This window comes from Calliopsis andreniformis, unplaced genomic scaffold (genome assembly GCF_051401765.1).
Source record: "Calliopsis andreniformis isolate RMS-2024a unplaced genomic scaffold, iyCalAndr_principal scaffold0022, whole genome shotgun sequence".
In the NCBI taxonomy this organism is placed as follows: domain Eukaryota; kingdom Metazoa; phylum Arthropoda; class Insecta; order Hymenoptera; family Andrenidae; genus Calliopsis; species Calliopsis andreniformis.
This window is the reverse complement of record NW_027480432.1, coordinates 10,644,033-10,697,496: the sequence shown is the minus strand read 5'-3', so window position 1 is coordinate 10,697,496 and position 53,464 is coordinate 10,644,033. Positions and strand designations below refer to the sequence as shown.

Below are 53,464 nucleotides of genomic sequence, written 5' to 3'. Positions count from 1 at the left end.
AAGAGCAAGTAACACATTATATCCTTGTATCCATTAAGGGAATCCAGAAAATATGTCTTCAACAGCTGATATCAATACGTTTAACACTTATCCTTGTGAATTTTTTTATTACGATATATATTTAAGGTCAGCCTCAATTCCAAATTAAGTACTAATTCGTTGAACTTTATGTAGCTGTTTTATTTACAGAAAGTGTTCAGTTATGCTTAATTAAGTAGAATAGGAATTACCATGTACTTATGTATCTATTTATGTTAACACTAGAAGGATCGAACCGGTTAAAACGACTTATTAGCAATTTTTCAAAGGTAAATTTTCGATATTAATAAGTATAATTATCTACAACTTTTTGATTTTGTTTCTCAGTATATTTGCTTATTATTCGTATAGGACAAATTTTGTAATCACAACTTAGGTTGGATTATTTTGACCTTACATAACATTATATTTATGGTATTATATTATTATTATTAATTTACTTATCGATTCCCTCGACGAGATACAATATGCGTATATTATACTAGTATTAATTAGTATGTGCTCCTAAAATGATATAAGTACTAATACGATGCAACATTTTTTAAATTAGGCATAAAAATACAATTATGAGTTTAAGGAAGCCAATTTTGAAATATTCAGCTAGTGAATGTAAAAGGAGACGGTCTGTCATGTGTTTTATGATTTTAGATCTAATCACAGTAGAAAGATTTATTTTATACAGATAATGTACTAAAGTCAAAATAAATTGGAAAAGATTCATTCAGAATCTTATAAAAAAAATTTGAAACATTAATCGTCACAATCGTAAATATCTTTCAGGAGCAAATGTATTATTTAAATAAATAGAAACAATGAAGTCGCCTATAAAAAAAATATTTAATTCAAATTTTCTTCCATTTATTACGTTGATAATTTTATGCTTTTATATTGTATAATAATTTTTTTTACGAGTTTTAAAACGTTCGATTATATGTAGATAAAGCAGAATATAAGATTATACGTACAAATGATAGCAAGAAGTTTTTAAAGAATACTTAGTAAATAACAAAAATATACGGATGGGTCAAAATGAAACGAGAGATACTTTGGTAAACCGAAACTTCGGTTCTTCTAGGGTTAAGTTATACGAAACAGTTATACGACATGAAATATAAAAATACCTATGTGCAGATTAAATTTATGTAGATATTTAATAAAATAAAACTTTCTAAAGTGCATACAACAAATTCCAGTTACATTTTTCAATCCATACACATACCCTTTTGTGTTTCTTCTTTGTAGAATAGTTTAAATAAGAAATCCATTACCTATAATAAATTACACTAAATGCAATACATATATGTATAAAGTTTATTTTCAGCCTCAATGATCTGGAAAAGAAATTTACAAGGACATCAATTTAGTGTTATTTTCCGATTTTTATGAAACTTGGTATAGGAATAGTGCATCGACAAATACTAGACGCGTATTTTTTTCAGCTGTTGATATTTACATTTAGGGGGTGTAAACCATCCTCAAAGATAGAGTGGAAAATAAATTTTAATAAATATCTCGTTTTTCGTTTACTTCACCTTATTACTTATAAAAAACCACGCGTTTTGTGTATTTACCATTTTTTTATTGCATTAGTTCTTACTTGCATTCTGTCTGTACTAGATACAAACATGTATTTTCCACCCAAACATTGGGTGTTTTCACCCCCTAAACATGAGTAACAGCAGCTACAGAAGATACGTGTTTAATTTTTTTCGATGCTCGACTCGTATACCAAGTTTCATCAAAATCGGAAGTTAACATTAAAGTGATGTTCCTTATGGATTTTACAAATTTTCCCATTTAAACTTTCACTCTCATTCCGAACCTTCTCTACAAAAACTAGAAATCAGAGATTTGAGACTGTCACCTGATACAATTCTTATTGTTGAGACTTTCAAGTATAAGTCACGTCCTCGTGAAAGAAATATCCCAACATTTCTCTAGCATTGAAGTTGGCTTCGTCAAAGGGTCAAGAGACACGCTACGGATATTAAAAACTTATTGTATTTTACATTCTATATTTAACACACTGCATTCTAATTTTAATAATTTTTTTTATCTTTAAGAAGCTGTCGTTGAGGAGCTGACTTATTCTATAGACAAGTCGTAGACATCTGTCCCCTCAGTGAAGTATTCCGCTTCGGTGATGATTTCGTGCCATTCAAGGAGCTCGGAGGAGAACTTCGAATAGATGTCCCAGATGTAATTAAGAAAGTCCCGGTACTTCTCAGATATCAAGTGCACATAGATATACTGCGCGCAATTCCCAATAATGTCTTCGAGCATGAGCCATTTTCTAGTTTATAAGGCGTCAGATCTCCTACGTACACTTTGTCAATAAAAAAAAAACATGAAATTGCAATAATCAAATAGGTAGAAGTAAATAGTTGGCAGAGTGAGAAAGAAGCGCTTATCCAGTGTTGAATCTGTCAAGGATTCTAGAACAAGAAAGGTGAAGTCTATGCGTTAGCTAGTATATTATTACGTTACGCTTCCGTATGCAAAGTGGATTCAGGTATAGGCTGAATAGGATATAGCTTAGAGTGACAGATTTTAGGGGGCGCGGCGGTTCTTGCAGAAAATTTCGAATAATCATTTTCAATTTTAAAGGACATAAATAACTATTTAGGGTAGAAATACGAGACAAAATTAGTAAATGCATTGGCATTAGTAAATATAGAATGCAAAGTTTGACAGTCTATTGATTTAAATTATTTAACAGTAAATTTACAGAACTTATATGTAGGCTTAAAAAGATTTAAAATATTAAATTATAAAATCTACTATTTTAATTAAGAGATCCCCTTTTTCTCTACTCCTTCTTATCATAGCTTAGGGCACTGAAAACTTAAAGTTGCTCCTGTCCTGATGACTTATGACTATTCCAATTGGTTTTCAATTTTTCATGTGTGACGACAAGCTGTGGTCAATACACGATAGTGATCCATAGATCCTGGTTAATTATTAAGGAGACTATAATTCGGCCACCCTAGTGTGACGTTCCAGGGTTGCCAGGGAATTCCTGGCGAAAAGCACACGAACTTTTTTCATTGTTACATACGCAAACCTATCCTCCAAAAATATCTCTCATTTTTTGGTGCTCCATATACAGAATGTCTCAGGTTTTAACAGCCAAACTTTGTCAGTGTATTCTATGGATATAAATAAGAAAAAATGTTATATAAAAATAGGTCGTTTAGAATTTTATTCAAAAGTTATACTAAGAATAGGAAATATGAAAGAAATAGTAAGTTGTAGTTACTTAATTAACTACATTTAATGTAGTTAGTTAATTTTTAAATCCCAAATTAAATAATATAAATATTATTTCCAAATTTCCAAATTTCAATTGGACAGTTTCTACATTAAATGATAAATTTTACAAAATTTAATACTCACCTTTATATAAATAAAATAAATTAATACTAAGTATAATATTATAATTATAGTACACTTTTGTTTATGTTACTTTTGGGCAAGTAGCAGAATTAAACATATTTTTAAGCGTTAATGAAATATACATACAGCATAGGGTTAATAGAAAGATATCACCTTGAATGTGTGTATAGTAAATTTAATACTTTTTACATATTACATATTGTGGCGATTGTGCTTTATTCTAAAAGGAAGGGTAATAGTAACGAAGCAATTTTCTTAAAAGGAAAATCTATCTACAAATTTTACAAAATCAATAAAATTTTAAGAAAATATAAAAAAACGCTACTAAATAAAACGCAAATATTCGCAAGTCGCGAAGTAAGAAAAAAATTTACGTAATTCTAAACACTGGACGGATCCTGATAAGCCACTTTTTGGTTTGTCCTTTGTTCTTAAAGTACATCCGTTATAAAGAAAATAACGCCTAATATAAAATTCGAAGACTCGTCGGACAGAAAGCTTAGATTAAAGAGTGTATTAAAATGAAGAAAGGGGTATTCTCTACAATAGCGTGCAATATTAGTTATAAACGACGCGTGTCGTTTAATCAATTCGAAAACCCATTATTACCCTGGGCCATTTCAATTAGCAAATAAGTCTTCCTCCAATTAAGAGTTCCTCTTTATTGTACAATCGTGTCACACATATTAAATCTATATACATATTTCGTACAAAAATAATCGTCCCATAATCAGCTTTACCTAGACGATTAAATTAAGTAAAACTTTTAGCTTGGAGCGTGCCTACGTCATGTCTCAAACTATTTATTTATACGACTAACGAGATGCCTATCTATAAATCGCTAATGAGCTAACCTCGAACAGGCCACTTGGACGCAGCCATATTATGACAAAATTCACAGACAACGTGTCTCTAAAATAATGTGACCTTGTTAGGTACTCGATAATAGATTTAATCGGTAATCTGGCAAGAGGAAATAATAGAAGATACGGTACACGCAATGTTAGTTGTTCACGGAATGTTAATCGCGTTTCGATTAACTGGTAATAATATAAATTTAATTTTTATCGTACGGTGAACGACAGTATGTTAAACGATGTTGTATTTCGTTTGGAGGAAACAGTAACTGATGAGGGCTAGCGCGGCGATGTAAAGAGGTTGCACAACTGACAAGCTAGTTGCGGAATTGCAGAGATCGGTGCTGCAAATGTGGCAGGACTCGACTACGCTACGACCTGAGAGTGCCATCGCACTGCAAGGACCATCGGTGATGTCTGCTTCGTCGACGTTCGGCGTGGAGCACTGACGAATTACTACTCGTTCGCCATTTTCTGCAAAAAAATATAGTACTTTGAATTTGTGTACGAAGTCTGTAACGAAGAAATCGTTTTTAATATTTCAACTGTTTTTCAGAAGTACTTGTACTTCTCATCAAATTTCTATAAAACCAATACATGTACAGTCTGAAAAAAGATCGTCTCGCCTCTAATTTTGTAATTATGAAAACATAAACTGGTTTATATTTTAACACCTGACCTATTTTAAGTACAAGAATTATATTAATTTTTTAAAATAAGACTCAAATTGTTCTGCATTAAAACGAGGAGATATGAAAATTAATTCAATTGTATTAGATTACGCTTCCTTCAAGTAATTTCTAAAGAAATGAGTTAGTGAATATACTGAAGTTCAGTTGACGCCTCTGGCTCTTAGCCAGGCTTCATTTGCTTTTATGCATCAGTTGGATTTCAGTACCTACGTTCGTTACTTAAATTTCTTAAAAGTTGTTTTCAGGTCATACATGTAGATTGTGGGAAGCTCAGGTCTTGGCAAACAGAAGGAATGTAATTGATTGCAGTAAATAAGCTAGCCTTTATGTTATTAGCAGAGTCGGTTACATCTACTATGTGATTGATTGCTGCGAATAATCCAGCCTGTTCCTTATTAGCAGAATTGGTTATATCTACTATGTAATCGGTGCCAGCAGCATTGCGTGACAGTTGTGAGGACATGTAGGATAGAGTGAAACATTTACTCGTCTTAGTCCTGTGCAGACACGAAATGAGAATGTATACTCCTGATGGGTCAAAGGTAATACTATTAGATCATCCCATAAGTAATGCTGCTTCCTGTTTCACATTTTAATTTAAAAAATAAAGAATTTTTCGAAGAAGAGCCTTAAGCGTGATGTGACAGGTAGAATGTAATATTCGACAGAGCTGGGACTAAATATAACAGTACAATTTAATGCTTATAGAAATAAAATGATTTTCGAAAACATTATTTATCGAATGACCTAGTAAAAAGCGTCAAATGCAGAATAAATACTCCTGGTCAAGTTGGTACTTAAAGCAACCCACTATTTGTCGGTTGAAAACACGAAAGCAAAAATAGTGGAGATACTAAATAACCTTAACAAACATAATTTGCAAAATTTCCGTAAATATTAGTAGTATCTTATATAATTGTATGTTAACTCAGCAGGGAAATATTTTGAAGATAATCGTAATCGATTTTCTGTATTTGCTACATAACATTACTAAAAAATGTTATGGACAGTGTCTTATTTATTATTGTGTTAAACCTTGTATTTGATACTTATTTTTTGTTATCTGTTTTAATACCTTCTTTACATTACTCTCAATTTTAGAAACTGACTGTAAATGCCCTTTTTTATTAGTCTTTTTACATAAGGAAATAAAAAAGTCGCTAGAAAGTAAATCTGGTGAATACGGAGGGCGCTCATTATGATTTTTTTATTTCCTCGAATAAAAAGGATTATAAGGGAAACGTGTTTTCAGGTAATTTTGAAAAGTCAAAGTTATATTAAAACAGGTCTCTAAAAAAGTGAATAATACAAAAGGTACGATGGATGAATCCAATGTTTGAAGATGACAAATTTATATAAATGATAAATTACGTTATAAGTGAATGAGATTTAATAGTTATAATTATTTAAAACTGTTTCAAATACTATGTGAAGAAATGGGTAATTGCATTTATTTTCTTGCTCACACGATAAATAACAAAAAGAGAGTTGAGTCATATTGGTTCTCAGGTACAACATTACATAGGATTACTATTGGACTACAGATGTCAGAAATTTTAAGGGTGATTTTACATGTCAAAATAAGACGACAATGAAAGTAGACAAAATTGCATTTAGGGCTTTGTTTCCGAAATATTAATTGTTGAAAAGACATCTGTAATGTGTCTGACTCAGGTCTTATGTATTCGACTGACTCAGCTTTGCCTGACCTAGTACATACTAGCAGTAGAATAAGTCCCAAGTCAGATATATTTCACGACTGTTTTAGGTGCTTTTTTTAACAATTAACAACTGAGAAACGAAGTCTCAAACACAATTCTAATCGATCTTTAAAAATAAGACACTGAATGCTTGTCACTGTTCATGTAGTTGTGGGTATTTATTAGAAGTAATAACGTCAAAAACAGTCTTAATCAATACGAGTACAGTTACCGTCCAAATTAAAATAATGCAAAGAAAATGTCTTAGGATAAAATGGCAGTGATGTAAAATAAACATTTCTTTGTCATGGAAGTTTTCTTTTCAGAGATAAGAAACACTATTGCAGACATGGAATTCATCTTAATATCTTCTTATCTTCATTCTCGTCTTATTTCAGCATGTACAATGTGTTTCTTAAACATGTGAGACATTTTTGAAGAAGAGATTCCAGACACGAAGACATAAAAAAAAATTCATGTGCATATATATCTAGAAACTGGAAACTTTAGTTTTTTAATTATACACTATTCTATATTGCATACTGTGTGATACTTTTTTAAAGACCTGTGCAGGCAAGAAATGGGCTAGCATATTATGTAATACAAAATAGTGCATAACTAAAAAGCTAGACATTTCAGGCCAGATATTTATATGAACTCTTTCCTTGTCTATGTATGTAGAATCTATCCTCCAAAAATGTCCCCCATATTTGGAAACACTCTGTAGAATCAGTCTCTTAAAATGTCTGACACCTGTTGTCGAACACTGTATTCTGCGCAATATTTATTAAGTACCTCGTCGTAAGTACCTGAAGCTTTTAGCGCAGAAATTCTTACCCGCAAATATAAAAAAAAATCTATATGCAAGCAATAATACAATCTTCTTCAACTAGTATGAAACCCAGATGTTACAGCAAACTTCTCGTATGCCACGCAACACACAGCAAAATAGTTTTCCAATGGGTGCAGTGAGTCACATTCACAATTTCCGGTCTGCCAGCACAATCGACTATGCTATGTGAACTGTTTCTTATTTGTACCGGAGTCAAGTATTGTTTGAATGATTTCGCGCAATATGTTATGCAACGTTTGCAATTCAAACTGTATCAAGAATCTCCGGAAGTGTGCTTCTATACATGCGACTAAATTCCAGATTGTTTTGTACGATGATTACTGGTGTACAATAAACGAATTGCAGCCATAAATCACGAAAATTTGAAGATAATCGCATCTTGCATTTTCTGTGGAAGTAATTTTCTTCCTAAAGTGAAATTGAAAGCAGATAATTTGTGAAAATTATCACGTCGCTAGTAGAGAAGTAATCAAATTTTAATATAAAATAGTTTTTCTAGTATATTATATTATCCTTCTTTACTTGATGATTAGAATACGATCATGAACAAAAAACATAAGATTTAACGAAATGGGTAGATTTAATGTTATACTACTTCCTTTTTTTAATTCAAAAGACAGTATAGAAAACATATAATAAGGACCACCATTGTTATGTTTTTTTTGCTAATTTTGATATTTTTATAACTTAAATTCGAATTTGTGTTGATTGTTTAAGCATGATACTTAAACAATGAATTTTTCACGTAATAATATAGTATTAAATCTATAAACAGTAAACCTACAAGTAAAAGGTTCATTGTCAATTAAAAAATATTTTCTTTTGAGGCTACTTTCGGACAATTATTTGTGTAGTGTCTGTTTATAAAGTGCTAATGCGCTGAGGTTATACTATATTTGATTAAAATTAAAAGTTTCAATTTGTTTTATTACGATTACACTACAGCTTTTTCACAAAACATTTGCGTATCACGAATAATACTTTTGCAATGACTTCCTTTATACAAATTTTTTTCCTTTTATAAATTATTTTTCTCTCATTAACAAGGAAGTTTACTTTATCAAGCTTTCAGATGTAATATTAAACATTGGCATATGTACACGCATTTAAATAATTTATTGATATTCGAAAGCAACGTCCGCTATCATGTTACGTCTCATTACGCCAGTAAACTGATTAAAAGCACGTATTTTTGCGTTGTGAAATTATTACTGCTAGAATTATGCAAATCTTGATAATCCTGCACTCATTGTGCGTATATAATTCCAGAATTCCAGTCACGCTACAACGATTAACCTCAATATTCATGATTCCACGCCGGTGACTGATTTTTCTCTAGCGCGGGTGTGGTTTCGACCTTGCTAACACATAATTATCGCAATTATGGCACAGGAGCACGTGCCGTGACTCACGGGTGCAACGTGTAACTTCAAGACGACCATCGCGGGGTGATGCTACGATTCTATGCAACCTTCAAACACGCCATCACACATAGGGCATTACTCACGATCAGTAATTAGTTTTGATATATAGCACGTGTATTTCAGAAGTGACATAACTGAAAAAACATGTTGCTTAAGGAGAATAAAGAAATTTGTCTTTATTCAGCTTTGTAACCCTTTATAGGATTATTATGAAATAAGAAATGAACAAACACATTAAGATTACATGAGAACAACATTAGAAGTACTTATTAATTACACGTGTAACATATAGAATATGGAATACAAGTATTAAGTATAAATACAGAAAAAAAAACAAAGAACTTTATGGACTTAGAAGAAAATTATTTATTAAGTAAATAATATTGCCACAAAGGATAGTTTTATCTATTGAAAATGATCTTCTCATAATTTTGTTGTTATTATTTAAGTATCATAGTTTTTAATTTATGTTTGAGGAGACCTTAAATGAAATCTAGAATTTCGAAGTCGAAGAATTGGTAAAATTTTTGGAATTCATAGATTTAGGAATTTACTAAATTTATTCATAGTTGTAACTTAAAAATTGCGTTCTCCAAGTTGTATCACTTTTGAAATACATGTGCAAGGTGTATGTACTTTAATATGAAAATTGAGGGCAATGTATCTTAATCTAGATTAAGAATAGCTAGAAGGCGTATTCTGAAAAAATGTGGAAAAAGAGTTTTGACATATTGCGCATGCAAATTGACACCAATTGTGTAGTTAGTACCTATTATAAGTAATGTGCTATAAGTCATTCTATAACTGTTATACATAGTTATATTTTGCGTCTTAAGAAAAAAAAGTGACTAGTTTTTAAAGTTTATTTAATCTAAAGTTATGTATTAGTTGCTATTTTACTGTCTCTTGAAATAGGTCAATTAAAATTAAAAGAAAATAAGTTATATTAAGTAGATGTTCATATCAATGATTCCTATTGGAAGTTTACTTGCAATTAAAATTTATTATTCTTATTGCAATTTTTTTCTGTACTGAAAATTGACTTAGGTGTCTAAGTAATGATATTGTAAAAAAGCAGATACGTTCGACAACACTCAAAATTGTTCAAACTGAAACACGTCTCCTAGCTCATGAGTCACGAGTAATCAATAATATTTGTTAAGAATGGAACATTTGTTAAAAAGTTAAACATTCCGCGAGTTGAAATTTGATCAAGATGAAAAATGAAAAATAGTTGACATTATGCAACATTTAATATAACTATTACTATTTTATATATACGTAAATATTGAATTTCGTTCAATTTTTTAAAATTAGTATAAAAGCAATTAATGTAAAAGCAATAATCTTATTTTTTGTAAATAGTTTTCAGAGTCTTATCAGAAACATAAAATGTTACTGTGACGTGGAACCTATTAGTTCTTTCTTAATTCTATAAAAGTAGGTGCATACTATATGGATAAGCAGATCTTCAAATTCTTTACCTCTCTTCACGATTTTACGGCAGATGGGTTTCACTCTTTCATAAATATTAGCGTCACAGATTTTCGTGTGGAAAGTCGTTTGGTGGTCCGTGACGTTCAATGGATCACCGCACAGGGGGTTCGTATTTGAAGCGCAATCCCAGCATCGTAAAGCTGAACCTATAAGTGGATTATGAAATATTAATAAAGTGTATCAAATAAAATTCTCTATTTCTGAATACATTTTAAAATTGACCACGTTCCAATATATGCTAGTATATCGCCTTTTTTGCGTTTGCTAAGTTCTGCGTTATTACAAAATGTTTGGAATTACGTTTCCATTTCTAATTGAACAACGATTAGTCATTTTACGTTTTTTGCTCCAAGTTACGGAAAACTATAGAAATGGCGTAATTACGTAACAGTTTACATTGCGATACCTGCGCAGTATACACTGAGGATGCAATTATTCGTGCTTTTAAATGAACGCCAATAATAGTACACAGATGTACTTCACTAAACTTCATTCATATGAAATTTCATATGAATATTCATATGAATTCATATGAAATTTAGTAAGGTAATTTAGAAAGGTATTCATATGAAATTTAGTTTTATTAGGGTTATTGCTACTTTAAATTATTATAACTTTGTAGATTTGCAAGCTGGGCTTGTAATGGGAAATGGAAGATAATAATGGTCAGCTTAATACGTTTGATAAGATGATAACAATGAACAGTCACGTAACGAGAAGACAAAAACAACAATAACAAAACAATAACAAGAGCCGTGAGCACGGCAAGGAAGACTATAAATATGCTAATGTTTAAGATGGAGGTTTTAATAGGGAAATGACGTGCTTGCCACATCATACGACTCTTTAGTCATTTTCACTGCTAATTGCTCAGTCATTTCTTTTGTTATTCGAAGTAGGTACTTATATGAGTAATTCATAATTTTAAAATCATATTAGTATAAAATTATGTAATAGTAATGGAATGTACCTAAACTGATAGTTTCAAACAGTAATCAATAATAAAGTATTTATAAGCATGCATGTAATAGGTAATTAAATCTTTATAAATTATATGAAAATTATTTAAACAATTACTGTAATATATAAATTAAACAAATACTTTAAATATGTGTTAGTATACCTAATATGTCGTGATTGTAAAATAATATTTTAAAACTTAATATATGTTACACTTTTTCATAACTTTATTTTTCTAAAATTATCTCACTTTTAACTTAATATTGTTAACGTAATATATTATTAAAGTGAATAATGTATGTTAAACATTCTATATGGACTCGAATTTGCCTTTATCAGAAAACTATATATTATAGTTTTACTATACTCTATATTATAGTTTTATTATACTATATATTATAGTGTTCTGATAAAGGCAAATTCGAGTCTATATAGAATGTTTAACATGTATTATTCACTTTAATAATATATTACGTTAACAATGTAATATGTAGTTTTCTGATTTTACACTAAATATAAATAAAAAATATTGAAAAAGACTTTTATGCAATTTCATATTTTCATAAACCCAGCTAAAGAAACAAAACCTAAATATAAATTTGCTCCACCTTTCAAATACTATAATTTGCAGTCTCTATTTCATATTTTCTGTTTTTGAATATCCTATATGCATCCTCTAACTTTTTACAAATTTCAAATTTTCATAAATATATAAAAATTCTCAATATAATAATGACTTTTTAGATGTCCGTAAATCACTAATCGATTAAATGAATTAATTCATGACTAAAAGCACTTTGACCTATCTAAAATTTTATGTTAAAAATTGATTAAAGCCAAATAATCTAGCTTACACCAAATACTATTTATTCTTATTTTTCATAAGTGCTAGTATTTCATTTTCCTGGTGACTTTAACTTATCCAATCCGGAGTCTGAGCATAATCAACTATTAATTTATCCTCATTACATGTCTAACAAATTACTCATTTACTATTCAACTAAAACATCACGTAAATTTGAATCTCAAAACCCTCAAATATCACACTATTTATATAAAAAGATCTCTTCAATTTTTGTGTAATCTAACTCACCTGATCCTGCGAGAACGATCAGCCCAAAGATCATCAGCATCCACTCGAATCTGGAGGACATTCTGATCAGCCTCTTCGGTACCTCGTCGCTACCTCTGCAATCCAACTGTTACCAACACGGCTCGCAAACAACACGAATGTCCAGTTCGCCGAAAAGTCGAATACTGTCACGGGGTTTTGAAATCAGACGACGAGGAAGTTGTAGCGTCACTGGACGTGTTCGCTACAGTACTGAAGAGGCAACACCCCCTTTTTGCTGAGAGCATACACACCATCTCCTTTTTCCCTCACTCCCTCCATGGAGTCCTTCCTCTCCTCTCTTAGACACACGTAATAACGTATCGTGTGTAATAACCCCGAAACCCCACCGTGGGCATCGCAAGTGCCAGGAAATAGGAGTCAAGAACAAACAGCCGAAGGAGCCATTCGACAGAGAGCAACAGACAGAGCAGTGGCTATAAGAGGCGAGACGAGAAGAGAGAAAGAGAGTGCTAGATTGCTCGTGACCCTCATTGGACTTATTAGGACAATTACGAGCCCGTTGAATACTCTGGGATCTTTCGGGTTTCATGCTGGAAACTGGAGTATACGTTCATTCAGCGGTCGCGGATTCTCAGATTGAACTCGGGAAAGGTTATGGAGAGTCAGATTGTAGCTATTCTTGTCGTGTTAAAAAATTGTGCTGAAGCTGTGCCAGCGTTATAGGCTATTCTAGTTTTTTTGCTGTTTAATCGTATCAACGTAGTAGGTAAAGAATGAAGACAAAAGCACAGCGGTGGCCAATAGAATTGCAGCACTCACTAAAAATACTATTTCAGTTCAGGGTGGTTCACAACATGTGGGACCCATTTCAGGAATTGATTGTATGCTTAAAAACAATGAAAAAATTTATATAAACACATGCCTATCTGTCTTTATTTATGAGATATAATGAATCTTCTGTTTTAATTACATTTACAGAAGATGTTCAAACTGACCACTTTGCATTTGAAGACAAGCATGCACTCGTCTTGGCATCGATCTGGTTACTCTCTTTATCATTCTTGGTGTTTATCGAATTTGTTGGAAGCCTTGTTTTATTCTGGTTCGTAGTATTTTCAATCGACGTTGCATATGCAATAAACTTTAAATATCCCACAAATGAAAATCTAATGGATTCAAATCCGGAGAACGAGCAGGTCATGCAATAGGACCTCCACAACTGATCCATTTATTTGCAAAATGTTGATTTAAAAATTTCCTAGCTACTTTGTGCAGTATTTTCTTGTTATAGCTTCATTATTACGTTTACTATACTCTACAAATATTCAGAGTAAAGGAATTTGAATGCAGTACACTGTTATTCACAAGTTTTGCTAAGACCAAAGTAAGTAGGACATCTGGATCATGAGTTAACCTCAAAAACGTATCCCACGCTGTAAACTCGTTAGTGAGCAGAGAGTCTATATCGGGGGAACACTATATTATGTATATTACTGCTTCTTCCGTGTATTTCGTTCTTTAACGTTTCCTACAGGTACAAATCGAGTGACGTAGTATCTTCTGATATTGAGTGTTCAAGAAAATCCTTCATCAGACATGTTCATTACTGAAAATAATACTTATTTAGTTAATTCCATGAATTTTGGCAAAATAAGGGAGTGCTTTCCCAATAGTCTTTGTGCGTAGGTAGATCTGTATGTTTGCAAGAAAATGTAAAAGAAATATACAGCTAATTGTTCTCATAAGAAATAGGTATAAATAGTCATTTCTTTATGACTTTTTAATAAATTATTTATAATATATATTTATAGAATTAATAATGTAAATGCTTGTTGCATAACAGAACGCCTGAATATACAAATAAAAATTCCTGGAATATTGCGTTTATAAAACAGATTAAAAAATGCAAAGGAAAGTTTTCTAACGCCAGTAAAGAGTTTGTGGTGAAAAAAATTACACAAGCATTTATTCATTCTGCAAATATTAATCAATTCTTCCCAACAATCTTTATTTTCATTCATTTTCAACAGTAGTGGAATTGATACATCGAAACTTCTCTTGCGAACTCTGTTCACCAACTAGATGGGATACTGATTCCTGTATCGACACAATATAAACATTGTAATTTGCTTCGCGAAACCTAGCAGCCAATGCATGATCATAAGGCTAGGCTCACAGGAATGTTGCAAAAACAGACGATTGTATGTCTGCCTTCGTTCTTTTCATCTAGAAAAACAAGGAAAGATACAGTCTTCTGTTGAAAAGTTGCTCGTGTGACTCCAGCCCATTAACTTAAACCCATCGCTTGTATTAATGCTTCTATTGCAACATGTTTCAACGTCTGTAGGCCTCTTTATTGTCGTTAGTTGTTCACGATTAAGTTCATTTGTTAGATATCCCAAACAAATACACAATAAAGTAGCAGCAAGTTCAGGTAACATGTCAACCATGGGGTTTACTTTATACCTATAAGTCCTACCTGTCGATTAAAGAATTGAGAATGTCCCTAATAAATATGGATCTGACGTGCTCTCTGTACATAATGCGCAAGATAACAGTTATGGCGGTACCCCATTGTTAAAGAAGTTTTATACGGTGAATGTCCTAATAAGTATGACAGTGCTTCAGATAAAAAGGTACAGTATTTGTGTTTTATTCGGTTCCATTATTTCATTGCCAATTATATTACACCAAATATACTTATATACATATACTGCTCTTATTATCAATGTCACGAAGCTAGCTTAGATTTTTTGCTGACCAATGATGCAGAATTTTTAAATTTACGTGAAAATGCAATATTTTTACCTAAATATTTTGTTAAAAAATATATATTTATTTCATAAAAAGAATGTTTGGTTCCATATAATTTTAAACGTGGTGACAGATGGTGTGGATGCAATTCCTGTGAGTGAAACATCTGTATAATACTAGTTTGACGAATTCCTAAATTTTGAAATAGTAACAAAATAATTTCTTTTGTTTTACGTTTTCTGTTTGAATTAAATTTGAATTAACTTAACTTTCAGTAATCAAATATTTTTAAAAAATTCTTGCGCTTTTAACGATATGGGTTGAAACCTTTAAAACAATATTATGTATTAATATCTTTTTCAGAAACAAGTATGTAATGCTACCAAAAGGTTTATGTATTATCTAAGACCATGCACATAGATACTTACTATACTATACATATGAAAAGGTCTAACTAGTTACTAGCAAAGATATTTAGTCATTAAATCAGCTCCAATGAAGGAGCAAGCAATTCTGATGCAAATCAAGACTTTTCAATTCACGTTAATAGATTTTCAGTTTAACACGAACAAGACATACCTGCTTTAAAAAACCTGTTTGCCGTTTAAGCTACTCTATCTTTCAGTTTACGATCTTGCCAATCTCTAATTAGAAGTCTATGAATAGGTAAAGTATGGACAAGATTAATGTCAATCACTTCGTGAAATCGCGTACCATCAGAATGCAATATACTAGCACTCGAGTTGGTTATAAATGTTCAAACGCAGGATCACAAAGTGAGGCTTGCCGACTCGTTAAAGAAGACTTGTCAGAGGTCAGGAGACCAGTTAACCCCGCGAGGCATTACCAAATTGACTCGATCGTTTGACCCTTTCTCCCCAAGCGTGCGCACGTTTATCCAAGTATGTGTGCATCGGTATAGGGATGTTTCCATGGGTATTGGTTAGAAGTTACCACCATTGATGCAAAGCCTGCATCGAATGAGTTGTCTCTCCCCGTTCATTCATAAAGCCATTTAATTTCTGCCTTGAAAGTCAACAGCTTTTTCCGGTTGATCAACGTCGTCGTCTTCCCTTTTGCAGGCCGAACGCGTTGGGAATATTTTATACCTAACCTCCTATCATCCGGAATAGAAAAGTAGAGGATTTGTCTAATGCTTTCGAGATTTTTGTAATCTCATGTCCAGTTCAGTGTTGGATCAGTATTATACTTATACGTATAGTTCATAATGAAGTATCGAAAAATGTGGATAATATTATCTACTATTATTATATACTATTATTAACAAAGAATAAAGACAAAAGTAGGGCCTGATGTACACGAGAGATATTTTGACGCACGATCTCATAGCGATCATATGTCTGTCTTCGTTACTTGTAATTGGGAAAACAAAATCGTGGAAACATTGGGAAATTGTGTATCAAACTATCATTCGTGTGTATATGCCGTAAGATTTAGATACTAGAAATGCAATGCAGCACACTCAAGCTAATAAAATATTACAAATTACAATAGTAGAGGAAGGCTTAGGAATATGAGATACCCTTTTCATTTTACGTCTCAGAAAGTCTCAGAATAACAGCAAATAAAAAATGTTGATGGATAATTTTAGGAAATTTCATGTGACATATGCTACATAAATATAATCATTGTGAGTCTCACAGAACATTTGAATTTTTCATTTTTCTTAAATTAAGGCGAAATTGTACAAGTAAACATTTGGGTAGTAACATGAGACAGCATTCTCTTTTACACTAATAACTTATATGGCTGTGTTAAAGCATTAATAGAGAAGTTTTAATAACATGCAAGTGTCAAATGAAACAACATAGTTATAATTTATTTAGTTTTACAACAATCAGATACGTAAATTCGCTCTCTAGAAGTGCAGAATCATTGTTGGTCCACAATTGCTATAACAAGCAATGAATCCATAGTTCCCTTTTAGAATGTGAACTGTATTTAACAATACTATTTTAATGTTATGAAATATTACTATTCTTATAGTTTCATTTTAAAATAATATTAATATATCATGTTACTACCAACCGGTCATTTTACCATTTATCATCATATCACATTTTAAAACCCAATGTACCTTAAAATTTTACTGATAGTTTAAAGCTACAATTATTATTGAGTAAGTTAATGTCTTTATTTCTTTCAAATAAAAAAATAAATTAAGATAAATTGCACTTCAATATGTACGTGCAAAAACTTTCTCTTGCAGCCCAAACAAAAAATGTCCATAACGAAAAAGAACAACAATAAATGACAACAGTCATTCAGATATCATATCAACAGACATTGTTAAAGATGTGAATGCTATATATAATTCAAAACCTTCGTGTCTCAAGTTTCTATTCTCTCTCGTATCTACCTCTTCCTCTATAGGTATAATTGGAATCTTTCATATTACAAAATATAGAGCGTCTAAAAAAATATGTGTTTTAATATTTACAGTAGTGGTAGAGGACTACAAGATATTGTAAGTCCAAATGTCCATTCTGGTTTATTAATTTGAAGTACCTTTGCAACTATCTTTTAAATTTAATTAAGATTTAAGATCTTTTTATTTTATTACCATCCTTGAGCATATTTGTAAAATTATTGTATCTTCCAATTATTATCTTAAAGTGTAAACATGTTAACTTTAATGCATTATTATTGCAAAATGAAGAACAATAGTAAAATACAAATGTTTCAAATTTTAATTACAATACAAATTACATTAATGTATTAATTCAGATAGTTAATAATTATATGTTCTATTTTAAATATTACCTATAATTTGTATATAAAATTATTACATATATAAATTATAAGAATACTTTAATTGTCGGATTATCAAACATCAATTCTAGCAATTAGTACATATTTCACTAACTTAAACACAGTTCAGCATTCATAAAATGGACATTTATAATATATGAATGGATCTGTATAGTACTTGCGTTTTTGAAATGGCGTTTATTAATCTTATTTGTTATTATTCAATATAATATACATATAATACTATGTTAAGGCGCCAGAGGATAAAATAAAACAGAAATATTTAAAAATATCAGGCATATAGTCATTCTATAAAATTTCTTAATTCCTTAGTTAAAATAAGATAGTAGTTCTTGAAATGACACATATTATTTCGTTATATTTACCTGTTCAATTGTAAAAAGGGCAGAGGATTAAAGAATACAAAGAAAAGAGAAAATGCTTTAAAAAAGAAGTTAAACGTAATTAAATAGCCAACTTTGGTCAAAAGATTTTGAAGTAATGAAACCATTTTCACTTTTCACGCTCGATGTCTGACTAATTCTGCTTACGCACGAGGATTAGTAACACTGATGTGTTACATATAAACATTTTTTGTAGAAAACTGGAAAAAGTGGTTCTTGGTTTACTGAGGTAGGTGACCCCAATTTCGCTAGACTAACATTTAAAACGTTCTATAGCATTTCTAAATACATATGTAGTGAAATTGTTGAGTGTTTCATAAAGTTCACAATCTCATCTAACACAAACCACAAATTATTATCCATAAAAGGAATTTTTAACTACAGTTTAGAACAAAATAGTAAAAAATTGCAACTGGCAAAATTACCATACCCAGGATCCGCAATTTCGCCATATCATAGCAAAAAATGTTGTCACCTTGGTCTAAAAGAATTCTTTTTCAGAGTCTACTAGTCGAACCGAAAGAATTGTCTGCTCCAGTACCAAATTTGCATACAAGACAAGACGAGTCTTACTAAACAGACTTTATATAAGTCATTTTGATCCCCTTACGCAATCATGTCACGTTTCACAAAAATGTCTATTATTCACCAACATTTAATTTTTTGTTAAAACGCTGTAAAACAAAGGTCACTCTCTCTAAAAATCTTACACTGATGTTACTTTGCGATTATAATTATGAATTAACGAATTTCTCATGGGTGGCGAATTTGAGAACACTGATGAAATTGGGAATCACCTACCTTATAAATCTTTAGAAGTAAGTACCCTTTAAATTAGTATCTTTTATATTAAAACTCATTTTGGTAATTATTTACATTAGAGGAGACCTCGCCAATTTCGATGACCTTGAAATATATTGTCCAGGTCAACATTCTGAACAACTTTTTCCTATATATGTAAATATCATTCAGATTTATTTTCGAAGATATTCACGAAAGTGTATTTGATCCTCGATATATATTTTGCTAACGTAAATAATTGTCCTCATTTTCTCCCAATTGTGCGTATATTTTAGAGTAAATTCATTTAATATTGTACAATCTCATTAGTCTTAAATACATACAAGCACCTAAATAGATAAGGTACTCATGAAAATACTATATTCTCAACACGTGATCATTATTTGAAACACAATAGCATATAGACGAATATAATGAGGAATCCAAAACTTCGAAACGATTCTTGACCATTGCAAGCGTAGTTGTTGCAAAAGGAGCACATAATGATGGACTCCGGAAACTGCTTCTGATGTTGACAGTAGCCATCGATTTCGTGTGATGGTACACAGCCGCGTACTGTTATTAAAACGTCTCTATCTGAAGAAGTAATTATTTGAAAATTTCTTCACATTCAAGGTGATTCTTTAATTGCAAAAATCCGGTAGCATAAATAGTATCAAATGTAATGCAACAATTACTGCTTGCTGAAGAAAAAGCAAAAGAATTTAAAGGTCGAATTCTGCACCATTTGTATTTAATTCTTACTCATGCGTGGTTACACGAAGTCTATGAAATTTTCATAAAATCAAAGAACGTTAACTGAAATTCCGTTTGAAACGAACTTCTATTTAGAAAATCTCTAGAATGCATTGATGATGTAAAAGAAAATGCTTTCGGTTTTAATTTCAAGGACCGTCATAGTTCATGAAATTAGTTTTAAATCTTAATGTACTTGGAAATTACAATTTTAGATTATAGTTTAGAAATTTGTTGTTCCAGATTTTTGTAATTACTATTTTCATTTAATATTCTTTTTGTAAATATATTTGTGTGTAGCATCACTTTTTAAAAATTATGATATGCAATGTTTTATTTAATTGTAGGCAATATCTGACTTCAAAGTTAAAGCTTTACAGAAAGATAGATAATTAAAAATAATTACCGATACCAACAGAGTACATTTTTATTAAATGAAAAACACAATTAAGTAAACAGTTAAGTAAACATTGATAAGAATATTTGAATAACGTATCATAGTGTTACTGAAACGCGTAGCAAGATTTATTACGCGACGTTGTCATGATATTTGCATAATCATCATCAGAGCTGTACAGGGTGAGTCACCTGATACTATCTCCTTGATTTGCATCATTATTATTTGTAGCAAAAAATGTTTCAAGTAAAACTTTAATAATTTCGAAGGGAGTACATTTTGATGATATTAATTTTTGTTGTCAGTGGATGTATACAAAGCGTAAAAAAGTCAAATGCATCTTTTTTCAATAGAATCCTGTATTATATTCTTGCTGTAGATGTAGCTCGACATTCTCTATAAAAAAATATTTACCCATCTATGTCAAAATGTCATTAGTTTAGGAGATATTTTAATTTCAGTATTGCCAAAAAACTTACTTATACTTTTACGAAATGGAAACAATAATGACTGTCGTCAAGGTGAGACTAAGATTTTGTGTAGCCTGGTGTTGGGCAACGTTTGATGACATTCTTAATATAAAAAACGGGAATAAAGATTAGTAGATGTGCTTACTAGAAAGTTCCCCATTTTTTAAGAGGATCTTATGAAGAATAACTGTTTTTAATCCTTGGACCAAAGTAAACTGAACTTTACAAAACATGTTTTCAATTAAACGTGATTGCTGAAGATTTATTATGTTGAAGATGCATAAAAGTTTTCCTCCATATCCATATCAGCCATTGCAGTTGGAGATTCTGCAGAGACTTTATTTTTTAAATATCCCCCTAAAAAAGATCGAAGGGCATCAGGTCAAGTAATCGAGGTATAAAATTAATAGGTTTCCCTCGATCTATTCAGCGATTTGGAAAAGGTTGACTCAATGTGGTTCTTGAATTCTTTCCACTAATGCGTAATATGCAGGACATCCATCTTTCTCGATCCATATTCATCGAAAAGTGTGCAATTGCACATCATCCAATAACGTCCATAAAATCTCTGTTAAAAAATTTGCATACATTTGTATAATATATACAATGCATAAATCATTTGGACAGTTTCATCATTTCAACCATGCATAAATATTTGGGCAGTTTCACATTATTGAAAATGCATGAAATAAGGTTTTTTTGTGTATAAGTACTAATTAATATCAAATATTATTCTCATCGGTTTTCATAAACTTTAGACAATAGATAATAGTCTGAAATTTTATGCACTTCCAATAATATGAAAGTGTCCAAGAACTTATGCACAATAGGGTCCATGGATGAGTACATTTCATAACGCCGCCACACTGTACATAATCATTTTTGTTAAGGCTCGTTCAGATTCTTCTTTAGATTAGAAACTCTCAAGTAGTTTGAATTCAAGTAGCTTGAATACAAGTTAATTTGGGCAACTTGAGCGATGTGAACCTGTTAGTCAATGGACTTGATCCCTTCAAGTTTTCATTTCGTGTAAGCTTGTTCAAATTAGATAAGTTACTTCAATTCAAGTGGCTCGAATTTGTTATTTTTCTTGACTTGAAATAGCCTTTCAAGCTTCAAGTGAAGTTGAGGTCCTTCCAACTTTCTCTTGCCTTGAAATACACATTGATTGATGCGTACCATTTCATTTGAATTCAAGTAGTTAGTAACTTGACTTCTATAAACATCAGCTTGATATCAAGCTACTTAAATACAAGTAGCTTGACTAAATTCAACGAGCCTTTCAAGTTTCTTGACTACTCTGAACGAGTCTTTGTGCTAACGTTTATAAACACAGCTAACATGAGTAAGATGTCTAGTGATGGTTTCTTAGTAATATTACAATCAAAATATCTCCTAAACTAGTAATATTTTGATATAAATGCGTTAATACCTTTTTATAGGGATCACCAGGCTACATCGACTAATGCAAGGAAAATATATATGATCCCATTAAAAAAACGTATCTGACCTTCATATGTCCTCTACGTTTCCACCTACGAAATTGATAGCATCAAAATATGCTCCCCTCCAAGTCAATAAACTTCTGTCTGACACATATTTTGTTACGAATAATATTAACGACGCATATCAAGGCATCAACATCAGGTGACTCAGCCTGTATCATGTTCAGTATTGTCTCGTTAATGCTGAAATATTTCTAGTACAAGGTATGTACATGTATATATGGGCACATACCTTGCTCTTATTGTTACCCAATTCTCTCGAGCACATATATGTCACGTAGTACGCACAAGCTAATGTAATAAGTGTTAGGCTAGCACACGCAACAGTAATTTACCGCTAGTTATAGCACTTTATACGTACGTGTAATGACGCTTTTGAGGCAATGGTGAGAGCCGTTTTTGGAACAAGAGACTAAGTCGAAAGAAGGTGATGGAACGTAGGGATCGTTGCATCCCGTTGTATGTCTATCCTTCAAGTTGGTATTACAGTCATAGCACCATAGATTATCTCCATTGCTACACGCTATTAAATAAAATTAAATAAATTTGAAACCTTCGAATAAATTAAATTAAAATATTTCTGGTTACATATAACGATTCTAAGTGACCAAAACGCGAAACGAAATTCTCCCACTGATTATTGTTATGAACAATGGAAACGTATTTCCATCATCAATAACTGTTATGAATTTTCGTCATCGATAACAGTTATGAGCGATTGAAATGAAGTTCTCTCATCGATGACTGTTATGGGTACTCGAAGTCAATTTCTTTTATTGAATTTATATCAGCAATGAGAAAATTTTTGTTCGTAAGCAATAATTATTGTGTAATCAAAAGATTAAGAAATCGATGTTGTTAGTCCCAGTTTAGGTAAGTAATAAACAACTTTTCATTATTGATTTTTTTTCATAAAAATAGGATAACTATCAACAATTTTTTTTTAAGTTTAGGATAACTGATATTTGTTATCTTTGGTTATATGCAGTTTTTCCAGTCTTGCGATTGAGCAAATTGTTGATGCATTTACGTTAAAACACAAAGTATTTTTTACCATGAGTAAACTGTTTTCTATGTTGATACATCTGGAAATATAGCTTCGGGTTCATTTTTAATTGTTTTGAATTTTTATAATGTTATTAAATATATAAATTCAGAATTTAAAAAAATTTCAACGTACAATAAATAATATTTTAATAAAATAATTGCATCTCAAAAATAATTCAGAAGAAAAATACTTCCTTCAAACTTCAAGGTGTTGTTGTTCCATAAGCTAATTAATGTTTTGCTGTATGTATAACACAATGTTTCCTCTATTTATGAATTCCATCGCCATAATTTTTTGTACCCTTACTAAACTTATTCAATATTTACTCGCTATAGTTTTGTGACTTATCAGTATCACCAATAATGAGTTTATAGAGTGTCAACAATTTTTATTCCTCTGCTTAATACAAATCATACGAAAAAATTGTTACATATATTTTTCTACCAATGAACACTCGATTGTACTGTTTTTAATCGGCAGATTAACAGAAACTGTATAAAAGTGTCTCAAAAATCGTAATAAAAATTATAAATTGTGACCTGTACTTACCGACATTTATCAAAGTAATCACTATCGCGAAGCTGAACTGTCTAACCATAATGGTTGCAACTCGAGATGTACGTTACAAACCTTTTTATTACCTGTTATCTTATCACTTGTAATAAACGGAAGGAGTAACATACTTGCTGTACACAGCTGAAAATGTGTCATATGAGGAACAGGAATGGAGAGGGTAGCTCCATCTTATACCATTGATGTGTCGTGTAGTTCCCCCTTTAAATGTGTATCGAATTTGTAAATGTTTAAATATACCTATAGATGCATTTAAACGTCAAAACAAAACTACGAACCGACATACTTACGTATTACGAGAAAAGGTAAAGTAAAAAAGGAGATTATGTAAGGATCGAATTTGTGTTCACTCAAGACTTCAATTTTTCAGATATAAATAATACCTACCTCAGCAATTGATGAGTAGAGAATACACATAAAGTAATTTAGACAAAATGGTTAATGGTCAAATTGTTTAGGTAAAATAGATATTATACATTAATTGTGATTCATGTCAAAAGCAGAACATATGTATATGCATGGTATCATAAAAATGTGATATGTAATCGTACATTTATGGAAATTAAGTTTTAGACACGAATACAATGAAAAAGATTCATGTGAATTGATGAACATATGCATCCAGACACATTCAATTTGGAGTTGTATGAAATTTTGCATTTCAGAAAATACTGTAAAAACGTTTCAGTTTTAACCATTGCACTTAAAGAAGATATTTCTAGGTGGGTAAACATTAATTAAATTAAGCATTTCTGAAAATATATAAACAAGACAATTTTTGGATTTAGAATGTACTCCTCAAAAATATCCTACATTTGTTGCAACACTCTCTACACTCGATAAGAATTCCCACTTACTATGATTAGTGGCAATTAAAAGATGTAGTGTACCCTCTGCTTGCATCCTCTGAATTAACCATTAAGATATATGGCGCCTGATGCTGGTACATGATAGATACTAAAGTAAAATAAAAATCAAAAATGTTGAAATTACGTATAAAAAACTTTTAATGCTAATGCTTAAACTTTAAACTATCATCATTTAATAGGTTTGCCATGGCAAAGACAGTGCCATAGGCAGCTAGCGAGACCCTTTACCACTTAATTCAACTGATAACACATGACACTGTGAGATAAGTGAATCTTCCTAGGTGGTTACGGCACCATAATTGGTCCAGAAATATAGTGTGGTCGTGAAATTAATGAAATGGTACAGTGAATATATTTGGGGCACTAGGACAAGTGAAGCGACAGAAATATTGGAAGATGAGATGTTCGGCTTCTTGCAGAACCAGGAGCAATTGTTATCTGTTTAGGCGGCACTTCCACTCGATATCTCAATTTACCGCGCTATATTTCAGGGCAAACTGTACCTCTATCGTGCCTGGTTTGGTTAACGTGAGCAAGCAAGAGTTTAGGCTAGGCACATTGAGCACGGGGTGACGCAACGCAGTGCAGTCTTTTTGTAAACAGCAAAAACTAATATAACACCATATATTAGCGCGTCATAAACCCAACGCGGTTCTGCATTTTTCATTTTTCTACGTCACTGCATTACCCTGCGTTTAATGTGCACCTAACTTTAAACTCTCACATGAGGTATGTATTACGTCTATTAGCAGCAATGAATAACTCGAAAAGGAAGTTTTAATCTTGGCATTTATAATCCCTGAAATTTCTGTCGACAATTTATCAATATTTCTGCAACCTCATGCTGACAATGAGTTCTTTATACAGAGTGTTCGACAACAGGTGTAAAGAATTATTCGAGGCCTTTGGGTGTAAACCATATCCTTCACGAACTTGTGTCTAGTCAAAATATGGTAGGTGAGCAGAACTTTCTGACGTCACTAGAATAGGACTAGGAGTGGGAGAGCATGCGTCCCAATAAGATTGGACGTCATTCCCCCCACTCCAATTCTTATTGTAGTGACGTCAGAAAGTTCTGTTCGCCTAGTATCCCTACTTGTCTCTGACATTTCGCTAATATTGCAGCTAGCTTCATCAGACGTCCTTGGACACATTGATACTGATGTACATCCTCCAGTGTTAATACTTATCAGTCACTCTTGTTCGTGTCACATTTCGTAAAATTTGAAGATGGAAATTTACTGTATAGGCTTCTTCTCAAATTATCTAAAATCTACAAATACAATGGCTATTTTATACAGGTAATTTATAAAGCGGTGGAAGGTTGAATACAGGTTAAGCACAAAATCCAGACTTAAGGCATCTGCTGGTCTATTATGGATATATTCTCCTTTACTACTTCTTGGAAGCCTCAGTTATTGTCCTCTACCTACCAGAACGACGATACTTTATATCCCAAAATGTAATCTCTTCATTACTGCAATGTCTTCAGTTATACTGAAGTGTACTGCCAGTACTGAATAGTTTTGTCTTTCTTCGCTTTTGCTACCTTTCATAAATTCTTAATATTAATCATGACAGGACGTTCGTACATAGGAAAGAGAAAATGTAAAAAGTGATTCTAGAGTGTTCTAAACGTTAAAATTAAATGAAAATAAAGTGCAATGAAATTGCAATTGAATCTTGTTTATTAGAATCTGAGATTAACAATTGTTTCGATATAGATGCTCGAGTCTCTGTTTCTTTTCCTTGGAGACTATTATACTATAGAATACTATAACACTTCCGAATCTGAAAGTTTCAGTGAAAATCTTGATTGGAGAATCATGAGGAAGCATCACGTTTATGTAGTTACGAAGTTTCCATCTATGACCCCGACTTGACCCTATTTTAGATTTAGGTAAACGAATTTTACAAACTTTCACGAATCTGAACTAACGTTATTTCAACTTTGGGTAACCGAAATTTACGGGTATTTGAACATCGTAAACTTTCTTTACTTTGAAATCTTGGCTACCCACATACCCCTAGAATTCAAACACCTTTACAGAGTCATGGTACAAAGAATAACTGGTCACAAGCATTAGTTTCTGCAAAAATCCCCCGGTCATTATAGTAATGACAGTTAATTATAAGCATAAGACAGTGGTTATCAACATGACTCAGACAGCTGTGGTAAACCTCTCCAACGCTCGACCCACGCGTCGGTATGATAATCACTGGTCTCCATAACCTGATCCCTGTCACTAGCTTTACGCCGACAATAATGTCACTCCAGTTGCCAAGTTTCAGGAGAATTTCGCCTACAACTTCGTAAATTCTTAATTTTCGTCTCATTTTCATATATACAATTACTTTTTAAAGTAGATGTACCATCCTGACACGTCAAAAATGGGTAAAATTAGGACATTTTTTTATGGATAATTACTAAATGAGAAGTGTAGTCTTTTTAAAGAGTAGAAGGGTAAGTTTCAACCTTATTTTATTATTTTTGAAGAGTAAAAATGGTAGAAAATCGCGAAGTTATTCGCTGCTCTCGAAACCGCTGCAGGTACAACATTGATTGCTAGCCGTCCCAGTTGGCAGGAACTGGGACGTTTGAAATAAAAAGCTCTTGTTGATTCATAAACTGTAGTTTATAACTATTATAAGATATTATTCTATACTTTTATATACTCATTATAAGATAATAGTTAACTATGTAGCAAAACGAATTTTCGAAAATTTGAATAATTATGAAAATGGTAGCATTTTGAAGAAAAGAACAATGAATGGTGCTCCAAAAACGCAACTTAATTGTTTATAAAAAATCAAATAATTGAGATATTAAGATCGTACGCTACATACACTGTAGGTAATAGTTTCGAGTTTATGAATCAACAGAAATTTCATATTTGAAACGTTCCAGTTCTTGCCAACTGCCAACGCGAACAATCAATGTTCTACCCGTAAAGGATACCGTATAACTCCGCCATTTTGTGATATCTTGACTATTAAAAAATTGAAAAATAAAAACTGAAATATACATTTGTATTGTCCCAAAAGGATTAAATTTTTCAACCATTATTAAGTATCGCTGAAAAAGTTTCTAAAAACGTTGCTTATTTTTTGACTCTTCAAGTTGGTGTTTCCCCTCAAATTCTCCCCCACCTGTAGCCAAATACCCTACAACCATATATGTGTACTGAAATACTTGTTCATTGAAAGACAAAAGAAAAGAGAATTGTAATTTTCTGTAACATCTAATAATCAAAATATTCACTGCCATTAATGAAATACAAAGTGTCTTAATAAATAAAATATTTTGTGAAATTTTTAAATGGTTTCGTATCCATAACGTCGAAATTTCGTAGCTGGTATTAGCATTGATACTACAAAGTCAGTCAAGATACATTTTATTGCTCATTACAATTCTCGTGCAATAATATCGTATTTCATGTCAAGAAGCTCGACGGCATAATTAAATCTATACAGACACAGACCAGGTTAACACTTAATAAATCCGCTCGTTTGTATAACACACGTATATAATTGTATTTATTTATACTTACATGATCGAGCCTCGATAAATATCCATTGCTCGCAAACGCGTTTAGGTAGACACAATAACATAGGTTTTAACCGTGAACACGCGTGCACGCATTGATTGCGACACAATCATACAATTGTCAAGATTAATCTTCATATGCAACTATAGAGATCGCATTTTTTTCGAGTACAATATATCGACTTACTTTTAGAATTCGAGAAACATCTCGACGAAAATCGGATACAAAGCCACGGTTTCCTTTATAATTAATGCATCTGCATTTTGTAAATTCTTTTATTTATATCGTAAAGAACTAGATATAAACAATCCTACACCGAGTTAAATACAGAATTACGATTTAGAATCTTGCAAAATTCAGCTTAAAAATTAATTTCGTTGGAGTGACTTTCGGAAACTCGTTGATACATTCGTTAAATATTTCCCAAATTAGAAATCTAAGCTCCTTCGGTTGTATATATAGAATTTCTCTGTATAAAGTAAAGAATTTTTCATAAGAAAGCCTGTAAATCTTGAAATCGAAAATAATAACAGAAAATCTGAAATTTGTTCCTTATCAACTCTTTCGTACCGCACGAGTATTTTTATTGTACGATTTCATGGTCGTGCGCCAATGAAGGATAGTCAATGAACTTCGTGTATATGTGTGCGAGACTTAGAATGCGCTATGGATCGATTGTAACGCGTCCCTGTTGACGGTCGCAATCAATTCTGTAGATTTGTACGCAAGGGTTACGCGCCGTTGTAAAAAGCGCCTAAAGCTATAGTTCCTACCACTGATACTAGAATAAACAGGATTCTAGGCGATGTTCTGATTGAGTCGTTGCAGGCGTCATGCATACAAAGGTCGCAAACTTCCAGCTTGGAGAAGTCGTTGGAGTATTTCCCTTGTATTGCCTTGCAAGGATCGATGGTTTCTGTCTTCGCTGTCTGGCAGCTTCTCACTGTGATCTCTTGCTTCTTGACTGGTAAAAGAGAGTTGAAATATTAAATTCTGAAGTTTTTTTCTGTTATTGTGTAATATTGAAACTGTTCGAGGCATCCAACGACAGGTGTCAGGAATTTTATGGGGATATTTTACACGTTAAAATGAAACGAAGATTAAGAATGACAGTATTGAGTTTAATGCTCCTTTTTAGAGTTATTAACTGTTGAGAAAATGAATAAAATTCAGGTGAAACGTGTCTAACTTTGGACTTATTCTACTATCCTTCGCTAGCCAGACACAGAGAAATCAAAAGAATTATTCCTGAGTCATAGTGAAGTTAGTAGAATAAGTACCAAGTCAGACATAGCGAAGTGAGTAGAATAAGTTCGAAGTCTCAAGTCAGACGTAGCAAAGTTAGTAGAATAAGTCTTAAGTCAGACTCTTTTCACATGAATTTTTGACATTTAGTCAAGAATTAATAGCTCTGAAATGAAGCCTTGAACGTAACTTTCGCCATTTTTTATTTTCGTTATATTTTAGAGTCTAGAATCACCCCTTAAAATTTGTAATTCCTATCGTTGAGTACCTTGTACAGTACAAAAAATTATAATATTTGTCTCTATTTATAAATTCATAATATATTGAAGACTTTGTAACTTTAGTGGAACTATTATATTTTACTTTCGTATAAGCAATTGTCGATTAATTACACGATTTTTGGGAATTGGTTTACAAGATTATCACACGTTTAGCATAATATTTCGATTTATCTGATAACTGTTTGATTTCTAGTTACTTATTCAGTGGAGTTTATTCTTAAATCTTTGGCTATTAATATTATGTTAACATTTCATATATTGTAAATAATATTCTAGAACATTTTTTGATTCGAATTAATTTGACCTTCTCATTTGTGTTAAGTACATAAACCTTCTAAACAAACTTGAACATGAAAATTATGATATTCAGTAGGGAAAACAGCGTTTAAAAATTTTAAGATATGACAGGAAAGATTAAAACAAGAATTTCTGATAGTTAAAAATGGATTAAAAATACACAATTATTTCTGTAGAAGCAGAAATATTGTTTTATAAGAATATTTAAAGTCACAATTCTAAATATCTGTTGTAAATACTCATATACTACCCCATCATTTGCAAGAATTTGCTGTTTTTAAAGAGAAAATGCATTTACTTCTATTTCCTGAAAACCAAAATAACTAAACAAAGAAACAGATGAATAACAAGTAGATAGCGCATTTATTAAAAACAGAGGAAAGAGGTAATGTTTACGATATTTCGCTCGGTACAAAAGTAAATATGTATCTTTGAGCCAGTTTATTATCCATAAATGCTTGTCTTTCCTCTCATATCATCGTTTAAAATTTTTAAATATTGATTTATCATTTAACGAACATTTTAACTAGAGAAAAATTCCAAAGCATATTTCAGATATGTAAATTAAAAAGTATGTTATGATTTAAAAAAAAAATCCTGAAAACTACCCATTTAAACACCACACAATGGGAGTGTCTCTTTAATTTGTATGTTGCAAAAGTGGAGAAAATTCGCTTACATGGGATAACAGTTTCGTAATATAATATTCAAGAAATAATATGGTAGGTATATGATTTACCTCTGAGGATCATTTTTGCGCAGGCCATTGGAGCAGCCGCCTGATAATGCTGCGAGGTGTCGACATCGAAGATATGAGATATTGCATTCAAAGTGTTGTGTTGTTTAAGAGTTCGTTGCCAGTCATCCATATGAGATAATGTACATTCGACAGGCTCGATATTATGTGCTCCTGGATCAGTGTCACAGCCCCGATTCGTGAGAGAAGTACACATATAGCACTTCAAATGTTCATCTATGAGAATAGAAAATATATTACATTCACATTCTTAAGAAAATATTTCTGTACCTCTAAGGCAACCAGAATGTGAATAACAGTATCGAAGAAATTCATTTCTTATCTTCCTTTAAGGCCTAGAATTTGTGTCTACTTATAACAAAAAGAGAGTATATTAAAGAAATATTTCTTTTAAAAAAAATAATACGATATTTGAAGATCAATATCTTCGAAGAAAAAAATATTACTCATGTAGTTTTGTTCTAGGACTACAAATTTAGTGTGTCTAGCAGATAGAAGAAAGAATGGAGATTTGACACGATAATATAACATAAACATAAAATATATCATAAAATTGTAGTCACAACTTTTTTTTATACTGAATGGCTCAGCACTTCACCTAGCAAAGGTTTGAGTTCAATCGATAAATTCTCGATAGTCGACAGTTGATAGTCGATAGTAGCCTCATCTACATTCACTCACCATTGAACGTAGGCCTACGATAAACGCATTGCCAGATCTCAGGCGCTTCTAATCCGAAATTTAAATAGACCATTCATTTGCCAAATTGATTAACTCCACAAAACAGAAATATTTACATCTCTTTTAAATATACAAAATTATGCACCAATGAAATGCTTTCAGACTAAAATTTCACAAAATTCAAAAAGCAGAGTTAATAACTTTGACCTGTGAACGGATCAAATTCAGTATTCTTTTGTTATAGCGTCACTGTTAGGTTTTTTATACATATAGTGTTCGATGACAGGTATCAGAAATTTTAAGGGGTGTTTTTACGTGCCAAAATAAGACGAAAATGAAACGTGACAAAATTGCGTTTCAAGCTTCGCTTTCGAACTATTAATTACTGAAGAAAGACTAAAATTAGCAAGAAAAATGTCTGACTTGAAACTTATTCTACTGGCATCACTGTGTCCGACCTCGCTGACGCCTGATACACGAAGACAGTGGAATAAGTCTAAAGTCAGACACATTCCATACGAATTTTAAACATTTTTGCAGCAATTAATAACTATGAAATAAGCCTCGAACACAATTTCCTTCCATTTTGACATGTAGCATCATCTCTTTCTAACACTTGTCGAACATTTTGTATAATATGAAATCATTTAAAACATAGATTAAAACAGTTATAAAATAAAACTTATTAATACGTCTTAATTAAGACATTGACCAAGAAATTTGTTTAAAAAATTCTCATACTATAAGCTTCAATGAGAACAGGTAGAAAAGTTTTCATCTGAATAAAATCTATAAAATATAAAAATAGAAGTTCTTCTGTAACAGGAATAATATTAAAAAACTTCTAAAACAAATGTTATTTTTGGCAAGTTTCCTTTTCTGTTCAATAGTTCTTATGAAACTACTAGTTACTCATGTTACAATTTTTTAATATCTTTTATTCTAAATAAACACACTAATAATAACATATCATACTATTAAATAAAACTAGTATTCAATATTTTGATAGTTTTATTTATTTTATGCAACCTTCAACAATGAACATTCTAAAGTAACTGTTTCCATGGAACTTTTATTATACGAATCCTAAAATATCTGTTCTACGAGAACACTTTCCCAAAAAGTTTCAAATGGTAACTTTTTCCTGCATAAAAATTTCCTGCATAGGAATAGATATTCTCTAAAACATACACGTTCGAACAGAATTTTTGATAGAACGAAAAGTAGCTGTTTATTTTGTTCTCTGGTTTAAAGTAAAAGAGTTATTTACGTGCACAGTCACTCATCATTTTTTTAAGACTAAAATAGGATAACATTTGCACCAATTGACTTTGAAAAAGAATCTCACATTATAAACTCGTAAATGAGCAATCAGTTTATTTTTATATTTTTATATCAAATAAAAAGTCAGAAAAAGTCACGTTCACAGTTTTCTCACTCTTGACTTTCATCTGACACTCTAATATACAACCACCCCTTCAATTCTCGAATGTTTCTAAAAGAACTTACTTCAGTTTCAATGTGTACTATGTCTACTATTATCGCGAGACAAAATTTAAAAAATGTATAAGTATCTAATATAAAAAAGGAAATAAATAATATAAATTGTGTAATAACAGCAATGTTTATGATAACTACTGAAATTTTAACGAATTCTTGAACTCTTTATAATAAATCTTTTCGTATTTTTATATTTATTATTCACTATGTAACTTTCCTAGGTGTCAAATGAAACGTGCTTTCAAAATACGATTTAGAGATAGAGAGAGCGAGCGTGTTTCCTCTGTTAGCAGCATTGCATATATGTAGGTCAAGTGTCACAATACAAGGAACGGTCCAATTTAAAAATTTTCTAGGAAGTCCATGTAACGTATACAACACAGTTGAATTTATCGCCCTGGACACTTCCATTCTTTCCTAACAGTAAACATAAATTTAAATTAAGAAAAATTTTCATTGACTTTGATTCACAACATTTTAACAGATTTTATCGTGTGTTACTTTATCATTTTAACTTTAATGAGTATCGACAAATTAATTCTGTTTCCAAATGAGTTTCTATCCTACGTTATTTTATCATTTCGATTCAAATGAATAGTAACAAATTAGTTCTATTTCCAAATGAGTCTACATAAAGTTCCTTTTTAGGCGATTGATTCAATATATTAATTAATTTCACTTATATTTGTTAATATTAATTTTCGGTAAATTATGTATAATTATATTTTGATACGTTAAAATAAAATTTTTAGTGCAAATTATATATTAATCTAATTACATAGGAGGAAAAATTCTTTGAATAGGGACATACAATAAGACGCCTTGCATGAGTCCTTAGATTTTTCTAGTACATATACGTATCTCTAGAAACGCATGTATGAAAATATATGCAAATTACTCTCAAAGTATTATTACAAACAAAATAATATGGATGTATAAACATAGACAGGGAAAATAATAAAATAACGTTTTTTATTCAGTTCACACGTATTAAACCAGTATTTGAAAAATCAATATGAAATTGAAACGATCATATTGATTGTGTTTGCTGAATTCTGTTTCAATATTAAATAATAAATTAGTCAAAAAGCTTGCATTCGTCCTCTAATAAGAAATACTTCTCAATAAATATAATATTGTCATTCTAATTTCAAATAGTTTCATATGTTATTTTAATAATTGCATTTTCTTCTTGTATTTATATTTAAGTATCATGTAAGAAAATTTAAACAAGCATATTTTTCAAGGGAAGCACCATTTATAAGCTTACAGCAAAATTATTTATTAAATAAATAAAATTCACATAAAGAAGAATGTTATTTATTAAATCTTATCTGACTTTTATTACTTTCATACTTTTCATATTCATACTTTTCGATTTTTTATTACTTTCATATGAATGATTCGTCTGGGGAATATAACTATCCTTTTCTTGCAATAAATGATTTTTCTGTCACTATGTAAATAATTTGTTATTTATGTTTGACGAATTCGTTTAAATAAACTTTGTAGTTTCGAAATTTATAAAAGGTACAAATTATTTTGATGTTATGTATAAATAATTTGTAATTTAAATATATATATATAATTTGTACCTAAGTTATAAGTTATAACTTATAAATTAATTTGTACCTACAATTTTTATGATGCATAGAGGTATATTTACCAAGTTAATTAAACTCGAACATCATGTTGTCTATACTTTTCTATTTACATTTAAACTTGATGGCAAATTTTACAAAAATTAAGCACCAAAACACTCATATTTTCGAATGTATAATCATTAATAAAACGTACGTAAATTATTCCGACCGATTAAATAAATTTAGAGAAAAATAACTTTTTTCTAAAGTAATATAAATATAATAAGTACAATAAATATTGCTATTTTGATAAGTTTCAAAATATTTCAATGTTAACTGAAACCAAAATTTCTTATTATATCTAATTATATTGAACTAAATTCTGGAATAACTAATTTTATTACTTAATTTCTTCATAAGTACAAATACATTCTTAAAAGTAAATTGGTTTACAAAAAAAAAAATAGAAACTTTATAATATATACCTAATTCAAAAGAATCACAATGAATAATAATATAAACCACAAAACAATAACCTATAAAAAATAGAGAAAGGAAAACATGAAATGTGACTTCGCGCAGTGTATAAATTTGTTGAAAAATATATGAGGACTATCTTTCCAGATTACAGTTTATTTCAAGTTAACGACTCTTTGCTTTCCAGAAGAAAGAGGTCCATTTCCTGTGGCGACTGCTGGACGACGGTCTGCGACGCCGAATCCCTTTCGATTACCACATAACTCTAACTAAATGATAAAGAATGCTCTCATATCCGAGAAATATTTATAATCGAAACCGCGTTCTCAGCATCCCTTCTCATTCGTTGCGCAGAAAATGCAGATATACACCCAATCCATGGTTATTATTTCGAAGGCAGCGTCGTGGCGCCGGGAATCCCGACGCTAACTCACTCTCCCGATGCCCTCGCTCGTAGTTCGACAAACTGCAGTTAACCTACTACCCTTCTACCATTTTCGAGCTGCTCGAAACGATCGAGAAATTCCATGATTAACGATACAAACGTTTCAATCGTTTCTACGATCGAATATTCTTAATATAAAGGGTGTTTCTAAACATGTAGGACATGTTTGGAGGATACGTTCTACACACTCAGGTAATGAAAAAAGTTCATATGAACATATGTCAGGAAATGTTTCGTTTTTTAGTTGTATGCTGTTTTGTATTGCGTAAAACACAGGCTCGAATCTCGTAAAAAGTAAGAAAAATGTGAGATACTTTTGGAGGATAGATTTTAGGTACAAAGACAATATCTAGGTATACACTGGAATTCTTTCCATGAGGAAAACGGGTTTCATATAGAAAGAACGCTACTTAATGCAGCACAGAAGGATTTTTATCGTTTCGTGTACTATGATGGTTATTCCTACCATAAATTTATTCATGAAATTTGGGAGAAAGAATATACTGTGACTGCCTGGGTATGTGACTTTTGTCATTTTAAAATCGCGATCGTTGATTTCCCTTTATAATCATGAGATTGTAATGACTTTGACTTTACTGAAGAAAAATATTGACGGGAAAAATGATATACTTCACTCATGGAACAGACTACTAGTGTATGGCTAGTTAATGGAAAAAGTTAAAACGTACAATGTGCTCGAAAACGTATAGTTCTTTAGTTACATGCTATTTTATATTGTGTAATGGCCCATTTCTTGCCTGCATGATGTGCTATCCTCTTTAAGGTCTTACTAGGCCCAGGAATATTCCGCCCCCTTGAATGAGTGACGCACAGTGATAGGTCTTGAAGAAAGTATCGCAAATCCTATTACAAAAGTGACACAACTCAAAGAAATTACATAATAATCTTGATGTGAATAAAGAGTAGTTTTACTTCGTGAAAGTTATCTTACTGGAATAATCAGACTGAGAAATAGTTACGTTACTTGCATTAAATGATTTTCTTGTTAGCATTTAAATAATTTGTAATTTGCATTGGAAGAATTCTTTGAATAAATTGTATAATTTTTATCTTTCACTGGTAAACTTTTTATAATGAATAGAGGTGTATTTACTAAACTGATTTATAACTGTAATTCAAAAATCACGTCTTTTAATTTGTCACTTTTGAAGTAAATGTGCGTATGGGAACACGAACTTTTTTCATTGTCTTCGTGTCTAGAATATATCCTTCAAAAATGCCCTACAATTTTGGAAACACCCTTTAAAACAGTATACGTCCCTGTTTATTATATATGTACAATAAATATTAATTAAAAGTTGGAAAGTCTATTTTAAAAAATATTCCTTTTCTAAACAGACTGACCCTACAGATATACAAAAGTTATAAATTCCGCTTATTCTTGGATTAAGTTGGAATTAGGTCGACTTGTGATTCTTGGGTATTACTGTTCATTTTTAACGAGTGTCAATTTCTGTGAACCATCTTGATCGCGCTTATTCGTGAAATGTTCCAATCGGTAACATTAAAGTTCAATAAGTAGAGATTATTAATAAAAACGCACATAAGATTTCAAAAACAAAATAAGGTTAACAATTTCTATGTAAATGTCTTCATGTCCTGCTTACTCGCTTAGTTTGTTTTCGTCTTTATTTCATAGTATGCATTACTTGTTATGATATATTAGGTTATGTTCACTTTCAATTATTGTTATTGAAGAGATTATAATAGTGAACGTTATAATAGTAAATTCACATGCAATGAAAATAGTAAGTATGTAAAACATTTACGAAAAAATATTTCCAAAAAATGCTTCGAATGAAATATTAACGAAATATTTTTCGTAAGTTTCATAGGCAGGGGAAAACTTGTTGCAGTTATTTGAACACAATTCAGATATGTTTCTTTTTTAATATCTCCACTATGGTAGCTAATAATAATACTATTATTTTTCTATATTTAAATTTCTAATACAGAAGGTATAAAATTACTTAAATAAAAATAACTCTAGTTGCTCTAATATAAAATCTGATGGTTCAGAATATAACTAGTTTTTTATTTACTTTGATTAGCAGATACATGACCAGATTACTTACTAGCACGTTTGTATACAATATTACAGAATAATTAAAACGCTGAAATAAGTACATACATGGAAAATGAGATGTACCTACTCTGTATTAAGGCTAATCACTGTACTTTTTATTTAACTGTTTATTTCGTACAAAAAATAAAAATCTCCTTTTTCCTTCTGCTGACAAACATTCAGTTACACATAAAGTGGCAGAAGAAAGTAAATTTAAAATGTAAACAGAACGAAGATACGATAATTTTTTTAACAGAACTGTCAGCTGTCTGACCTGCAGAGGGTGGAAAGCTTTGTTGGAAGAAATGAGTGTTTCAAATGTAAAATCAAATATTCAGCATGGCAATTACTACTACTCGTATATAGAGAAATTTTAATTTCAAACTTTCTTTTCTCCTTCATTGTATATCAGATGACTAAATATTTTCATAACGTTGTCAGAGGTTCTTAATGTTGTTTTAAGTCAATTATTCCACTTCTAGAAACCTTATATGTAGACAGTATTTTTTGAGCAATCGAATATAAAATACATATTTAAATAAACAAACTGTTACTGAAATTCAAACACATATTTTATTTCAAATTTTGCAAAAGAAAATCTAATATATTTCGTTATGCGTTAGGTACATAGTCTTAATTCGCTATGATCTCGCGTTGCAAATAACAAACTCATACAGTATGATGAACACTTTCCCGAAGATAATTATTACGTTAACAACTTGTGTTTTTCTCGTTAAAAAATGAGTTAATAATTCCCAGAAGAAATAAAAGCAACACCGAGCTTATAACGAGAAAATATCGTCTATACTCTCATCGATTTGTATCGTTCACGAGTAATACTGTCCTCCAAACGCCACCCCCAGAAAACAAACAGCATCTACTACAGAAAAAATAGTAAATAAAAGAAAATACAAAAATTAGGTATACAAAATATACAAAATGTCTTCACTGCAATCCAAAATCACGATAGATAACATTCTCTAAAGAACCTTAAGTTAAGCGCGTCCGACCACAAACGCTCTTCGATCACTGAGAGGCTCGAAATTTCACCGCTCTTGGCACCAATCACGCGGAAAGGATTCTTTTCGCTATTTTCAGCTGGAATAAATACTGTTTGGATAGTCACCTGAACGCACCACCAAGACGAGCGCGAGGTTGACGACTAGCACTACGATGCCCCGATGCATGCCGTATGTTCTTAGCGAGAGGCGTGTTTTCTCCCGATGAAATTCGTCCGGTTCGAACGGAACGCAAACTGCGATGCGTGACAGAGGGTAAAGCACTGACTCGGGAAGGGTTGTCGTCGAGTCGACAGCCTGATCGCGAGTATGAGATTGCCAGATCCGCCACTCACCACGCCACTCCTCTTCTATTTTCTCCGCTCCGCTCCTCTCCTCGTCGACTCTCTCTCACCACCGCGACTCACGTAATCGCGCAAGGCGCGTAGATTTTGCCCGCTCCGTGAATCTCTGCTAGATCGTTGGGCGTGGATCAACGCGGCGTCCACAGTCACAGTGGCTTCCTCGTCGATTCTTTTAATCCGTGTGGAGATGCATAACACTGTTTATGTTTGTGTTTATTCCCGACGGCTAGCCAACACGGTACACTCTGATTTTCAGAAGAGAATACACATGTGTACAGACTGTTTTGTATGATGCTATCGCTAGGGGAGGATCCTCCTTTCTGACTTTGCATACGCTTGAATTCGTTTAGAATTTTGATTTTTGCTGATTAGAGCTGTGAATCGTCGTTTTGACTTCTTTTCTTCTCTTGGTAAGAAATTGATTTCTTTTTTTTGTTTTTTAAGAAATTATTTTAGAGGGTGCCACGCATCTGTATTATCTGAATTTACTTGCATAAACACTATTCGTTATACCAAAAAATGTTGCAAATGAAAGTTGTTTGGTAGTGACTATGCTCCTTTTTGGCATGCTCCTTTCGATACTAAATAACTTTCGTTTGAAATATTTTTCATGCAACAAATAGTGTATATACAAGTAAATTCAGATAATACAGATGTGTGACTCACCCTGTAAAATAGTTTCTTAAAACACAATCACAACTTAAAACACAAGGAAAGAAACCTTCCCTTCAAAGTGACAAATCATAAACTGTAATAAGCAAGGAGCACAGTATTCGATTTTTTTAAAACTATTTTACAGGGTGAGTCACGTATCAGTATTATATGAATTTACTTGTATATACACTATTTGTTGTATGAAAAAATGTTTCGAACGAAAGTTGTTTGGTTTCGAGAGTACTTTCGATACTAAATAACTTTCATTTGAAACATTTTTTCACAGAATAAATAGTTTACAAATAAAGGTAGATGATATATATGCGTGACTCACCCTGGAAAATTATATTCAGTCTTTCTGAATATATGTTTATTATATATTACAGTAGTGAAATGTTCTTAGAATAACTGGTTTTTAGAAAGTTCATGTTTAACAAGATGGCAGGTCTTTGAATAAGTATTTCTATTTTCGAGCAAAAAATGTGATAATTTTTATGCAATAAAAAGAAATTATAAATAATAAAAATGTACTATGTCAAAGACTGTATTGTGCTGTAATAAGTAGCTGTGTCAAATTTGAACTGAATTGGTTGAATAGTTTTTTGATAATCATCACATTCACAAAGTGAGGGACGTAGATATATGAAACCAGCTTCTACAGGATGATTCTCTCACTAGCAGACTCAAAGTCAGTGTCACCATAAAAGCATTGCAGTGGAAAAGCGCATAAAAGCACTGTGGTCCTCACAACAGAGCCTCACTGCGATGTTTTCATGACGGTACTGCATTGAGTCTCGTAGCGACAGGATCACCCTGTATAACTCTGTCCACCATGAATATCTCTGTTATTTTTAGAGATATGGAGAAATTTCTTAGAAAAAATTTGTATGATATAGAGAAGGTCATAATATGACAGTAATGATTTTTCTACAGGTGGACGTCCTTCAAAATTTTGGAGGTTAACTCCACTTTCTTAAATGGCATACAATAGTTTTATATTCATAATACAATAGCTAATACTATTTCAACTATCGTTGTTTTGGTCTGTTATTTATTATGGAATGATCTTGCTTTGGAAGTCGTTGAAATCGTCTAAGTACTCGCTATTTTCCTATGAGTAGAGAACTATAGAGTGCCATCTAAAAAAGTGAAGGTAACCTCCAAAATTTCGAAAGTCCTTCATCTGTAAAAGAAATTACTAATGTTATATTATGGCCCCCTCCATAATAAATAACTTTTATTAGACAAGTTTATCCATATCTCTAAAAATAACAGAGATATTCAAAGTGGACAAAGCTATTTATTACCTTACCAATATGTCAGTGTACAAGGTGTTCGATAATAGCGATAAATTGCGTTTAGGGCTTCATTTCAGAATTATTATTGCATAAATATCTATCATTTAGGTGCAATGTGTCTGACTTGGGACTTATTCTACGTCCAGCGTGTATTAGTCATGTTTGACTGCTAGACGCAGCGAAGTCAGTAGAATAAGTCTTGAGTCAGACACACGTCTTCCGTGTTTTAAGCGTTTTCTCAACAATTAATAACTCAATAACGAAACCTAAAGTACAACTTAGCCTATTTTCATTTTTGTCTTATTTTAATAAGTATAACAAAAATTGTGTATTATAGCAGAATGTAACACAAAACTAACAAAAAAAGTCATGTACAATAATGACTACAATTAAAATGAGAACTGCAGAAAAATTATCAATATTTTGCCCTTTTCTGGTATGTATCCCCCCTTATTTATTGTATTTAAATGACGAATCCTTATATTTATAAGGATAAAGTGAATATCGTATTGTCCTTTGACCTTTTGCTACTAATTACAATGAAATTCAGTATTTGTATTCGCTTTTGTAAGTTCCGAAGTTGAAATTCGGTGCAATGTAATTAACCCTTTCGTGACTAGTGGAACATGTATGTCCTCCTAATTTATTGTTTATTATCGCATCTAAAGCATAAAAAAATAAGAATAAAATGAGACGATTAAAAAGAACAATAATACAAAAACGAAAGGATTAAAGATAATTTATTATATTTTATTATGCTAACACATCAAGATTATTTTTGTATATTTCTCGTCATGTCTGACAGAATTTTGTCAGCTAACATTTAGCATCGAAGGCGCTAAACGTCCTTGCAATAAGAGACAAAAATAGATTCTCTCCACTGTTACGTAGAATTTCTCGACCACGTTTAAAAAATAAATAAATAGTGGCTATCAGAAGAAAAGTATTTTCTCTTAAAAAAATTGTATAAATTTCTAAAAATTCAGCAAATCAGATAATTAAAAAATGATATGCTGCATTGTAGATACTTTCATAACGAATAGTTTAGAAAAATGTTAATTTCATTAATTCGAAATTTCTTCATCAAGAATTTCAATATTCTACAATAAAAAAATACGTACGTTTTAATCAGCAAATGAAAGCACAGTATGCACAGTTATCAATGAATTAAGTATGTCACGATTGCGAACAAATTTGCATAATTTGCAATACATGTACCTGTTGCATCACATAAGCGCCAAAAATGTTATCTATGATCTTGCTCGTTTGATTGAATATACCATCCGAATAATGATTGCATAGCACTCGGTAGATTAACATTTCCTATATGCAGTTCACGTGGAAAATTTACTGGGAATCCAGTTGGCATGAATTCCAAATACTGTTCCTCGGGTTTCGCATCGAATCAGGAAGCTGCGTTATTCATAACGTATAAATCATATGTCGTACTGGCAATTGACGAACGGAAGAAAGCGTAGATACATTGAAGAACGTTAATTATCTATTAACCTAATTACATAATTAGTACTCAACGTTAATGACAAAAGTAGTACAGTAACAATATTTTTACAGACGATGAAGTGTGCTTCTGATCTACTACCTTCCATACTTTTGCAAACGTGGAGAAATCAACCCCCAATTATTACGACTTATTGTAAATATTTTACATTATTAATACATTTAGTATATATGAAAAGTTTTCGATGCTAAAAATGATATGTATAAATACATTAAAAAAAAATTACGTTTGAGAATTTTAGCTTCAATTTTATCATCTAGTACTCAAGCATTAAGATTACATAGCCGATAAAATTTTTATAATTGTTTATTTAGTTTCGCTATTTATCTATAAATTTTTAAAAATTCATTTTAATAACATTTAAGAATGACGAAAGACTATGACATTCAGTTTTTTTATATAACTTGTTAACATTATTATTTCACAATTATGAAAATGATCTTTATACATAATTTAGACATCTTTAAACATCTAACAGGATACGTCTTAAAGAGTTTCGAAATTAAGGCCCACAAGACGTTTTAAAGACATACTACATGGACGTCTTCAAAATGTCTATTTTTTGTCTGAATGTCTTACAGACATAGTTTGAACGTCTTTATCTAAAATGTCTATTAAGCATATATGTCTGTAAGTATATAAATGTCTATTAAGACCTCCTAAAGACATACTGATTTGACGTCACAACTGATTGACGTCAAAGACGTCTTTTGTGCATATTTAGGACATGACTGGATGTCTTCAAGACATTTTTAAGACATCTCTGTGTCTTTGGTTATATACATTATGGGTCGATATGTCTTTATTTTCGACATATGGATAGGAAAGTAGTATGAACCACAAGTAATCAATTACATACATTTAAGATGTTTAACTTTTAATTATAATAATTTATTTGAAACTATATTTTACACTGATTTGTATTCGTTTAAACTCTTGTTTCCATGCACGCAAGTAAACCTGCTTCCATGAATCATATCCCATGAATACTTATTAGGAAGACGTTATTATTAATGGTAAAAACAGTCTCAGTATTCCTGCCTATATTTCGAAAATGGAAATGAATCGATCCATAGTGTATATAACATATTTTGCTCAGAATAACCCCCCAATCATGTTGGCAAAGTTTGTCGATTGAGATATGAAACACACTGTATAATAATACATTCATGTAAACTTTGGATTTACTTTTCTCTCGATGAGAAATCGTGTTGATAGTGTTTAATTTTCTATTAAAAAATCTATTACATTTAGAATAGCGTAAAGAATGCGAAACAATCATGAAATCATAAAAAAAGAATACATGTACATGTTCAGGGTGATTCTCTCGCTAGGGTAAACAAAAGTAGTGGCGCTGTCTAAACATTGCCCCGAAAACCCATAGTACTGCCATCGGGTGGTCGAGGATTGATAGCTGCTGTAACAAAAACGGTTGCGTACGTAAATGTGTGAGCTAAACTCGAAAATCCTGCAGTTGAAATTGAAACAGAATAATACTCACAAAATTACAGTTTAAAAAAAATTGAATATGAAACGTTTTTTATCCTTCTACAGCAAATATAGAAGTTTTCTTAATAGTATTTTTAAATGTTTCTAAACATTTGCCTAATTTTTCGGATGTCTCTAAAACGTCCAAACTATGTCGTAAGACGTTCAGACATGAAATGGACATGAAATGTACGTCATCAAGATGTCGTGTGCTGTCTGGGGACTGGGTCCGCTCGGACCCAAACAGCTCTTCACCGAAGCCACCAGTCTTACGAGGGTTAACCTCGCTGTAAGGACAAATACTTTATGGCTTTATTAATTTGAAGCACATCTGTACAAAAATGGAAATTTCGCCTGGGTCCTCTTTTACCTGTTTTGCAGGACAGTCACTGCAACTCGTCAGTTAAATTTTTTCTATAAATCAGTCAAGCTGAAACAGTCTAGGTGCCACTTACAGGCTTACGATACACTACAAGACAGTGTTCTGCGAAATTTAAAATGTATTCTGTAGAAGAACTCGTGTTTCTTGTACGAACGTACTATTCTAGGGGCTCAGCAGCAAAGTGCAAGTGTTTATTCCAAAAGACTTGTCATAAAATACTATGCAAATCATATAGTTTTATTAAATTAATAAAAAAATTCGAAACAACGAGCAGTGTTCTGAACCAACATAAAGGTGGCCGCACAATGTCTGAAAAAAAGGTGATCACTGTGAGAGATAAGTTATTAGATGCACCGACAACATCGTTAAGAAAGCTTTCACAGGAAATTAATGTTTCTTATTCTTCGTGTCAACAAGCTGTGAAAAACGCAAATATGCACTTGTACAATGCAATCTGTACGACAATATCTAAATATTCTCGACATTACTTTTTTTTACGGGCAGTGGAGAATCAGCACAAAGCTTTTGAGCAAACTTTCCATTCCAAAAAGATCGGGATTTGGCGTGGCATATCGCAGAGGCATATTACTGGCCCAATATTTTTTGACGGAACTGTCATAACAGGAGTTTATTCGAACGTAATATTTAAAGACTTTGTCAGTCAACTGACTGATGCCGAATTGACGGAAGGATATTTCAAACCGGATAGAGCACCATGTCACGCGGCGTCAACAATTTTAAAAGAAATTGAAAGCTATTTCGAATAGAACAATTTCAAAAAATTGTTGTCAGAACTGTTCTTAAAATGTCGTATGTATGCAAATAAACCCCAAAACATAGAAGATTTAAAAAACTGTGAAACAAGAAATAAACAATATCCGTGATGAGGTGTTGGTTCTTGTTTTTGAAAATTTAAAGAAATGGGTAGAAAAGTCCTTAGTTACTGGAGGAAATGATTTCCAAGACTTGTTATAAAAATAATTTACAAAACGTTGAGTACAAATTTCCATATTCAGTTTTTTCAATTAGGATCTTATTTTGTTTCAACTGCGGGATTCTTGACTTTAGTTCACACATTTTTGCAGACAATCGTCTCCGTCGCAGTGGCCATTCGTCCTTGACCCCTCGATGTCATAGCAGCTACAATACTATGGGTTTTCGGTGCAATGTTTAGACGGCGGCGCTCTGCCTTTGTCCACCATAACGAGAGAATTACCCTATATACATGCTTCTACCTTGATGTATCTTGTCTGATTATGAACAAGTAGGCTTCTACGTATACTTGTACAGAATGCAGACCAGACTTAATTGCTGTTTATCAAGCAAGTAGATAGTGCCCTAGTTCTTTCCCGCCAATCTGCTCGGACACACCCCCCACAGAAAAATAGAGTATAAAAATACATATAGGGTTATAAATGTATACTGGTGTATTCAGTGTATTCGTACCAGTGGATGTATACTTAGTGTATGTAAGAAACATATGTAAAATATGTCATTTATGTGCGTAAAATGTTCAAATATGCCCAAAAAATATTCAAAGTTCATACAGTAGCGAACAAAAGTTTAAAACCACTAGTCAGGTTATTTATTTGACTGTTGTAAGTTCATGAAATGAAGTTGTACGATAACTTTCCTAGGGCCATTTTTAAGGGTAAATCGTCTACTTATACATTTTTTAATTTACTATTATTTTTTTATTTAATATTATTTTACTTTTGTATTACTAGCAAGTTCAAATAAAAAAATAGTAACAATATACGGATGTATAACTTTTTCGGATCGTATCTAATGATACTTAGATAATAAATTAACTCTCGTCTTTTAATAGGTTATGTTTTACTTTTAACTGACTATCCTTAGATCTAAACAATTACTTTAATGAATAAATTAAAACGACTTATTCGTGGGTAAACACACCAATACAGAACAGGATTCACCTGTGCTTTGCATAATTTTCTAATTTATAGTTAACAATCTTTATCAATATCTATCTTTAAATACAGTAAATATTGAAAATTTGAATAATGGATGACTTATTGAAGGAATTTGGCATATCAAAAACAGGACAATTGGAATGGACGATATTACTGGTGGTATTGCAAATACCCATCATTCTAGAAAGGCATAAAAGCTTCTTCATACATACGCAGAATATTTTTGAGAAGTATTTGACTTATCTTCAGTTCTTATTATATTCTCGTTGTTTTCGTAAGTTAAGTTCTGAGCATTATAAAAAAAACGATTTTGTATATTAAAATATATTAATATTTTTTATACTGCTTACCATGTTTGACATATTCATTTGTTAAATCGATACTGAGTGAAGAAAGATATCTTCTTCGATAACCAAATTAGCTTCAGTTCATATACAGGGTGTTCAACGAGAGGTGTCACACACTTTAACAGGCGATTGTACATGTTAAAATAAAATGAAAATAAAGATACACGAAATTGCGTTCAGGCTTCATTTTTGAGTTATTAATTGTTGAGAAAACGTTTAATGTGTCTAATTCAGAACTTATTCTACTGACTTTGCTGTGCTCAACTTAACTAATCCTGACCAATCAACAGGAGAATAGATCCCAAGTCAAATACATTTCATGTGAATTTAAAAGGTGACACTTATTGTCGAACATCTCCTACATCCACAACTCTACTTCAGCTTTTACAAGACTTTATAATTTTATTTTCTTTATGACGATAAATTGTTCTCAGTGATTTAATTTTTTCTTTTACATCCGCAACCGTTAATCCATTAAAATTCATTTTCTGTTATGTATTCTTCATGGCTGCTTTTTTAAAATTACATATTCTGTATGCAACTCTATTGTTATCCATAAACGTTCAGTATCATGTATAGTTTTTAATTTATTTATTTATTTATTTATTTGCGGGCTAATGCCTCTAATATACAAATACAAGCAAAAAGAAACGAATTTTTCGGACATAGCTACAGTCTCCTGATCGCTTGTTAACTAACTTTCCAGCGTTTGCAATTTGTAATATTAACCACAATTGAATCGGTGAATTGAGGAACAGTAGACAGACACAAGTCCAGAAACCACATTTTGAGATATTTGAGCTCAACATGTAATTCTGTGCATTTTACATACTTGGACCCTGCAGCCAAAGTGTATTAAGTCCACTTGTTTTCTAAATGACTTAACTCTTCAGCATCCAGTGTTACACTGATCAACATTCATTCTAAACATGGCTTAGACTCTGTTACTGATCAATATCAGAATTCTTTGGTAAAAATCTATGATTTCAGTAGTCACGAAGTAGATTTTCGTATCTTAGATTGATAAACTCTGGTATTCTTTCAAAAATCAACTTGAGGTGCCATTATATTTCAGATAATTTAATAGTCTAGGAGTTAAAGGGCACTTTATCTCTGAGAAGCAGATATAAATGTGCGACTATTTGAAAATGGCTAATTTTGAATTTGCACTCTTTTTCAACTCACTGATTCAATTGAAACCATTAGGTCGTTCAACCAAAAATAGACGAACCGGCAACTTCCAGTTGAATGATTAAAAATCCTTTCAGCTTGACTGACTTTGCACACATTGAGGTTAATTAACTCAATCATCTGTCCAAAAATTGTCTAATGTGAACATAGTATAATAAATGTTATACTACTTGCGTTATATAGGGTGTAGCTAATGTATCCTTCGATATTTTAAGGAGTAGTAGAAGATTCAAACTAGAACACAAAATGTCCTATGACATAGTATTCGATCTGCTTCCATTTTGCAATAATAACGCCTAAAGATCAGTTCAGAGAACGCATTTTTAATAACTTTTACAAATTTAAAGTAATATAACATGAGTATTAAAACAAACACCAGAAAATCAATATCAAAAATGTTATAATTAAAATGTGTATAAAATCTTAAACAGACTGGCTTGAAGGGAATGTCCTTCTATTTAATTTATTTGTTTAATTTTCAAAGTAAAATGTTTAAATAAACTATTTTCGAAACTTTACTCACACACTATGAACAAGAAAATTTAAAAATTTTAACCAGATAAAAGCGTTTTCCAAGCTATAATCGGAAAAGAATCGATCCACAACTTTTGGATTTTAGAACTGTCTGTATTTTAACAGTGGTTGCATAAAACTGAATAACTTCCTCAAAGTACAGAGAAATAGTCAAGCAGCATAAGGAGGGTCACCCTTCACCCTCCAAGGATTCTGATCCTTTAAAGGGGTGGTATCCATAATCGCAGGTCTCCAACTTTCCCACTTTCCAACTTTTATGCGCTTGGGATAAAATTTATACAATCAGATCTATGTTTAATAAGCTCGTGTACAAATATATAAATTCCCATTCTACTAAATTGTACTAGAAATTGTATTAAAAAATGAAAGTTGTAGTTAATATAAAAATCAATATTTTCTTTGTAGACCTCTTTAGTATGACCTTATAAATAAAAATCGAAGAGTGTAATGTCTAACACTCTTTGAGGTCCAAGTATTCTACTGCAGTAACAAGATTAATCTGAATATCTCTAATATAAGGAATATTCTAGTTTGTCCTTATAACATGTGACAGAACATTGTTGTATCATTTGAATTTGCTACTGTACTGACTAACAAAATAGCTAAATTGTTCTTGATTTTTAAACTGCTTTGTTCTGATAATGAAGTTATTTTATTTTACACTTCGTATTACTTACAATTAATTCTGTACGAAGAATCGACCTTTTTTTGATGAAGCTACAGATTATGCATTACCAGTAATTGTACTATCACTTACTACATGTATTCTATTTTCCGATACCATTATTTCATATTAATATGTGAATGAACTGCCATCCGAAGTTTTAAAGTATTACAATTTTTAAAATCAGAATACATCGTATTAGTCATAAAAAAGATTCACAACATAATGGAACCTATTCCATCAAAAACTAACATATTGCACACTTGCTTTAAAAATAACACAACTTAAAAAAGTATGTTTACCAAAATAAATTTTGTATTAAACTGCTTTATCGTCGTAATTTATAAACCACGTTTTTTCTCGTGCCACTTTTAAAGCAAACTTGCAGTATCGGCTATAATAAATATTTTGTTTAAAAAACCACATTAATGAATTCAACTGAAATAAAAAATGCTATAATATTGTTTTACTCTCCTAGAGAAGCTAGCAGTCGACAAGGGTTGCTTTCGTCATGACCTCTTTAAGGTAGTTCTTAGCTAAACCCAAAAGTCCAAGACTTCGTTCAAATTCTGTGGACCATTAATTTCGATTACAAGAAATCCTTGTACAAAATATGAAATCGATTTACCATGATATATGGCAGAATCGAAAAAACACTGCTTCTCAACTACTTTTTATGTCTAAAACAAAGAAACCATATTGAAGAACGTTATGAAAATTGAAATGAGGTTATATTAAAATATTATGGAGAGAATATATTAATTTTAATATAACTATCCATATAGTTTGTTTCGTAATTGCTAATGAGGAAAGAGATTTATGTAAAAATTTGCCTATCAATTGCAATGAAGCTAATCAATTATAGCTAAACGCTAGTCAATTCAATATCCCATTTCCATACTGTAACCATCATATTAAAATTTAACCTTTTTCAATAAATCTAAACAGTGTTAAAAATTAGTACTATAATTTACATAGAATTATACCAATCTTATATTCTTCGTTTAGTAATGAACTCCCATTTCACTAACATAATTAGCTAAAGAACATCTTAATTGAGCAATGTCAATGTTGGTACTACTATCATCGCTGCGTTTACTGTTTGGAACGATTGAAACTGTGTACTCAGAAAACTGTCCCACTTGTACGCTTATACTCTATGCATAATGTATACCTATATCGATGTGTTCCAGCGAACAGTCCGCCGAAAATTCACTGAAGTACAAATTTCGTCTTGAATCCCCTGTCCCTGTGACCTCTTTCTTTCGCCTGGATAGGATTTTGGGACTTCCAAGAATGTGTTTTTGTCCGTGCTAGCAAACAGTTAAATCGTATAAAATTGTATCTCAGTTCCCATCGAGGGGCATCATTAATCGTGGCTCAGTCATTTTGCTCCTTTTATATGGACGTATACATGCATTCATAGATAGGTAGACCACGCTACTCGGTTCTTCGGGAAAATCAGTAAGTTACGACAAAGAAAGGGGAGTGAAGAAAGAGGAAGAGGAAAACGCGAGACGCCCGGCGCCGCGGCGCCAATCCAGGACGCCAACGACGCCGTCTAGCTTTATAGTTTTCAGTTTAGCAATTACTAAGAGAACCCATCACGGTAACTCCCCTCCTGTACTGCGTTTATGTCTTCTGCTTTGATGTATTTTAATGTGTTTGTATTTCTATCGCTCAATTTTTGTTAAAACACAATTGATTGTTTCTTAGATAGCTTATTCATCTTAACTGAGTCGAGTTTTCTGCAGACGCAAAAAGTTGTTTGGTTTTACATTTAAATAAGTTTGGTTTTACATTTAAATAAATTTGGTTTTACATTTAAATTAAATTAAATAATAAATATAATTCATTAATTATAGAACTGCTTTAATTTTTTCAATTTTTATTATTAGCTGGTTTGCATTTGAAATTTTATCAATTATTTTGTACCTTAATTGCACTGTATACATATTTGTATACGATGGAATTCTTATGTGATGTTTTCTCTTACATTGCTTTTCATCTTAATTTTAGTATCTCTTTTTGGCTGAAAAATATTTTTATATTTTTGACAATGTTTAGTGTACTTCTAAATAAAGAAGAAATATTAACCACTGTTAATGTTAATATAAGTTAGATACAGTTTAATACTGGAATTCTATTTAACACAAAATTACTTTTTATTAGAACTTTCTTCATGAAATGAATATTTTGAATTAAGTATAAAATATTTCTATCTGTATAGCAATAATTTAATAACGAATATAGAAGAATATTTTTTGTATGTATTTAATTAGTGTTTCGTTACTTGATACTGTTCTTAAAGGAAATCAAACCAGCCATAAAAATATTTTCTGAAATAGTAATTATTATGAACCCTCAAATATATCAGTTTTTTTTTTAATTTAATGGAGAAATATTAATATATGGTGGTGTTGCAGTTATGAAATCAAAATCAAATATCTCAATTTTTCGACAGTTAAAATAAGAACCATTTTAGAAATATATTTCAAAACTAGTACCTTTTCAACTTTGTCTTCGATACTTTTTTTCAAATTCAATTATTTTTCTACGAGACAACCATTCTTTTTTTATCAACTATCTTAATTCCTAAAAACGTTCTAAATCATATACATACATAATAATTGCTTACATTTCAAGAGCACACTCAAAAGTAATAGAACAAAAATATAAATAAAATACTTCTATAAATACGGTCAGTATCTATAGTATCGTATGTCACTTTTTCTCACACCTGTTGGGTAGTCATCGAATTCACGTATTATTGTATTACAATAAACATGTAATAACTATATCGTCTGAACAGCTTTTACTTGATACAAATGGCTACAGTGTTTAAATTATTATTGTTTGTTCAAAATTAAAACAAAGAATTTTTTTTATTTAAATGGTGGATGTATAATTCGTAGCACGAATTATAAAATATTTAAATGATAATGGAATACATTCTTATAATTTCGTTGGCTTAATACTATGGCCACTGAAGCAACAAGAGTACAGCGTTCAGTTTACATCCTTTAATTATTCAGAATTAGGTAACCAAAGACTGACAACAGGGTACTAACAAACTCTAAATGCTTAAAAGTTCCTTCTTTCCTACAGCTAGAGCAGGGGTTTCCAATACTAGCAGGTCAGAAAACGAGATCAAAGAACCAGCAGTAGACCTAATCCCACGACTTGCCACATTATTAGTTTTTCTGCTTCTTCTGACCTATCAGTTTGTGCAAAAAAGGCAAATGTTGCGTTAAAAATAGGCTGGAAGTAAAATTCCTATAGCTATTACAAATGAAACATGTTTCTATAGTGATCATTGAAAGAGTACATGTATCGCTCATGTACTTCATAAGTGACACATCTCATAAAACGAGATTTTTCAATATAACTATAAATACACCTTTATCCATTATAAAAGTTTAAAGATCAAAATTATAGAATTTATTCAAAGGACCCCTTAAATGTAAATTACAAATTATGTAAATAATAGCAAGAAAATCATTTAATGTATGTAACACTGAATAACTAATTATTAGTTAAATAACTAATTATGAATAACTAATTATTCAAATAAGACATATTCATTAAGTAAAACTACTCTTTATGTTAATATTATATATTTAATAAGTCATTTTCTCCTTATATCTTCATTCATCCTCGTGACATTAAAACATTTTTTCAGCTTATTGCACCAGACCCATTAGAATCGCGTGATACGAACCATTAAAAATATTTACGATGTCATTTTATGTTAAGAAAATACAAGAATTTCATTGATTCATTCCATATTTTTAAAGAACTTTAATAAAAACAAAATTATCAATATATAATAATAAATGTCTCAGCTAATTGCATCGACCCGAACAATATCTGTAGGATTTCTACCGTATCGCGTGTCAACGACTTTCAGCAACAGGTGTCAAAAATTTAAAAAGGTAATTCTAAATAACAAAATTAGACGAAAATCAACGAAACTGCATTCTAGGGTCTCTTTCCAAGATATTAATTGCTGAGAAAACATCTAAAATGTGTATAAAATTCGTCTGACGTAGAGACTCAATCCTCTACCGCATGCGTTAGCTGAATCAGGACGAGTTGACGTACATATCCATTTAATTTAAAAAATACTGTGCTATAACTGTAACAGTGGACAACCTCTGACTTAGGTATAGATTATATCTAATATATATATAATAATAAAAGAACAAATACGTATATAAAGATACAGAACAGTTGATACAGAAAATATGGGACCCTTTGGTAAATGCTAGACACGAAGACAAACAAGAAAGACCATGTGCACACATGCTCAAAAAAGCTTAGTTATATTCTCTAAAACACTGGCCTAGAACATGTAAAAGGAACGAAG

General features: G+C 31.4%; 3 protein-coding genes across 3 annotated transcripts; all 3 read right to left on the bottom strand.

The window, feature by feature from the left end:
• Positions 1–4,077: 4,077 nt before the first annotated feature.
• Positions 4,078–12,767, bottom strand: LOC143187035 (UPAR/Ly6 domain-containing protein crok). Its single transcript, XM_076390969.1, has 3 exons — positions 12,512–12,767; positions 10,446–10,604; positions 4,078–4,766 (listed from the first exon to the last, which is right to left on the bottom strand). Exons 1-3 carry the CDS (start codon positions 12,570–12,572, stop codon positions 4,525–4,527), a joined length of 462 nt encoding a protein of 153 aa, XP_076247084.1. The 5' UTR covers positions 12,573–12,767; the 3' UTR covers positions 4,078–4,524.
• A 1,948-nt stretch (positions 12,768–14,715) lies between these two features.
• LOC143186685 (uncharacterized) lies at positions 14,716–24,020 on the bottom strand. The gene is made up of 4 exons (XM_076390393.1): positions 23,929–24,020; positions 22,693–22,854; positions 19,654–19,800; positions 14,716–14,972 (listed from the first exon to the last, which is right to left on the bottom strand). The coding sequence occupies exons 1-4, from the start codon at positions 23,975–23,977 to the stop codon at positions 14,716–14,718; spliced, it is 615 nt and encodes a 204-aa protein (XP_076246508.1). The 5' UTR covers positions 23,978–24,020.
• A 4,180-nt stretch (positions 24,021–28,200) lies between these two features.
• On the bottom strand, positions 28,201–39,065 carry LOC143186826 (uncharacterized). Its single transcript, XM_076390621.1, has 3 exons — positions 38,848–39,065; positions 30,932–31,165; positions 28,201–29,333 (listed from the first exon to the last, which is right to left on the bottom strand). Exons 1-3 carry the CDS (start codon positions 38,906–38,908, stop codon positions 29,101–29,103), a joined length of 528 nt encoding a protein of 175 aa, XP_076246736.1. The 5' UTR covers positions 38,909–39,065; the 3' UTR covers positions 28,201–29,100.
• Between the last annotated feature and the right edge of the window lie 14,399 nt (positions 39,066–53,464).

Excerpts from the sequence above, each read along its gene's own strand:
- LOC143187035 (XM_076390969.1), bottom strand. The coding sequence starts at position 12,572 with ATGTCCTCCAGATTCGAGTGGATGCTGATGATCTTTGGGCTGATCGTT. Across the intron at positions 10,605-12,511 it reads GATCGTTCTCGCAGGATCAG|GTTCAGCTTTACGATGCTGG; the intron begins GTGAGTTAGATT and ends ATCCACTTATAG. Across the intron at positions 4,767-10,445 it reads CCGTAAAATCGTGAAGAGAG|AAAATGGCGAACGAGTAGTA; the intron begins GTAAAGAATTTG and ends ATTTTTTTGCAG.
- LOC143186685 (XM_076390393.1), bottom strand. The coding sequence starts at position 23,977 with ATGGTTAGACAGTTCAGCTTCGCGATAGTGATTACTTTGATAAATGTC. Across the intron at positions 22,855-23,928 it reads GATTACTTTGATAAATGTCG|CGTGTAGCAATGGAGATAAT; the intron begins GTAAGTACAGGT and ends TTTATTTAATAG. Across the intron at positions 19,801-22,692 it reads CCTCAAAAGCGTCATTACAC|ATAGAGACGTTTTAATAACA; the intron begins GTACGTATAAAG and ends TTACTTCTTCAG.
- LOC143186826 (XM_076390621.1), bottom strand. The coding sequence starts at position 38,908 with ATGCATCGGGGCATCGTAGTGCTAGTCGTCAACCTCGCGCTCGTCTTG. Across the intron at positions 31,166-38,847 it reads CGTCTTGGTGGTGCGTTCAG|ATGAACATTTGAAGTGCTAT; the intron begins GTGACTATCCAA and ends CTATTCTCATAG. Across the intron at positions 29,334-30,931 it reads CGCAAAAATGATCCTCAGAG|TCAAGAAGCAAGAGATCACA; the intron begins GTAAATCATATA and ends CTCTTTTACCAG.